The 72089-nt window shown below is 45.3% G+C and overlaps 2 protein-coding genes across 8 annotated transcripts; both read right to left on the reverse strand.

Annotated features, from left to right (window-relative positions):
* Positions 1–4627: 4627 nt before the first annotated feature.
* Positions 4628–7297, reverse strand: LOC123060640 (gibberellin 2-beta-dioxygenase 3). Its single transcript, XM_044483434.1, has 3 exons — positions 6760–7297; positions 5616–5955; positions 4628–5088 (listed from the first exon to the last, which is right to left on the reverse strand). Exons 1-3 carry the CDS (start codon positions 7206–7208, stop codon positions 4849–4851), a joined length of 1029 nt encoding a protein of 342 aa, XP_044339369.1. The 5' UTR covers positions 7209–7297; the 3' UTR covers positions 4628–4848.
* Positions 7298–19747: 12450 nt separating this feature from the next.
* On the reverse strand, positions 19748–30362 carry LOC123060641 (probable tRNA N6-adenosine threonylcarbamoyltransferase, mitochondrial). 7 transcript variants are annotated; one of them, XR_006428072.1, is made up of 15 exons: positions 29952–30289; positions 29302–29592; positions 29148–29192; positions 28948–29022; positions 28771–28867; positions 24443–24533; positions 23805–23854; positions 23245–23435; positions 23045–23130; positions 22162–22240; positions 22004–22087; positions 21808–21922; positions 21454–21542; positions 20223–20423; positions 19748–19968 (listed from the first exon to the last, which is right to left on the reverse strand). XR_006428072.1 is itself a non-coding variant. In XM_044483439.1 (15 exons), the coding sequence occupies exons 3-15, from the start codon at positions 29551–29553 to the stop codon at positions 20298–20300; spliced, it is 1380 nt and encodes a 459-aa protein (XP_044339374.1). In that variant the 5' UTR covers positions 29554–29582; positions 29952–30029; positions 30312–30362; the 3' UTR covers positions 19980–20297. The 7 variants fall into 7 exon arrangements, 6 of the variants coding, with proteins under 6 accessions (XP_044339374.1, XP_044339371.1, XP_044339373.1 ...); XM_044483439.1 differs by lacking the exon at positions 19748–19968 and adding an exon at positions 30312–30362 and having other exon boundaries at positions 19980–20423; positions 29302–29582; positions 29952–30029; XM_044483436.1 differs by lacking the exon at positions 19748–19968 and adding an exon at positions 30312–30361 and having other exon boundaries at positions 19980–20423; positions 29952–30029.
* Between the last annotated feature and the right edge of the window lie 41727 nt (positions 30363–72089).

The raw sequence follows: 72089 nt of genomic DNA on the forward strand, positions 1-72089 counted from the left end.
ACTGAAGAAAATATGCCCTAGAGCCAATAATAAAGTTGTTATTTATATTTCCTTATATCATGATAAATGTTTATTATTCATGCTAGGATTGTATTAACCGAAAACTTAGTACATGTGTGAATACATAGACAAAACAGAGTGTCCCTAGTAAGCCTCTACTTGACTAGCTCGTTAATCGAAGATGGTTAAGTTTACTAACCATAGACATGTGTTGTCATTTGATGAACGGGATCACATCATTAGAGAATGATGTGATGGACAATACCCATCTGTTAGCTTAGCACTATGATCCTTTAGTTTATTGCTATTCTTTCTTCATGACTTATACCTGTTCCTATGACTATGAGATTATGCAACTCCCGAATATCAAAGGAACACTTAGTGTGCTATCAAACGTCACAACATAACTGGGTGATTATAAAGATGCTCTACAGGTATCTCCGATGGTGTTTGTTGAGTTGGCATAGATCGAGATTAGGATTTGTCACTCCGATTGTCGGAGAGGTATCTCTGGGCCCTCTCGGTAATGCACATCACTATGAGCCTTGCAAGCAATGTGACTAATAAGTTAGTCACGGGATGATGCATTACAGAACTAGTAAAGAGACTTGCCGGTGACGAGATTGAACTAGGTATGATGATACCGACGATCGAATCTTGGGCAAGTAACATAACGATGACAAAGGGAACAACGTATGTTGTTATGCAGTTTGACCGATAAAGATCTTTGTAGAATATGTAGGAACCAATATGGGCATCCAGGTTCCGCTATTGGTTATTGACCGGAGATGTGTCTCGGTCATGTCTACATAGTTCTCGAACCCGTAGGGTCCGCACGCTTAACGTTTGATGACGATTTGTATTATGAGTTATGTGATTTGATGACCGAAATTTGTTCGGAGTCCCGGATGAGATCACGGACATGACGAGGAGTCTCGAAATGGTCGAGAGATAAAGATTCATATATTGGAAGGCTATATTCGGACATCGGAAAAGTTCCGAGTGATTCGGATATTTTCGGAGAATTGGGGAGTTACCGGAATTCACCGGGGAAAGTATTGGGCCTTATTAGGCTTTAGTGGAAAGGAGAGAAGGGCCACAAGGGGAGGCAGCGCACCCCCCATGGGCTGGTCCGAATTGGACTAGGAGGGGGCGGCGCCCCCCTCTTTCCTTCTCCCTCTCCCTCTCCTTCCTTCTTCTCCTACTTGGACTAGGACAGGGGGAAACCTACTCCTACTAGGAGTAGGAATCCCCCCTTTGGGCTCGCCCCTTGAGGCCGGCCCTCCTTCTCCTCCCCTCCTTTATATACGGGGGAGGGGGCACCCCATAGACACACAAGTTGATCTTTAGCCATGTGCGGTGCCCCCCTTCACAGTTTTACACATCGGTCATATTGTCGTAGTGCTTAGGCGAAGCCCTGCGTCGGTAACTTCATCATTACCGTCAACACGCCGTAGTGCTGACGAAACTCACCCTCGGCCTCAGCTGGATCAAGAGTACGACGGACGTCACCGAGCTGAACGTGTGCAGATCGCGGAGGTGTCGTGCGTTCGGTACTTGATCGGTTGGATCGCGAAGACGTTCGACTACATCAACCGCGTTACTTAACGCTTCCGCTTTCGGTCTACGAGGGTACATGGACTCACTCTTTCCGCCCGTTGCTATGCTTCTCCTAGATAAATCTTGCGTGATCGTAAGCAAATTTTTGAAATACTGCGTTCCCCAACAGTAGTACTACATTCAACAGCATTTGTAAGAATACCATGGATATGGTTGGTTTAAGCCAAAGTTTACCCTATCAAATATTCCCTCCGTTTGGAATTACTTGTCGTGGAACTGGATGTATCTAAAACTATTAGATACATCCATTTCCGCGGCAAGTAATTCCGGACGAAGTGAGTATTCGTCTAACCATTTGGTTGCCCATAATTTGACCTACATTTTTTTTGACTGAAAATGTTGACATCGGCCCGAAAATAAATCTGGAACCGTCTAAACAAGGACAACAAATTTGTCTATTGAATCTAAACCAAACATAACAAGCCCTATCCACCTCTCTAGTCGCTCCCCCTGACCGACCCCTTCAGGTACCTCTCTTACCCCTTTCTCCTATCTCAACGTCGCTGGAACAACCTTTGGGCGAAGCATGCACTGTCCGCGTGGGTTCTTTTCGAGGGGACACTTGTCTCACTGATGTTTTTGTCCTGGGGCCATGTTCAATGTCAAATTGTCCCAATTTCCTTGTCTTATGTCTAATATTTTTTGCAGAACTTTTTTTTGCTGTGACGTACAACTTTGAAACCGCCCTTGAAAGATTTACTAATTCATTATTTTACTAATATCATATACCCAATTTATTTTTGTGAGAATATAGTGTGTTTATCTATTTTTAGTGGATCACGTATGACATTCCTATTCGATTTATTGGTCCTCTTTTGTTGGGAATTATATGTTTGTTCGTTGGACACACACACAACGCAAGATGTGATCAATCTACTAATCTAGCATGGTGCTTGTGGTGCACGTACTAGTGTTTGTTAACGACATGTCAAGTTTCAGGATTGATCCCGCAAAACAAAAACAAAAACTCAAATGCTAAAGAACTTGTGTGCACTTTCACTTTTTCGACACACGCACCGACATCACATCTTCTCACGGAGGATGAGGAGCAAAATCAGTATAATACTATATAAAAAAATACTCCCTCCGTTCCTAAATATAAGTTTTTTTAGACATTTCAAATGGGCTATAACATACAGATGTATGTAAACATATTTTAGAGTGTAGATTCACTCATTTTGCTCCGTATGTAGTCACTTGTTGGAATCTCTAGAAAGACTTATATTTGGGAACTGAGAGAGTAGATGGCATCAGTCACATGGAAGATACTACGAAATTTCAAAACTTTCTAATTGAGCATCCACCGTTATGTTCCTTGTGACAAGATCTTCGAAAATGGACCTCACATGGTAACTTAAGAATTGTTTTCATTAAAAACAAGGTTTTTAGTATATAGTTGGTTGCAGCTGTGTAAAATGGGCACTAAAATTCACCTTCACAATAGCGCGGGGGGGGGGGGGGGGCATGGACTAAATTTAGGAAAAAAGAACTTTTGTGTTATAACAAACAAGTTTATGGTACAAACATACTTTCCATCACAAACCGATAAGCCTAACACATGTTAGGCGGTAAAAAGGAAGTTCCTTGAATATAGTTCCTTCCATATCATTAAATAGCCACCGTGCAATTTTTATTGCATATAGTAGTTTCTCAAAAGCGAATTAGTACTCCCTCTATTCCTAAATATAAGTCTATCTAGAGATTTTAATATGGACTACATGCGGATGTCTACATATGTAATTTAAAGTATAGATTCACTCATTTTGCTCTGTATGAAGTCCATATTTGAAATCTCTAAAAATACTTATATTTCAGAACGGAAGGAGTGTGACAAATGCAAGTTTGTGTTACAAACTATTTTTTAGATGTATCAACTCTAGCTAAAAATGTATAAAAATGCCTTTACCAATGTGTTAGCGATTTTCTACTTGAAAGAACTTGATTTGAGAACTCCGGTCGTAAAATTGGTCAAGTTATTGGATTGTGAGGGAAAAGCAAATTTATATCATGAATTCGTTTTTCGTCACCGTAAGTTCATTTTCAGAAGTATTCTCGAAACATGTTCATGTGAGATTTAGTTTTAAAGGTCTCATAACGAGGAACACAACAATGAAAACATATTACAATTTTGATGTGCCGTTTATAAGTAATGTGATTTTTAATTTTTTTTGATAACTTTTGCATATATAGTAATAGTGCTGACATCGTTTATTTTTGGTGGCCTGATAAACTTTTCATAACCGATGCTTGCGCTCACGGAGTTAGAGCACCAGTTTCGTCTAGTTGCTCCGATTAAGTGCTCCAACTTCTGTTCTTTTCTGCATCTACTTTTCTACGGATTTGCTAACTCTCATCTAGATGAGGATTAGCAAAGTCTCATCTAACTCCTACATTATTTGATTAACAAACGAAAGAAAGAAATTCATGAATCTCCACGTAAAATCCAGCGGTGTAGGAGTTAAATGAAATATTGGAGTGCGGCGAATCTGCACCCGGGCTCAGCTGCACCCTTGCTCGCGGAAAAAATCAAAACAAATACAAAAAAAATTTAAAAAATTCCAAATTTTTTGTGTGTGATAGATAATTAGATGCGTGAGGTTCGTTGAAAAATTCAACTCGTTTGGACATTTGAGCAAGTCTGTGCAAAAAAGACAAAATCAGGGTCTGTAAAAAAGTTTACTGTTCATGAGCTGTTTTGACCCGATTTGTCTTTTTTGCCGAGACCTACTCAGATATCCAAATGAATTGAAATTTGAAGCAGGCCTCACGCATCAAATTATCTACCACACAAAAAAATTAGATTTTTTGAATTTTTCTAGTATTTGTTTTGAATTTTTTTTCTGACCGGGAGCAGCTGAGCCCGGGCTCCAGGATGAATTATCGGAAATATTGTTACTTCTCATCTAGATAAGAGCTAGACACACCGGCTTTTCTAATAGCTTTTCCTTAAGCTGCGTATGTAGACACTTGTTGAAATCTCTAAAACAACATCTGAGCTACATCTGTATGTGGTAGTTCATTTGAAATCTCTAAAAAAACAAATATTTAACAACGGAGGGAGTAGTTAACTAGGACCATGGCCATGCATGCATCACACACACACACAAGTATATAGCCTGCAGTATAAGGCTCTTCTCAAAAGAAAGAAAAAACACATAAGTATATAGCCTGCAGTATATATACGTAACGCACGGAAGCTAGTCTGTCAGACAGCTGGTCGATCGCTAGCTAGTTCTCGAAGCTGCAGAGGCGGTCGGCCGCGAGCCTGCCCTTGTGGGTGCTGCTCTTGTACTCCTTCCAGGTGAAGTCCCGGTACCGGCTCCGGCCGCCGTCCCCTAGCAGCTGTCGCAGCGGCGCCAGCCTCTCGCCCATCGGCGGGCCGCCGAAGAAGATCATGGACACCCTCGGCCTCTCGCTGCTCACCACCACCCTGTGCCTCACGCTCCTGAACCTCCCGTTCGTCAACACCTGCACGTCCCCAGGACCGACCCAATTAATACGATGCGTTGCACCTGAAACTGAAACTAGTCTCAAATAAATTCAGCAGGAGCACAGCGAGGGAAAACTTGCTCTCATTAACTCATGCATGCATGCATGCATGCATGCATTATTAGCATGCGTCGTGCCAGTGTTTTCACGTGCACGGCACAAGGGGGCGGGCCCTGTGCACGATCGCGCGCTGGGTGTAACTGTACGCATGCACGTATATACAGTACCGCAGCACTATATATGTAGCCTCGTGCTGCACTGCTGCCGCTGCGCTTATTTGATGTGGACACTCGGGAGAAGGCCCGAGACCGGGCACTGGTCATCATTGACTCGATCTGATTTGCCCGCCCGGAGATCCGATCGACTTTGACACGCACACAGTAAAAGTGACGTGCAACAGTAGCAGCGTCGCATTGCATGCACCGTACCACGTACGTCCGTCCCTATGAAAAAAGTACTCCTGCCGTGTAGTGTAGGTAGCAGAGCAGAGCGGGGCGTGTGCGTACCTGCAGGGCGTCGGCGACGTTGACGAAGAAGGCGTCGGGGTCGGGCGGGACGGCGGCCCAGGAGCCGTCGCGCGCGCAGATCTCCAGCCCGGAGGTGCCGTTGGAGCGGAGCAAGGAGATGATCTGCGGGTCCGTGTGCTCGCCGAACCCCGTCAGGAGGCGGCCCTGCAGCTCCGGCCGCGGCGGGTAGTGGTTCACCCGGAGCATGCTGTCGCTCTCCGCGTCCGACACCAGCCGCGACAGCGCGTCCGCCGGCGCGACCCCCAGCCCCTCCGCCATCAGCTCCAGCACGCCGCACGCCATCCGCCGCACCGCCGCCGCGTACTCCTCCAGAAGATCCCTGACAACAAAAAATGGACCATCAAAATGTCACTCCATATACCATTTTTCTGCGACTCCGATTAATGGATGATGTCAAAAGAGATGCGGATAGGGATGGGGCGCGGCAGCGGCAGCGGCAGCGGCAGTGTGGAGTGTAAACGGCAGCACGTCACCGGAACCGGAGCGGCGGAAAGGCAGCGTGCGTGCGTGCGTGCGTAGCTGGACGGACGGGCGGCGCGTCGACACGGGTGCGCGGCGACGCCGACACGTGCGAACGGGGCAGCACGGCAAGTAGAGAGTGATCGAAAGGAACGGGCCGACCGTTACGTCGCCGCCGCACGTGAGTCAAACGGTAAAGATTCGCCGCCTCCGTACGTCGGCCGCGATAAATAGTGAAGCTCCACGCGGCCACGAAAGGCCAATCTTATCCACGGAAATCCTCCTTGTATTTTCAAAATTTTGCTTTTCAGGAATTTCAGGAACTACAAAACTATTCCACCAAAAAAAAATCCTACAGCTTCGTGTTAAGGTCATTGACGCTAAATTGACTAGTGTTGCTAGCTAAGATTCACCTTTGGTACGCTTTAGGAGTTCAGGTAATGCTCTCCAACAACTGACAGTGATTGGACGGTTCGAGCACGCATTTTGAGCTGAGCAGATCATGATAGGGCGGGAAAGAAACGTGGCGTGGCATGTGCATGTGCATGTGCATGTGCATGTGCATGTGTTCGTCAGCGGCGGGAGGCGGTGCCGCCTGCCGGTGCAAACGCGGAGCGCGAATGTAAACGACCAGCGTGCATGGGCGGCGAACGGACGAACTCACCGTAAGGGGCAGGGGGGCTCGGACAGCGACGCCGCGACGGCGTCGGCAGCGCACGGCAATGTCCAGGACGCGAAGGAGGCGGCGGGCAGCGCGCCGGCGGGGGTGACGCCCAGCATGAGGTACTCGATCCACCCGAGGTCGCCGGAGACGCCGATGCGCTTGCTGCCGTACCCGAGCGGCCGCCCCGCGGCGGCCTCCTTGTCGGCCTGCGGCAGCGCGAAGAACTCCGCCGCGGCCGCCTCCACGGCGCGCACGAGCTCCGGCGGCACCCCGTGGCCGGTCACCTTGCAGAAGCCCTGCTCCTCGCACGCGGTCACCAGCGCGCGCGCCGCGGCCGCGCGCCCGGGCCCCGGCGCGGCGGACAGGTCGACCGCCCGCACGTGGGCCAGCGGCGGCTGCGCCGCCGGCAGCGCTATCTGCTCCAGCTCGCCCTTGGCAAGGACCACCATGGCCGGCTTCTTCTTCTTCCTTGGTCTCGAGGAAACAGAGGAGAAAGCAGGGCAAGAAGGTCCGATCGAGTAGGCGCGAGAGCTCTCCGAGTCCAGTGATACGAGCCGTGCTCTTTGCCCTCTATATATAGGCGCACAGCAAGCTGGGTTGGTGCAAGTACAGCCTGAATATTCCGCGCGCTGCACCGTGCCGTGCACCAGTGACGCTGCATTCGATTGATCTGGGCCGTTGGACCGAGCACCAATGGCATGGATGACACAAAAAATCTTGAAACTCCATCATGTTACACTTCCAGAAAACTTAGCTCGGTCAGAGCCTTCAGAACGATGGGCAAAAGATGAAGGTCATTTTCAGCCACGGTCATCTTTTGACAATCAAAGGCTCATTGCCAGCATTGCTTGCAAGTTACCTCCATGTGGACGACGTACACGGGTCCATTTGCCAACACTGGGAAAATGCCCTTGTGTAGCCAGGCAAGATACCTACGGGTCCTAAAAACGCTGGACATAATCGTACATGGGCCAATAATTCCGCGAATTGCATGCCGTGGCGTGGTGGTACAATGTACTCCGTAGAATGGAAAAGGATGTACACTTTTGCAGCGCTTGCTTGGAGAACCACAAGGATGATATGCCCGGGTTCATTTCCTTCTTCAAAAATAGAAATGGGCTGCGTGATCGGGGAGCCCCGCTGAGCTGTCCATGCTAAAAAAATCCTCGCCGGGTGCAAGAGATGGACGCAGATAATGTGTGATGTATGCCTATGTTTATCGCTTGCAAACCTAAGGATGATAATCTCACGTTCTAGATGGAACTTGACGTCTTTAATAAGAAGTACTTGTGAGAAGTGCTGAGAGGATAGGATGATCATGACAGTTGCGCTTGCTTTTCAAGAGCATCTCTGGGTGATCCTTTAAAAAATAGAGGAGTAAACCGCTGAGTAAAGTTAGTGGAATAAAGTTTTGCTCCACTGACGGTGGCCAGACCTACCTGATCCATTAAATTTAGCGGAGTAAAAAAATTGCATAATTTTTTTAGCCCAACGACATGAATCCCGAACACAATATATCACTAAGCATTCAAATTTTTGAAGATAAACATGCATAAATATAAACCTTTAGCAAGCATTTTCACGTATCGAGAAACTGGAATTAAAACATGCATAGTTCAACCAAAAAGTATCACTACACCCACCAACTTTGATCCAAAATCACCACAACATACCATGTTTTATGTTGTGGATCGAGGCCAACCAATGGCATGCGTGAGCACGAACTCAAACACCGTCCTCACCACACCACCACCACCACCATACACATGCCAATCATCCTCACCGCCAACATCACCACAATCACCGCAATAAGCATCAGCCGCAATGGTTTTTTTTACCTAGTAGGCATTTCCCCAAGCACTTGGCGCCCACGGCTCGTTTTGCCGGCTGCAGCGGCCGGACGCGTCAGAGCAATGGCAGTAAGGGTGGCCGGAGACGCCGCACGTGTCACCGAACGAGGACGATGGTCCGAGTGGCCTTCTTCTTGTTCTTCTTCGTGTCCTCCTCGGTGAGGGCCAACACCGCGGTCGTCAGTTTCCTAGCTCGCTTTCGTCGGCGAGAGCAGGAGGAGGGTGGCCTACTGTCGCTCGAGAGGCAGTGGCCACCCCGCGGGCCTTGTTACCTTCAGTGGCAGCCGGTTTGGTGGGCCGAAGAAGATTGTGGATCCCCAATCTTTTCTCTGTGCAGGCGGCGGAGCGGGGGTGGTTTCCGGCGGCGACGCGCCGATGACACTGGCCAGCGGGGTGGTGGTAGGGTCTTGGCCACCCATTCCGACAATGGCAACGGTCATCGGTGGTGATTGCGGTGGGTGGGGAGGCTACGGCTGGAAGAATGGCACCGCGGGAGCGAAAGAAGGAGCGGAGAGGAAAGTTTACTCGGCAGCACGGGGGAAGGTATTTTAGGCACCGTAGGGGGGGGGGGGGATTTCGGTAGAGGAGTAAAATGTTTACTCCCTTATAGGATTTAGTACTTCAGCTAGGTCCGGTTTAGTGGAGTAAATCAGAAAATTTATTCCCTTATACCCTCTCCGTCAGGAATTACTTATCGCAGAAATAGATACAAGTTATTCCGGATGAAGAGAGTAGCTTTTTAGGGAATCGGCTAGAGATGCTCTAAGCCAGCCAATCTTTTACTGCAGATGGTAAGGTGACCACCAATAATTCCAATAGTTCTGCAGAAAATTCTATATATCTCCTACTTAGTCGAATCAGTCATTGTCCTATGCTAATCGCTACTCAAGATTGGGATTTGTACGTGTTAATCCCAGCAGTTATATTCATGTAAAAAAAAGGTACTTATGTGAGTAGCCTGTGGGGTCTATGATGAAGGTTATAAGCTTGAAGTTGCATTTAGAAAAGCTTCAGAGAATGGCGGCTGGAGCTTGAGTCATTTTCAACCTTGGTCATCTTTGGACAAAGAAGCCATTGCAAGTACCTAGCTATATGTTGATTTACTACTCATAACGTTTTCTGATTTTTTGGAAAGGTTTGTTTTGTTTTGTACCATTGGTTAGGTTTAATATGCTTGAAACCATTTCCTTACAAAAACAGAAACGATACTGAAAGAACAAAGGGCTCATGCTAACAATCCTCGCCAAGCTAGTGCAAGAAATATATGCTTTTTTTCAAGGAACAAGAAGTATATGCTAATAAAGTATGGTATGTTTGTCACTTGCAAATTCCAGAAATTTCAGAAGTGTTCAGAAGATTATCGTCTCAATTATGCTAGTATCTGAGTTTAATTAGCCAATCAACTTCTTACTGCAAGAGGTAAGGCGGTGATCTATACTGCCTGTACATCTTATGCTTAGCCATGCAACGGTGATGTATATTGAAGAACATCCCTCTTCTCTACTAGTTTTTTTTTTTGCGAGAATATCTCTACTAGTAATAGCTACTCCTTTTTTCATGGATGTGTGGTCTTTATCCTTTAGGTTTGGGGTTCTGGTTTTTTTATGCTTTCTTTGTAAAGAAATATAAGAGCGTTTAGATAACTACTTTTTATTGCTTTGATACAGATGAAATAGTCGATCTCGTGTTTCCTTTCAAGCCTTTTCCCATTTAGAGAATTGTGCCTACTTTACATCTTATCTTCTAGAATTTTCTCATTCTTTTTTGCTTAATTATGTCCTGTTTTTCTAACATATTCTTTCAAAATCTTGAAAAGGCAATTACATGTTTTTTTTTCTCTCGTAACGCTCAATAGAAAGCTTTATGTGTGTCATACGTTTGGTGCATCTCAGATTTTGGACCAACTCGCTTTCACATTAGATATTGATAGTTACTCATATATTGAAATGGATCCGACCGACTAGTCGACGTGACATGAAAAGAAGTGGGATTTGACTGTGGGAATTAAGATATGCACAAATACATATAAATAAATAAATGGATAGATAAAGATAAAAATGATCTTTTCAAAAAAAGGAAGAAAAAAATGCAATGATCCGATTGATAGGGCTAGGCGTGCTGCAGGCCGAAGGAGCAAAAGTGCTGCTGTAGGTGGCGGTTGAAGTTCTTAGCAGGAAGAGAGGATGGGCAAATCGTTGTGTGATGTTTCTAGGACGCCTCCATGGTCTCTCGTCTAGATTCATTTTGTTAACATTTTTTCTGTTCTTGTGTCATGTTGTTAGAAGTCTCGCTTGGGGTATGTTTGAGGTGTGTTGCTAGGCATTGTGTCGCCGTTTCCTTTCACAAGTTTGGCCATGGTCTTGATGTTTTGTTTCTGGTTCTGTTTTAGCTTGTGTGCGGTGGGCTTGGACCATGGGGTGACTGACACTAGTGTTTTTATCAATTTCATTCTTTTTTTTAAAGGAGGTTAAACCCTCCGTCTCTGTATCATTGTAATGCACGTAGTCATTATTATAAAACAAATGCAACCATATTTGAACCATTACATGACATGAAAAACATCTATGACTAAATCAACTTCTTTCACAACAACGTCTTCAATAAGGAATAAGCACCCTCATGCCGCCATCGCCAATCCGCCCAAAGACGGCCAAGACAAAGATTTTCATCCTGATTGTCAAGATCGGCCACCGAAGGTTGGCACATCCACAAGGAGACAATGTCTTCAACAAGTTAACGACTTAAGTTTTTTTTTTTTTTTGCGCCTAACCAATTAAGGTCAAAACAAGAGTTTTCAGCACGGAAACGAAGTGGTGTTTATCTGAAAGACGGATTTATCAATAGTCACGTCGTACGTACTTTCGGGTTTATCGAAGCCAGAAAGGCGCTAGCGATTGGGTGGGACATCTTCCCACCATAGACCGGACAGGCGTCAGTCTTCTCAATTTCGCGATGAATGCAATTAAATTGATCCGTTAAAAGAAACTGCACCAAACAATCACTTCTGGTGATTTTCACGATGAGTACTGCTAGTGATTTGCTAGTAGCGCTACCAGTACTAAGCTAGAAACTGTTGGTGTCTCCTTTTCCTGTACATCAGAAGAAGAAACAAGTACCGTTTCGAAAAGAAAGAAAGAAGAAACAAGTACGTATAAAGCATTCAGATCACTACTTTACAGAGGGAGTACACTGTCTCAGAGAAAATGAACCACGGGGGAGAGAGAGGGGGGATCGGAGAAGCGCAACTCGTCAACGCCGGGCCGGCCGGTCTTAATGACCATCGCCGTCAGGCTGTCGACTGTCATTGACGAATTTGTTCCGCCCTGGGCATGAATGCGCCGCGGCGCGATCATGGCGCCATCATTTTCCCGCCCACTGTGCGTGGCCATGCATGCATGGCCCGATGGCCACGGCTTGCTCGATCGCTCATTGCACCTGCCTACTGTGCCGCACGTCCCCGTGATCTCCATCGCGCACGTTGCAATGTGGACTTGTATTTCACTGTTTCTTGCTGGCGCATTCCTCGTGCTTGCTGGCACGGAATGATGGCGGTATTGTTTCTGGTCTAGCTAGCGTGCGACGTGCAAGCAGGGATCGTTATTTTCTTTCTTACGACAGTGCCAGCAGCTTATACCCGGTATAGATTACAAATGAAGTAAAATGAGTAAATCCACACTCTAAAATGTGTCTATATATCCATATATACTTCATATTAAAATCTCTAAAAAAGACTTATATTTAAAAATGGAGGGGGTAGTATCCTTCCGTTTTTAAATATAAGCTCTTTTAGAGATTTCAATATAAACTACATGCAAAGTAAAATGTATGAATCTACACTTTAAAATATGTCTATATACATTTATATGTAGTTCGTATTAAAAATTTTAAAAAATTTATATTTAGAAACGAAGGGAGTACATAACTGCAATGAATTCCTCCTCGTGCTTAAATAAACTGAACTCGAGTGGAATGAGTTGATGGCATGATGGAGCATGGTCTGTGCTATCTCCGCCGTTGACGTACATATCTGTGGAGTAAATCGAGTTACTTAATGGTGGATGTGCATGTCTGCGGTTCAGGCTTTCAGTGCTATCGTGCACAACCGATCACCATGTCTATCACGCACGCAGAGGTACACAACACACACCAAAAGTGCGCCTCTGGGTGTAAAAGGCAACTTTGGAAGTTGGAAGAGAAACTCCGCAACAAACTTCAAAGGGCAAATAGAAGCTTTCCTACACGTCAGCCGCCTCGATCCGTCCGGCGGTCTCGTCAAACGGCAAGAGAAATGGGAACCTGTCCGTCTCATTTTCCTTTCCTTTAGTTTATGTTTCCCTGAACGGCATCGACAAGATGATGGTGATAATGGCGTATTGAAATAGGGTCTCTTTAGTCTCTTTCTACCTCAACGACGTCTGATCCTACGTCGATGAAGGACATGTGAGAGTTTGTGTCCTAGATATGTCGATTCATGTTAGATCTTGGCAGTTGGTGTGTCTTACAGGGAGACCTATTGGCTGGATATTAGTCCGGCAACTTCAGCATCTCTTTCGTGTTGCTTTGTGGCATAGTTTAATTTCTTCAAACCTCTAAACTAGTGGTGATAGATTGCAAGCCTATATATACTGCTTGGAGTACGCTTCAACGAATCTCGTCTCAAGGGGTGGGTGACTATTACAATCTTTAAAGCCTGATATGGCGAGGGCGTTTGCAGGCGTTCTTTTCTTGCACTATTGGTTCAGTGCGTCCACTTTTAATATGCATCAAACGCCGCATAACAGAGGAAAAAGAAGGCTAGTATGGTTTACAATGTAATTTATCCTTTTTACTGGTCGTTCTGCGTGTCTATCATTTGTAGTACTGCCCTTTTGTTTTTCTAGATATTAGTCTGATCCAAAATGCATTTTGGATGCCTTCTAAGAAAAATCTTTAAAAGGTATACAGAGAACGTATATGAGGAAACGTACATACAGGTTGCACGTAGATCTTGCGAGGTTTTGGCCGTACGCCCATGTTTCGTAGTCACATCCCAGTGTGCAAAGCTGGATGCATGCATGACGATCTTCTGTCTCAGAAAAGAGAAATGAGAATGATGAGGATCACGCACGTATACGTTGATCTACTCGTGTCCACGGCAGCCGGTAGGTACGCCCAATCAGTCCCGCAGGTCGGCGAGCGCCGCACGCGACCGACCTCGGCGGCCTCCACGTCGCCCGCGCCTCGCCGGCGACCACGTAGCGTAGGCACGCCCAGGGCAGCATGGCGGGCCGCCCGCCCGGGCCCCGTCGCGCTGGGGCCGGCACGTAGGCACTAGGCACAGAGGCAGGGCCGGCCCTGAGGGGGGCAGGGGGGGCGGCCGCCCCGGGCCCCCAAAATATTGGGGCCCCCTCCCAGGAGGTACGCACGTAGCCTATGTGGCATGGCCCAGGGAGAGAGGCAGGGGCGTAGCAACGCACGCAGCAGATAGCAGCCCACGAGTCTTTTTTTTTTTGCAGTTTCCTTTGCGATCGATCGTAGGCACACATCACCCCCGCAGGGATCTAATACTCGACCTGGATGAGCGCACGGGCGGCATAACCATCGCCGGCGAAGCCGTCTTGTTTGTTCGGCAGTCCACGCCTAATTCCCGTCCCAATCGGCAACCGCGTCAAGGCGACAGCCGCCGATGTCGCGGCGACGGAGTAGCATGCAAATAGGCTCATCAGGCTCTGGTAAGGATGGGATTGATTCCGGTAGGGTTGTATATGGATCCCGTAGTCCATGCCAAACTCCAGTTTCCTTCGCTCCTTTCTAACTAATGAATCCGGTACGGTTGTTTGGATCTTGAGATACTATCTTAACTTGCTTACTCCCAGCAGAAAGAATTGCAGTTGGCACGAGCAGGATTTTTGCGTGGCATTCAAAAATCGGGAGCCATTATGTCATTGTTTGATTACAAAAGTTGGAATATGGGAGGATGCATATGTCTCCTAAATCAAGATTAATCAGTAAGTTGCGTTGAATTATTTATTAACTCAATAATCATTGTTATGGTTTTGTAGTGATGCTGCAAAAGCATACTGATGGTTCTTTCCGGCTAGATTAGATGCCCGGGATCAAAGTGGATAGAAAAATATGCTTTTAGTCCCGCAGGTGATATAAAATAATATATACTGAATCTTCAGTACAACGATTTTGTTTTTCATATAGTTTATGACATTTCACCCATTTATATGTTTTATCTCTAGGTCTTACAAGATATTTCTAATGCTTCAGAAAAAAACATTTTATCAACAATGACATGTATAAGGAGGCCCTCCGTGTGTTGATGATGCTCGAGGTATGCTGCCTTTGTCCTACTATAAGAAGATATGCATATTGACCAAGAACAATGTGAGAGCTGTAAATGTTCCTAGAGAAGTTAAATAGTTGGCAACTTAATACAGTAAGAATAAATTGTTGAATGAGATTGATATCGATAACATCATCCACAACTTTGCATCTATGAATGTTAGAGAGAAACTTGAAGGTACATGTATATCGATTATGTGAGTTTGATGCACTTTACATTTCACATATGCACATATGGAGCACTATTTTTTATTTTTATAGTAAAGGGCCCCATGTTCTAGTTTCGTCCCGGGCCCCTGAAATGTCAGGACCGGCCCTGCACAGAGGGCTCTCCGGCAAGGCCGGTCGTTGGGTCAGGGTGGGCCCGGCTGTTCCCGCAAAAGGGTAGGGCGGGCCCGGGGCAGCCGAGGGACGGCGGCGTCCCTTTCTCCCGGCCGGTGTGGTGTGGTCCGGCCCGATCGACGCGTGACGGGGCCGGTCGCGGTCGGCGCGTCGGGTCGCCGGGGCCAATCGCGACGGGCGCCGGCTTCCCGCCGCTGAACGCGCCGGGACGGGCGTGCATGTGGGTGCAAGTACAGCAACTTGCTCGATCGTACTGTAGTATCATAGGCCCTCCCTTTCGCACTGCTCGCCGACGTCGATCGATCTGCAGCCGGCCGGCCCGGTCTCTCCTTTCCGGCCAACTAGGCTCAGGATCTTTGTGGAGCAAGTTGGATCCGATGCGATTTTTTTTGGCGATTTTGACCTCACACTGTGTAGGAAATTGACACAAAAGAAGAAGAAGAATCTACAGTTCGTACTAGTAGTAGCATTTGTACTTGTAGTCAGTACTGCTCCTTTTTCTTTTACTCTACATATAGGATCTGTATGAAATCAAACTTTCTAATGTTTGACAAATTTTATGGTAGAAAAATATCTTATATGCGAAGTAAAAGAAACATATAGAGTACTAACTACATATCCTTTTTCGTCCAAGACCAAGGATATCGAGTGTTGAAATTTCCAGGCAATAATTTTAGACTTAGGGCATGGCCAATGCATAGTCACAGGATGATGCCTCACATGTCATGTAAGATCGGATAACAGAAAAAATAGGTTCGGACGGGGAAGCGGAATCCTTTGCTGAAGGTGGGTGCTTGGAGAGAAAAAGTGTGGTCGAGTGCATAAAGTTGGAAAAGTTGAAGTGGAAAGTAGGGATGCATGTGTAGTGAGAGTCACTTTTTATTCTTTGATGAGGTTCACTGAGAATCGTTTGCATTGGAAAGAAAAAGTCAATATAGATGCCTCATACTACTTTTTGTCATGGAGCATTTATATATATATATCCCACCATTGTACATGCCCTTGTGGGCATCTTCCGCCTTTCTCCGTCCCTTGAATTCCCACCCTCACCCCTCTTTTCAATCCCTTTGTCATGTCAGCATGTAATTAAACTCAACCCATAACTGCTTGTATGTAGCATTAAGCTGGCCATAATGAGATTAACTTAGCTAGTAATATAACACACCCCGAGGTAAGTTTGCTTCTGACAAATATTTAATGAAAAAAAGGTGTTTACGGTAATATAATATGTTACCTTATATATAACGCACCCTAAGACGAAATGATTCTACTCCCTCCCTTTCGATTTATAGGGCTCAATTTAAAAATCTCACCAACCCAGATAGATGGTGAATGATAGAATACTTTTTATAATTTACAAAAGTAACTAAATAATGCACCCATCTTTCTAAAAAAAATATGCTTATCATTGCATTAATTGCAATGCACGGATGCATGACCAATAAATTATCAAGAACATTTACATGCATTGGTGAGTTAGTTCTTAATCCTTGTATACAACAATTTAATGCACCTTAAAATCTAAACATATGATGGGGAGTAGTACAATTGAGACTTATAAAACAAAACTAAAATTTTAAGATAAGCCCTATATACCGGAAGAGAGGGAGTACATATGTTTCTACCACTATGAAGCTAATGACATTGACTAGTAACACTAAGACTAGCCATAGTTTAGAGTAACTTACACTAGTAACATGCACCCTACCCTAGACTATGTTACTACCTCCATAGCGGGTAGTAACATATGTGTGGTGTCATGTAAAATTCTATTTATTAGGTTATAGACTTATATTGTTTTGGGATATGTGATGTTACGGTAACTTAACTAAGTTCTCAATTATTATTTTTTGAAATGAGGCAAAAAATTTGCCATTTTCATTGATTAGGAAGAAGAGAATTGCCTGATTAATTGACGGAAAACCGGGCTAAAACCGATACAACACAACCCACATGATATGGGCACCACTGGCCAACCTGGCCACCGACATGGAACAGAAACCATGACGGCACATGCCAACGAATGGCCACACGCGCAAGCAACCGACAACTCCGACTTTGACGACGAGCAACACAAAGGAAATATGCAGGACTTGCGCTGAGCGTACCCTCCGCAAACGACCACCGAATGCCTGTCATCGTCGCCACCTGGACTCGCTCCAAAGCAACCAAGCAACCATGGAAGAGCACCTCGGACACGCCGGGAAGAACCGGCTATTGAAGACCACGCCGTGACCCAAGCTCCTCTCGACGCCATCATCGTTGCCAAACAGAAACCAACGTTCCGCCTCAGCAAACCACGTAGCAAAGATGCCGCCATCGACGGCGAAGATGCCATCATCCACCAACCTCTTAGTCGTAGCCGGCTCCGAGACGCTGCCCCCAAGGAGGAGAAAGACGCGTAGACGCCTCCATCGCCCGATCCAGCGGATATGAGGTTTCCTTCCGGAGCCAAAGCCGTGTGGAGAAGGAGGAGCACCTCCACGACGACGCTTCCAAGAAAGATCGCGCACCCGCGGGCACCGCTGTCGCCGACTCCGGTGAAGACCGGAGCAAGGATTTCTCCAAGAGATGTGCAGACCACCTGGCACCAACGACCGCCGCCAACTAACCACCACTCCTCCGAGGCCGACCTCACTCTGGCCACAGGATCCCACGATCCACCGCGTCCAGACAAGCACCACCCTCTGGCCGAAGCCGCTACCACCACACACGGGGCCGCCGCCCCAGAGTCCAAGAGCAGACATGGCCAGCAGATCTGGCACCCACCTTGAGCTGCGCCGCCACGAAGCAGCAGATCCTCGCTGCAACACCGGAGCCGGGGGGGCTGCCACCCCGTCCCGAATCCCGCCTGGATGAGCTGCCAGGCTGAACCCAACGTAGCCCGCACCACAGCCGCCATGTCTAGCCACAACTCAGCCAACAGGCGGAGCACCCAGCAGGCAAAGCTGCCCACCGTCGTGGGAGAGCCGGATCCGGCCGCACTCGCCCAGATCTGGCGAGCCGCCGTCGTTGGATCGCCGAGATGGCTGCCAGAAGCCGGCCCAGAGTTGAACACGAGGAGATCACCCCAATCACCGGAGAAGAAGGGGGACGCCACCCGACCCCCGACTCGTCGGAGAGGGGCGCCGGCGGAAGCCCACCGGCTGCGAGCGACCACACAAAGCAGAGAAGTGGGCCGAGCCTCCCCCACTGAGAGCCGCCAGGCGAGAAGAGCGCCCCCGCCGCCGCCATCCGCCGCGCGGGCTTCGTCCGGCGGCATCCTCCTCCGACGACGGCGGGGAGGGGAGGGGTGAGGGGGGTGGCCTGTGGCGCGGAAGTGCACTCACCTCTCTTCTTATTAACTCACTGCGACATACGCAAATTTATTGAGTTGGACCCGATGTTATTCTTGAAATTACTCCCACTATGACCAGTCTAATATATTACTGGTCAGTTACTTCTCGCTGTGATCAGCCTTACTCAGTTTCGGGTTATTTTACCCAGTGGTATGTGTACGATACGTGCTGGACTGGTAGTTGCTTGTAGCAATCGTTTAAAGAGGACCTCATAATGAGCGGTCAAACTTGTTCCTTTTGCACGTTGGCCGTGGCTACGTTGATACATACGTGTGGTGCAGACGTGTGGTAGGGAATCTACGGGAGTCTTATTCTGGACAGGGACTTTTGTTTGCTTGACAGGGGGTCCATCGCCGAGGGATTTGGCTGGTCTTAAATTCGTTACATCATGGTGATTGGGACTCGGTTCAATTCAATTCAGTGCCAAATCGTTCTCTGCATTTCGGAGGGCGCATAGTTAGGTGGAGACTTCAAGTACTACCTTTCGTCCTGGTTTATTAGCCTCCGTTGTATTCTATGTCAAATTTTAATCTTGAATTTAACTACAAAATATTAATGTTTGTCATAAAAAATAATATAATTAAAAAATATGTTCGAATACGAATCTAACGATATTATTTTATGACATGCATTAATGGTTTATTAGTTAAATCTATAGTTAAATTTTGAAACAAAATAGAAAGGGACTTGTAAACCTGGATGGAGATAGTAGGTCAAGAAAAAATAGGCAACGGCAATTCTCACAAAAGGGAAAAAAAAGGCAATGGCTTGTATATGTGCACTGATTCACTCTTTTACTTTAACTTTCATCTGCCGTAGTTCAATCGATTCTATGTGAGCTGATGGTGATGAAATTTGCTCACCCTAGTTCAACTAATAGACTTTGGCACGGGTGCTCTGTATTTTTCTTGATTTATTACTCCTAACTTTTCAGCCATGTTTTTGAGATAGCTCACCATCCAGGCCGAATGGTTCAGCCATGTTATTTAAATGGAAGACGAAGTTTTCATTGACTATGAAACACGTGCCATCTGTAAACACAAACCAGTCACCGTGGATTGAGCCATGGCTCTTGAACAATCGAGACGGATTAAGAGGTGTTCTTGAGCAATAAGATATATACGTGAATTAAAAAAATCGCTCGATGGCAAGCATCTTCATATATATGATGTATATGTAATAGTAGTGTTCTAAGGATTTGCAATAAGAAAACAGTAAAGAGGACCCAATTCACGCAGGATTGGCTTATAGTCACTTGCACGTTAGCTAGATAACAGCATCGGGAACACTGGAATCAACAACTGTTAAACATGCAACAGTAAAAGAGTGAAGACGTGGATTCATCCCGTCTGTCAAAGCGGAGCGAAACAAGCCATTAGATAACTGAACATTTTGAGGGTCTCAATTATTCAAAGAACAGCTTGAGATATCAAACAATCTGACAAGGACTATATCTCATATGTATAAACATAATATAGATTCAAATATCAAGCCATGGAGCAGCAAACATCTTGTTTGCTTCTCAGGTGTACAATGAACAGAAAATCAGCTCAGGCCTTTGCAAATAATTACTGCAATGACAAATAAAGGTGAGCAGGGTTACCCAGGTAATGGTCCCAAAACTGGATTATGTGGAACTCAATGGCAGCACGCAGCCAAGATCGATGGTCCGACCGAACTAGCTGCGAGAGCTCTTCATCATGGATGTAAGTGATGGATGGATCCTAGCTGTTCTCAATGATCGTGAAACACTTCTTCCTTCTGAGTATTCTTCGCCAAGAGGCCATCTTGGACGCAACTCATACTGTAGCAGACAATAAAATGATCAGGGTGGATACTAGCGAAACGGCCAGAATAAAACCTGTAAGTTCTGCATCAGATTTTAAATACTCAGTTCAGGACACTTCTCAGTGGAAGACGATTCCTACCATTCCAGTAAAGGAAACAAGAAAGCTGGTGCTCATAGGAGAGGGCACCATCTGAACCCATGGGCATATGCACCCACTTTTCATAAAATGCATTTTAAGCACATTTTAAATGTCAAAGAAATCAAAAGAAAATATCACGCATACAAGTTCGCAAATGTGTGTGCGCGGCACAAAGTTTTATGAAAAAATGTCTTTTTGTTTTGCCTCTGCAAAAAAGACAAACTTCAGTGCTTCTAAATAGTGTTTCACGACATAATGTTTTGTCTTTTTTGCACAGGCCATAAAAAAGTTATTTTTCCGTGAAACTTTATGCACGCATATAAAACAAGGAGACGTACCCATGCAATTTTTTTCAGATTTTTTTAGAATTTAGAAATGTGTTTTCCAAAATGGGTTCATATGTACCCGGATTCATCCATGTACTTCTCGTGCTCATAGTCCCTGAATTAAATGACCTTGCTTCAAAAATCATGCCAAATTCACTTATTTGTTTTCCTAAGAGCTCGTTTATCAACACTACTCGAAGTTTCAGACGAAGTTCAAGAGTTCGACATATTTTATTTGGATCTTCAAACTTTAATGATGATGGGATCACCATTGGTGTTATATTTACAATCTTCATTGACATACCAAATATTTTTATCCAAATAACTATTTAGCTTTTAAAAGGAGCTGATCATATGTCTAAATTAACAAGATGACCAAATAATATGATGTAAAACCCCTGGAGAACTTAATATGAAAAACAAAATAACACAACTAAAAAATACATAATGGAGCTCCCTATAGTGCAATTTAATCAGTTAATTTGCACACTTATTTTATAAAGTTATCTGTTATTAGTTTTCGAACTCATCCAGTATGGAGTTGATTTTATCAACTCTGCATACTGCTTGGTTAGATTACCTGCATATCGTCAGGCTCATCAGCTGGAGGTGGATCTTCAAATCTACCGGCAACAAAGTGCTCGATTCCAGTCCAAGCAATCATGACACCTATGCAAATAAAGGAACATATCATATATTACTAGTTCTAAAAGAAAATATCTGATAGCTGTCACAATTGCGGGAAGAAAGTTGGCAGAAACGGTCAGGATAATTCATTCACATGCTTCAAAATGAAAAGGGGATACAGCCTAGGGTCTAGACTGAAAAACCAACTATGCTGAGTTGCATCAAAGTTGATTCTGAATATTAGATGCTTTTACTGGCAGTGTGATTGAATATTACTAATTACAGCTCATAACAACAAACTCATTACCATTGTCAGTACAAAGACTTGGGGGAGGGGATACAAGCTGTAGGCCATTCTTCTCAGCAATATGATTCAAGCGTGCCCTAACATATTGGTTCGATGCAACACCACCTGAAACAACCTTTAATAATTGAATCGGTTAACACACTGAATGAATTAAGGAAAGCAATTGAATTTAACAGCAACAGGATATCTGGATTACAAAGTGTTTAATAGAAGGCTCCATCTTCAATGCCCATTCAACTGCTCGCTGGCATCTATCCTCCAAATGTAGAACAGCTATCCGCTGCACAAGTTAAAGCTATCAGAAACTTATCAGAGTCCTCATGGACAATGAGTACAATATCCATGATACTGAACCTGGAAAGAGGCAGCAATGTTTGCCCTTAGTTGTCTGTCTTCTTCTGTTGCAGATGAAATGGGGATATCATCTGTGCACCTACAATGTTGTGAAAACAGAAACACAGTTAATTAATAATCACAGCACAGCCGCGCACCTACCCTGCTTCAAATATGCAAATTCTTCCTTCAGCGATAAATACATTAAGGCATTTTGTACCCTCATTTATTTGAAACAAAATGATTTTGATTACTTAGCCTACATCATATGTAGTCACATCGAAGATATTCCATTTACCAAGGCATAATCTATTCAACAAAATAAGGTGTCAAACTGACAAGTGCTTGAAAGATGTACGATGATTTCCATAACAAAATATTCAACAATGTTTTAAGCATCAGTTGCATCGCTCTACCAACCAGCATTGTTCTTGTTATCTGGTCCAAAAGAATCCTACCACATCTGTACGGTATTATTCACACAAAAAGATTTCCAAATTCTGATAATCTGTAAACTTTGCTTGGCAAACATGTCTGCCTCAGATCATTATACATTGCGTAAAGTGTATGAATACGCTCTAAAAAATGAACTTTGAGTGTTTGACATTGAGTTACTGAATGGAAGGTTCTGCACAAGTTTCAAGTTACTATTTACTACATGAAAAAAATTAAAATAAGAGTAAATTCTTAAGAATATGTGTATACTGCTGAGAGTTCCAAATGAAGTTATGTTTGTCAACCTGGGGTGTGGGGTCAAAGAGAATGAATTCCGAGGATGAATAAACGAGGAACAAACAGCATGCTAAATGGCAAAGGTTCTATAGAAGACACCAGCAGGTGTGTTTATCTTATGATGAAGAAGATGAAATAAACAGTGCAACTAAAAGGAATGGCATATTCATACAGATTTCTGGATTCAATGGCCAATCGAACTTGAGTCTTGAGACCAGCATAAGAGAAATTGCAATCTTTGTGTTGTCGCATCGGAACCTGGAGGTAAATGAAAAAAAGGCAAGTAACAATATCATGTCAAACTAAGATTAATGTTGGTAAATACAACTTAGCTCCACAGCACTTGTGGAAAAAGTACAGCCGCAAACTTACTCTGAAATTAATAGAATTTGGATCACCTTCTAGGGCAAGCTCTTCAAGAGCAGGACCACCACCTTTCCGTATATCAAGACCCAGCCATCTTGCTGACTTGTCATATGCCTCGCCAATTGCATCATCTATTGTAGTCCCCAGTTGAACATACTCACCAAGGTTCTGAGCAAGAACAAGAAGATTGTGTCCGCCTGAACATATTAACTAGTTAGCAAACACAAGTGTGCCAGCGTTAGTATCAAAATAAGCATATCTGGCAGGTTAAGACATACTATCATGCAAGAACTTAGGCCGATTTAGTTTTGCATTAAATTATTTCAAATAAAAAATCTCAAAATTTAGTGTATGGAAATGTCATTTTGTACAAGTGGAAATATTTATGACATTTCAATACTTGCAATAAGGCACAACATAATAGGTGGCAGCTAGGAAAAGAATGAACGTATATCTTCTGTGGCCTTATTGCTTTTGTAATTTACAACTGTGAGCTTCTAGGGAATCACAGAGAATTAAGCTAGATCATGATATAGAATGCTGAGACTAATGTAATTTGCATATACCTGAAATTAGAAGAGCCAAAAACGGGTAATCAACGTCCTTGTTCACTAGCCTGATAAGGATCAAACCACATTAATCCATAATTCAGAGAATGCAATATCATTAGAAGTATGGGGAGGCACGTATGCTTATCTTTTTTACATTTATAGAGTGAGGCCTTCGTCATAAATATGTTTAACATATTTGAAGTAATCAAACAATGAATTTCACACCTTAAGTTCACAACAAGGCATGCTGGTAACAGATATGACATGGCAAAAGAGCTTCTAGACATAAATTATTTCCTACTCAAAGTCAAATTCTAGCTTTCATAGAGTAGAATTTAATTCAATCTTTGGAGGTCATATCACAAAAAATGGTTCAATTTTCAGTTTTCGCAGCTTGTGCTAGACCTAGTTCAGTGTTTCCGTAAGTCCGTAGCTATTGTAAGCGGAAAACATACTGTAGGACATGCAAGTAGTTTGAAAAAGAAGATCCACGCAACCAAACACTTTTCGGATCTGGTTTAAAAAGTTACATTAAAACACCTAATTTTGTGTCCTCGAACAAAAAAGATCATATACAACTTATTCTGTGTGATGTTGAACTCATCATATAACTTGTGCATCATTTAAAGAGATGTCATACGTCCAATGATTACCTGGAAACTAATGCATGTGCCTCCATATGGTGAACTCCAACAATAGGCAAGTGAAATACTTTTGCTATTTTCCGAGCTTTGTGAACACCAACTGCAATTTACAGATGTCTTCATTAGTCATTACACTCACATAAAAAAATCAGAAAAAAGGAAATTTCATTTACAAGATTTAACCAAAGTCTTGCACTCACATAAACAATAGAAAAAATAATAAAATGATTTATCTCCAAGGTCAAGAGTGTCCCACATAAAATAGGATATAGTGGTCTACTCAGCATGGTTCGAAAAAAAGAAAACATGACCAATTCTGATTGAGTGGGTAAGTTAACCATATATATAGGTAACAGGAAGAAGTCCAATTTTCGTTCCTCAACTCTATACAGAATAAGTTTGGTCCCTCAAGTATCCAAAACCGTCTTGAATTGGTTCCCCTTTGCCCTACTCAAAGCGGTTTTGAAGATGATGTGGGCCATTTGGCACTGTTTCGCAGACGTGATAGCCCATTCAGCACAAGAGACTGGGGAAATGAGGGGTGGGAGACAAGAAGGAAAATAAAAATAGAATATCATTTGGAAACCTTAGTTAATATACAAATAAAAAGCAGGGGAAATATTAATTGTTTTACAAATATTATTTGAAAAAATAGAAAAAACAAGGAGAATCAGAAAAAAAAGGAAATATTCAGTTACCGAAAATTTGAGAATTATGTGGAAAATAAATGTAGAAAACGGAATGCTTTTGAAATCTGTCAAAAACACAGGGTTTTTCCAGAACATTGATGAATGATATGCTTTTTAAAATATTCTAAAATATTTAATAAACTTTCAGGAATATTTCATTTTTTTTTCTTCTGAATTTTCTTCTTCTTCCTTTTTTTTACTGAAGGGATTTTAAGGTCTGTGAAACCACAGTCAAGTCATCGTAAAACCACTTTCAGTGTGGCAAGGGATCAAATCTAGACGGGTTTGACATTTGAGGGGCAAACTTATCCAGAGTAGTGTTCAGGAACCAAATTTATACTCTGGAAAGCTGAGGGACTAAACATGCACCTTCTCCTATCTGATATATCAGTTCAGTACATGATAATTCAAACAGTTACTATGAACCGGTTTTGCAGATGATTACGTCTACACGTAAGAAGGAATTACTAGAAAAACTAAAGGGCCGACATGCTAGTAGTAAAAATGCACTACACCTAAAGGCTAAAACATTTGCTTAAGTACCACAGAGAAAGATAATGAAGATCACATCTGATAGGTGAAGCTTAAGTCGGCCTCAGACAGTGTAATACATATGGAACATGGAAGCAGCAAATATTGGCTTTCCGAATTGTGATACTCCAGACACACAACCATTATCCATCCTGGCGGTGACGAAAACACTCGATTCTTCCACGCCTCGGCTACGCAGCGCTCTCGATCAAACAAGATTCCCATGCTTTTACACAACACTTCTGAAGTTTTTCTGCACGAACAAAAAGCTGACATCTTAAAGGACTTCTTCCAACAGCTCATCGGGACCTCAAAAAATGCAACATGGAACTTCAGCTTGCAACAACTGTACCCCTCACCCCTCCCCCAGCTCAGTGATCTTGCACAACCTTTCTCTCATGACGAAATATACCAAGCCTTCCTCTCTATGAACACCAATGCTAGCCCTGGACCAGATGGCTTTGGACCCATCTTCTTCAGAAAATATTGGAATGATATCAAACAACCCATCCTAACCTTCTTCTCTGCCTTCCATGATCAAACCGCTTCTTTAGAACGATTCAACCGGGCCTACATGGTTCTTCTTCCAAAATCTCAGGCACCAACAACCCCAGACGCGTTTAGACCCATATCTCTTCAAAACTGCACGCCAAAAGCAGTTGCCAAAGTCCTCACCAATAGAGTTAAACCTCTCATCCCACTACTCATACATTATGACCAGACTGGCTTCCTTCATGGACGTAACATTGCTGAAAACTTTATATACGCTGCCGATATCCTCAGTGCATGCCACTCCCGTAAAGCCCCGACCATGATCTTCAAGCTCGATTTCAGGAAAGCTTTTGACTCCATATGCTGGTCCTCCCTCATACAAATCTTACAAGCCCGCGGTTTTCCCTCTGACTTCTGTTCTTGGGTACAAAATATCCTTCTCACTGGGAAAACAGCTATCCTTTTAAATGGCGTTCCAGGATCCTGGATTCAATGTAGATGCGGCCTCCGCCAAGGTGATCCATTCTCGCCGTACTTATTCATCATCGTTGCCGACGTCCTTCAACGTCTAATCGCAAAAGCGTTCCAAACCAACGTTCTTTGTCACCCGTTACGGCCTAACGAACCACCTGTGACACTTCAATACGCTGACGATACACTGATAATTGCTGCGGCTAGCGACGCCGCCACCATTATCCTCAAAAACACCCTTCATGACTTCGCCCTTGCAACGGGGCTAGTCATCAACTTCCAAAAAACGGCTCTTCTCACCATAGCCACCGACTCTTCCACGCAAAACAGCATTGCCACAGCGATTGGTTGTTCCTTATCCTCCTTCCCGCTAGTGTATCTAGGTCTACCACTCTCCCCCACCAAACTGCCTCTCACAGCTTTCGACCCGATCATAGACAGCTTTCGAAAATTCCTCTTCGGTTGGGTGGCCCGCCTGCTCTCTCGGGGGGCACGTCTCACCCTGCTAACTGCGGTTCTTGACTCCTTAACAGTTTATTTTATGTCCGTCTTTCGCCTACCAAAATCGATCATAGCTAAACTAGACGCCATCCGGAGGGCGTTCTTCTGGTCTAACGAGCCAACTTGCACTGGGGCGAGCTGCTTGGTCGCGTGGAAAAACGTTTGCAAACCTAAAGATACTGGTGGTCTAGGCATTAAAAATCTGGAAGTTCAAAACCGCTGCTTGCTTATGAAATTCTCCTCCAAAATTCTACAACACCCAAACATCCCCTGGACCCAATGGTACCACCACCAATACCCTCTTGGCATTGCAGCAAAAACCTCAAAACCCTCCTTTCTCTGGAAGATCATCAACAACAACTTGCCACTGCTAATTGAGCACTCATTTGTGCTCACATACAATGGTCTATCCACCTTCTTTTGGCTTGATAAATGGTTACTGCAATCTCCCCTCCAAAAAGTCTTCCCAAACCTCTTCTCACACTCCATTGATGACAAGGTGTTAGTGGCTACTGTTTGGCAAACCAGCTTGTTGGCGAACCTACGGAACCGTCTGTCTAATGCTGCTGCTCGCGAGTTGGATTGTCTGCTGTTGTTGTTGCAGGATTTCCAGCAAACGGACCAACCTGACGAAAGATCCCTCACCCACGGACTACCGTTCTCTGCCAAGAACGCCTACTCCTCCATTTTTGCTGAAGATGATACAGACCCTCACCATGACTTTGTCTGGGCTTCCAAAGTCCCGATCAAAGTCAAGATCTTCGCATGGCTCCTCCTCCGTGACCGGCTCAACACGAAGGCAAACATGTTCCACAAACACATTGCCCAATCTGCCGCATGCCCGCGCTGTCAAGACCCTCATGAAGATGCACTCCACCTCATCTCCAACTGTTCTTACGCTACACAGGTCTGGTCCTCCTTGGGCCTGCCGGCCCCGACCTCCCTTGCTGCTCTGCTCCAACACCCAACGCTTCATGGCCTCAACCCCAATATCTGGCCATCGGTGGCTCTCACTATCTCTTGGAAGCTATGGGATTCCAGAAACGCGCTCGTCTTCAGGAATGACGATCATACCCACAGAACCACGATACGGAACATTGTTGCTGATTTCTCTCTTTGGGTTTTTCGGTTCAAAAAGAAAGAAGACAATATCTCCGCTAGACAATGGCTTCACTTCCTCTCTTCAGCTGTACCCTAATGATCATGTTGTAACCAAACTACTATTGTAATTCTCGACTCCTCCTTTTGAGTGGTAATATATTCAGGTGGGGAAGCTCTCCCCCCCGGTGACCGTTCAAAAAAAAAATCCATCCTAGAAATCTGGCACACTACAAGCTATATGACAACATTTCACACAGCATGGACACTTCAAGAGAGTCAGCACTAAATTCTCCAAAACAGTTCTCTAAGTGAATAATAAAATTCTTTGGTCTCATCGAATTTAACTCATTTGAACCATCATCAACACGCCTAAAACCTAATTGATAAAAGTATCCTGTGTGCAAACTTACAAAATAATTTTATTTTTTTGCAGGATAAAAGTTGAATTTGGTATCTAACGAACAGGCATTTCCCTATTTTAGTAGCATGCAATGGTAAAAATCAGTAGTTCATATTTATTTTAATCAAGATCAGAATAGCAAAAACAGGAACCTCTAAGGCATAGACTAAGTCCTGGTCCAATGGTCACGGCCACAGCAGAAAGATCACTCTCTGAAACATTTGCCTCATCAAGTGCTTTCTGAACAACCTGCAAGACAAAGATGTAAAAGAAAGTTAACACAAAGGTAGATAACTTAAAGTCATCCATCTTCTTAAAGGAATACGAACCTGATCAATTGCAAGAGCATGAGCTTCTTCGGCCATCTTAGGAGCAACACCGCCCCATTTTACAAGCAAATCTGACTTCCAGACACATAACAGTACAATCAGCAACGTGTAAAGGATACCACATTTGCCAAAATTTCCTGACCACGGTATATAGACACGAAACAACTAGAGAGAATGTGAACTGAGATGCATATCCTTACTTGGGAAGCAATCACTTGGCTAAGGATCTCCCCATCGCCTCTGACCTGCAATCGACCAAGCATCATAGAGCCAGGCACTAAGCATAAAACCCTAGAAGGTTCGACAAATATAAGTGACTGGACGGAAAGGGTGCAGCGAATGAGCCATGCGTACCACGGCGGCGGCAGTGTCGTCGCAACTGGTCTCGATGCCGAGCATGAGGAGGTCCCGGCGGGCGGGGATAGCTGCGGAGGCCATGGTGATGAGGGAGCGGGGAGTACGAGGGGATGATAGGGGAGAAGCAGAAGCAAGGAGGCTGCGGAGAAGAGGATGGTGAGAGCGGGAGGATTTTAGTGGGGTTCTGAGGAGGAATGCAGTGGCCCATGAAACCGGCGATGATAAGGTTGGGAGAAGGGTGGCCATCATTTTCCCAGGCTCCGTTCTAGTGGGTGACCCTGCAGCCAGCTGGGAGCACAATCAAATTACATTAACCATGTTCAATGTCCATACACATAGTAAATAATCCTCACTATCCATACACATAGCAAATATTCAATTCAGCACTGACAACCAAGGTCATCATGGATACAAGCATATATGACACAGCCGCATAAATTGGCTTTTTTTTTCTCATTGTCCATCTATAATGCAAAAGTGAAACAAAAAGAAAGAAATAACCTCAAGATGACATATGCAAAACTGAACTATGTTCATCTCTGAACTGCAGCTAACGATGCATCTTTGAAGCACGCATGCACAAGCATTCACACAATGACACAATTACTAGTGATTCCTCTAAATAGATCAACATATATTGTTCATACCTGAGGAGAAAGTCACCAAAGAGGGAGCTGATGTCCGTCCTGGTCGCCGGCTTGCCGTTCCTGATTGTGTCCTTGGCGCTGCAGGTCAGAGAGAAATCAATCAGAGAGAAGAATCAGAGCAGAGAGGGAGAAGGACCAGAGAAAACTTTAACGGCGCAGCGGAAGGACTCCTCGCCCGTCTCCTCCCCAGAACCGAGCCCCCGTCTCTCGCCGTCGTCACTCGCTGTCCTTCCGCCGCGGTTAGAGAGAGGACAGGCAGCATAGTCCGCCCGCCGCCCGCCGCCCGCCGTTCACCCGCCCCGGTTCGAGAGAAATAGAAAAGGGAAGACTGACGGGAGATGGGGAGGAAAGGGGAACTACCTGCTTCACGCGCGCCGCCGCCGCCTCCTTTTTTTTTAGGGGGGGGGGGGGGGGGGGTACTAGATAGGGAAATTTTGGGGGGAAGATGGCCGAAGCGGGATACGAGGGCAGCGAGCGCACGGGTGGTCGACAGTCGTCCGGCCCATTTTTTCGGATAGATGTAGAGGGGTTTTTTTTAAGGTGAAAATGCACCAGAAATCTTTGAAGTAAAGACATGAGAAAGTTTTTTTTAAGACATGAGAAAGTTAAAAGTAAAATTATTAAAGGCTGCAAGGTACTCTCTCATTTCCAAAAGAGGATCTGTCTAGGCTATATCTCTTAGGCCTTGCTTGAAATGGATGTAAATTTTCACATCTATATTTATTTTATAAGTGTAAATTACGGGTCGACACTTGATTCCTGCCTGGAATCAAAACAACAGGACGATCTCTGTATTCTATACCGGCCAGAAACGAGGAGAAACGCTAATCCAAACGTAGCCTTAGTTATTTTTGACATCTAAATAACTCAACAAAAAGTACAAAGAAAAAAAATACCCACCCAAATCTCCACGTAAAATCAATGACATAGGACTTAGGCACATCTTACGCTTTAGCAAAACCGTTCTCAAAATGTTGGGCATATTAGCTTTTGCATGCAATCTTATAATATTAGGCACACACTACTGAAGGAAATATGCCCTAGAGGCAATAATAAAGTTGTTATTTTATATTTCCTTATATCAAGATAAATGTTTATTATTCATGCTAGAATTTATTAACCGGAAACTTGATACATGTGTGAATATATAGACAAAACAAAGTGACCCTAATATGCTTCTACTTGACTAGCTCGTTAATCAAAGATGGTTAAGTTTTCTGACAATAGACATGTGTTGTCATTTGATGAACGGGGTCACATCATTAGGAGAATGATGTGATGGACAAGACCCATCCGTTAGCTTAGCATAATGATCATTAAGTTTTATTGTTATTGCTTTCTTCATGACTTACACATATTCCTTTGACTATGAGATTATGCAACTCCCGGATACCGGAGGAACACCTTATGTGCTATCAAACGTCACAGCGTAATTGGGTGATTATAAAGATGCTCTATAGGTGTCTCCGAAGGTGTTTGTTGGGTTGGCATAGATCGAGATTGGATTTGTCACTCCGAGTATCGGAGAGGTATCTCTGGGCCCTCTCGGTAATGCACATCACGATAAGCCTTGCAAGCAATGTGACTAATGAGTTATTTACGGGATGATGCATTACGGAACGAGTAAAGAGACTTGCCGGTAACGATATTGAACTAGGTATGGAGATACCAACGATTGAATCTCGGGCAAGTAACATACCGATGACAAAGGGAATAACCTATGTTGTTATTGCGGTTTGACCAATAAAGATCTTCGTAGAATATGTAGGAACCAATATGAGCATCCAGGTTCCGCTATTGGTTATTGACCGAAGATGTGTCTCGGTCATGTCTACATAGTTCTCGAACCCGTAGGGTCCACACGCTTAACGTTCGATAACGATTTGTATTATGAGTTATGTGTTTTGGTGACCGAAGATTGTTCGGAGTCCCGGATGAGATCACGGACATGACGAGGAGTCTCGAAATGGTCGAGAGGTAAATATTGATATATTGGATGATGATATTCGGACACCGGAATGGTTTGGGTATATTTTGGAGTACCGAGGGGTTACCGGAACCACCCGGGGAAGTAATGGGCCAACATGGGCCATAGGGGAGAGAGAGGGGAGCCCATAAGGGGTGGCGCCCCCCCCCCAATGTGTTGTCCGAATTGGACAAGGGGAAGGGGGCGCGACCCCCCTTTCCTTCCCCCCTCTCCCTCTCCTTCCCTCTTTCCCCTTCCATGAGAAGGAAAAAAAGGGGGGCGAATCCTACTAGGAGTGGAGTCCTAGTAGGACTCCCCCTTGGCACGCCCCTTGGTGACCGGCCTCCTCCTTCCCTCCTTTATATACGGGGGCAGGGGCACCCCAAAGCACATCAGTTGTTCTTTTAGTCGTGCGTGGTGCCCCCACCATAGTTTACTCCTCTGGTCATAGCGTCGTAGTGCTTAGGCGAAGCCCTGCGCGGATCACGTCACCGTCACCACGCCGTCATGCTGACGAAACTCTTCCTCGACCCTCTGCTGGATCAAGAGTTCGAGGGACATCATTGAGCTGAACGTGTGATGAACTCGGAGGTGTCGTACGTTCGGTACTTGATCGGTTGGATCGTGAAGATGTTTGGCTACATCAACCGCGTTAACCTAACGCTTCCGCTTTCGGTCTACTAGCGTACGTGGACACACTCTCCCCCTCTCGTTGCTATGCATTTCCTAGATAGATCTTGCGTGATCGTAGGAATTTTTTTGAAATTGCATGCTACGTTCCCCAACAACTACGTCATCCCTTTCTCTCATAGAGTTAAAGTCACGCTAACTGGTAAGGATCCTATTTTGATGAAAATAAGAAAAATCGTGCCTGCTGAGGGAGTCCTGGACTAAGGGGTCTTCGGGTGTCCGGCCTGTTATCCGTGGGCCAGACTAATGGGCTGTGAAGATCAAAGATCATACTCGTGTTCGGATTGGACTCTACTTGACGTGGAAGGCAAGCTTGGCGACCGAAGATTCCTTTTTATGTAACCGACTCCATGTAAACCCTAGATCCCCTCGGTGTCTATATAAACCGAAGGGGATAGTCCGGAAAGGACACCACATATACGCATTACCATACCCATATAGGCTAGACTTCTAGGGTTTAGCCATTACGATCTCATGGTAGATCAACTCCTGTAATACTCATATTCATCAATATCAATCAAGTAGGACGTAGGATTTTACCTCCATAGAGAGGGCTCGAACCTGGGTAAACATCGTGTCCCCCATCTCTTGTTGCCATCGATCCTAGACGCACAGTTCAGACCCCCTACCCGAGATCCGCCGGTTTTGACACCGACATTGGTGCTTTCGTTGAGAGTTCCACTGTGTCGTCGACAAAAGGATTCGATGGCCCCTTCAATCATAAATAACGACGTTGTCCAAGGAGAAACCTTCCTCCCCGGACAGATCTTTGTATTCGGCGGTTTTGTACTGCGGGCCAACTCGTTTGGCCATCTGGAGCAGATCGACAGCTACGCCCCTGGCCATCAGGTCAGATTCGGAAGCCTAAATTACGTCGCGGACGTCCGTGGAGATTTGATCTTCGACGGATCCGAGACCGCGGCAACCGCTCCCCATCACCTCGATGAACATGGCTTAAACCTGTCATCGGGCCACATCCAGGAGATAGCTCCTGCAGCAGCTCTGGCCTCAAATCCGGAGCAGATCAAGTCGCCCGAAGTTGGGAAGCTCGAACCCATCACGGGGGCTACCGACTCCGCGGCACTAGAGCCACACGTAGATTCCACTCCATACGGTATCTGCATCAACGGAATCTCGGACTCACCTCTGATGTCAAACTCTGAACCCTGCGAGCCCGCGTATACCGAACTCAATCGGTTATCGATCTTCAAGTTCAGCGCCACAGACATCTTCCAACACTTGCCCATGGGTGACATGCTAAACTCGCTAAAAAACCTATCCCTGGCAGACGACCCGTCGCCGAACTATGTTCGGTTTGAACTTTCAGCGGACGATGGATAATTTTGTTTCCCACCCGCCACCCACTCCGTAGCCACTGTTGAAGACCTAACCAACATGCCCGACCCCCGCTCCGAAGACATCGACAGTGTGGACGACGATGAGGGGCAAGGCCAGAGCTTACTACCCGCTCGACACGGGATGACCACTTCCTGGTATGACGTGTGTATGTTAGACACACCTTACGGCACTCTCGACGATGATAAGGATGATCCGGTCGAGAATAAACTGCCTGGTACACAGCCCGGACACCGGCACCCTAGGTCACATCGCCCAAGAGAAAACACTGCCAGCACCAGAGAAGACGACACTCCGGACAACAAAGACCCTGTTGAGATAAAATCTGAGCAGGATGAACAGGAAGGCGGGCAAGATAGCTCTGATGAACAGACCACATATGGGGACTCGGAGGACAGCAATTATCTCTCACTCTCCGAGGAAGAGGAGATCCTCGTCAACGAAGACTTTATCATGCCCAAGGAACCTCTCGAGCAGGAGGGCTTTAAATGGCAGCTTATAGCCACTGCAAGGAGCCTAAGAAAGAAGCAGCTGCAGCTTCAAGCAAGCCAAGATTTGCTAAATGATAGATGGACTGAGGTCTTGGCCGCCGACGAATACGGCCTTAGCAGCCCAGCCAAAAGCCACCCCAAGAATAGGCGGCTCCTTCAATACGATGGCAGGGCCATGGAACCCATACCACCATCGAACAATGCGGCGGGCCGACCACAGTTCGGTCCAGACAAAGCAGCAGCCCAAGCAGAGTACCATACCAACCCATCTGGCTGTCAAAACAAAACATCTCGAGGGAATACCCGCGATATCAACCAATACACAGAGGGCAGAGCAGGACACACATGATCGACGTACAGATCACGAAGATATACCCCGACCGACGATGATGGTCGCCTATTCGGATGCTATAAAGCCGACCATGCCCGGACCGAACACCATAAACGGAACCCACCGAAGGTGCTCCATAGTGTGGCCCAACATAGAGGAGCCGCACACCCTCTCTGCTTCACTAACAAAGTAATGGAGCACGAATTTCCAGACGGGTTTAAACCCATCAACATCAAATCATATGATGGAACAATAGATCCCGCGGTATGGATCGAGGATTACCTCCTTCATATTCACATGGCCCGTGGAGACAACCTCCATGCCATTAAATATCTACCTCTCAAGCTTAAAGGGCCAGCTCGGTACTGGCTAAACAGTTTGCCAGAAAAATCCATTGGCAACTAGGAAGATTTGGAAGACGCCTTTCGAGGCAACTTCCAGGGAACGTCCGGCCATTATACGCCGACGACTTAAGTCACATTGTCCAGGAGCCCGACGAGTCAGCTAGGGAGCTCTGGACCAGGTTCTTGGTCAAAAAGAACCAAATTGTCGACTGTACGGACGCAGAAGCCCTTGCGGCTTTAAGACATAGCGCCCGGGACGGATGGCTAGCGTGCCACCTCGGCTAGGAAGGACCCAAATCCATGGCAGCCCTTACTGCTCTAATGACCCGCTTCTGTGCGGGAGAAGACAACTGGCTTGCTCGTAAAAGCAACGACGCCAGCAGCCCGAGCACTTCCGAAATCCGAGATGGCAACGGCAAGCCATGACGAACCGAGCATAACAGTCGCAGTAACATACGCGGCACAGCGGTGAACGCCGGATTTCACAATCCGAAGCCCGGTCAATGGAAGAAGCCACTAAAGGCAAACCAGGATGGACCATCCACCCTTGACAGGATACTGGACCGACCTTGTCAGATTCACGGCCACACTGATATGCCAGCTAATCATACCAACCGAAACTATTGGGTCTTCAAGCAGGCAGGCAAGCTTAACGCTGATCACAAGGGAAGGAGGCCACCAGGCGGTAAAGACAATGGATCGGCTCGCCAGCAGAACGCCAGGGGCCAAAAACAGTTTCCCTCCGACGTTCGACCAATCCGGGAACGCGAATAGCAGTTCGTCTTCCGCCACCCACATACTGTATTGGCAAAATTTGCACCACGCGCACATCACTACGCACTCAAGATACCATGGGTATCGGTGGAAGCACAATACGGACAACCCTGCAAGCATTCCCGTAACGTTTTCTATCTGCTTACTTTATTTTTTCTGTATCATCCCTAAAGAACAGGTGACCAGTGATACGTCTCCGTCGTATCTATAATCTTTTATTGTTCCATGCCAATATTATTCAACTTTCATATACTTTTGGCAACTTTTTATACTATTTTTTGGGACTAACATATTGATCCAGTGCCTAGTGCCAGTTCCTATTTGTTGCATGTTTTATATTTCGCAGAAACCCCATATCAAACGGAATCCAAACGGGATAAAAACGGATGGAGAATATTTTTGGAACATTTGAAGAATTCCGGAAGAAAAATCCACACGAGACAGTGCCCGAGGGAGGCACGAGGCAGGGGGGCGCGCCCCTGACCCTCGTAGCCCCCACGTAAGGCGGTTGATGCCCTTCTTCGGCCGCAAGAAAGCTATTTTTGGGGGGAAAATAACGGCGAAGATTTCAGTCCAATCGGAGTTACGGATCTCCATATATATACGAAATGGTGAAAGGGTAGAAGAACAGAACGCAGAAACAGAGAGAGATAGATCCAATCTCGGAGGGGCTCTCGCCCCTCCCATGCCATGGAGGCCATGCACCAGAGGGGAAACCCTTCTCCCATCTAGGGAGGAGGTCAAGGAAGAAGAAGAAGGAGGGGGCTCTCTCCCCCTCGCTTCCGGTGGCACCGAGTGCCACCGGGGGCCATCATCATCACCGCAATCTTCACCAACAACTTCACCATCATCATCACCAACTCTCCCCCCTCTATGCAGCGGTGTAACCTCTCTCTTGCCCACTGTAATCTCTACTTAAACATGGTGCTCAACGCTATATATTATTTCCCAATGATGTATGGCTATCCTATGATGTTTGAGTAGATCCGTTTTGTCCTATGGGTTATTTGATGATCGTGATTGGTTTGAGTTGCATGTTTTATTATTGGTGTTTTCCTATGGTGCTCTCCGTGTCGCGCAAGCGTGAGGGATTCCCGCTGTAGGGTTTGCAATATGTTCATGATTTGCTTATGTTGGGTGGCGTGAGTGACAGAAGCACAAACCCGAGTAAGTAGGTTGTTTGCGTATGGGATAAAGAGGACACTTTAATGCTATGGTTGGGTTTTACCTTAATGATCTTTAGTAGTTGCGGATGCTTGCTAGAGTTCCAATCATAAGTGCATATGATCCAAGTAGAGAAAGTATGTTAGCTTATGCCTCTCCCTCAAATAAAATTGCAATAATGATTACCGGTCTAGTTATCGATTGCCCAGGGACAAATAACTTTCTCGTAACAAAAAGCTCTCTACTAAACCTAACTTAGTTGTGTCTTTATCTAAACAGCCCCTATGTTTTATTTATGTAATCTTTATTATCTTGCAAACCTATCCAACTGTGATGCCCGGATAATTAGGCTACAGTAGTCCTGCGTTAACGATGCCACGTCACCTCAGCTACTGTTGTTAAACTCACGTCGGTTAGAAACCCAGTTCAAACTTCAAATTTAAAATCAATGCAAACATCAAAGTTTTCAAACTTTAAATCTAAAATGTCCGAGAGGTGACAAATAATGCGTAGGTAATTATGATGGAGAAAACATCTTTTTTTATAAAGTAGTTAAAAGCGCTAGTTTAATAAAAACTACAGTAAAACTAATATTTAAATGTCTTTTAAATACTAAACAAATATAAACTAATTGTTTAGGGTGCCAAATCAATTATGGCAGTGTCATAAGTATTAGTACTAATTTAGGGGCTAGATTTATAATTTATAAAACAAAGGTAAAAATAAATAGAAAAGAAATTGAAAAGGAGAAAGAAAAGGAAAACGAGCAAACAAAAAAAAGGAAAAGAAAACAGGACCCCCCCCCCGCTGGGCCAAGTGGCCCAGCTGGCCTCAGCCGCCCGAACGGGCCGGCTCACCCCACGGCCCAGCCGCCCCCCACACTCCCTTAACTCCCCACTCCCCCCGAACCCTAACCCTCACCCGATCCCCACTCCCTCCCACTCTCCCCTCACTCCCTCGATCCAAATCGGGATCGAGGCGACCACGCCCCCGACCCCGACGACATCGCCCCGACGCACGTCGCCGTCCTCGGCGCACCCCCCCCCCACCGGAGCACCACCCCCATCGCCCTGCCGTCTCGCCGTCCCGCTACCCCATCGGTCGCCCCCAACGCCGCCACCGGTTCCCGTCGCCACCACGCCGGCGCCCCCAATCCGCCTGGACCTCGCCGGACCTCTCTCGTCGGCCTGCTTCCCCTCCGCCGTCGTCCCCGTCATCTTCCTCCCCCCCGTTACCCCTGACCCTATATCTACCACGTGAGCACCCCCTCCTCCTCTCACGGTCACCGCACGCGCTTGCGCGCCCGGTGCCCGCCGCAGTCACCGTGCGCCCTCGTCGCGGTCGTCGCGACCGTTGATGCACCCCCCATGCGCCCTTGGCCCCGCTTGGCCGCGCACCGGCGCCCGTGCCCCGGCCTCCTAACACTGGCCGCGGCCCCCTTCCCCTCTGTGCCCGCCGTGGCCGCGTCCCGGCTCCCTCCGCCTCCCTACCGTTGCCGGCCCCGCCCCAGGCTGTCGTGCCTGCCACTGCCATGCTGGCCGCCTCCGCCGGGGCCCCTCAATGGCTGCCGCGCCGCGGTCGTCCGCCGGTGGCACCCGGTGGTCTCGCCCCGTTTTCCCCTGTCGGGCTCGCCCCCCCACTCGGGCCATCGCCCGTTCGGTTGGAGCCCATAACCCGCACGCCCGCATAGACCCCATTGGCCCTATGACAATGGGGCCCCACTCCAAAACGTTTTAAAAAACAAAATAAAAATAAATATATAATTAATTAATTAATTAAAAATTAGTTAATAATTAAAATAGTTAATGAATTAATTAAGTTAATTAATTGTGTTTAATTAAACTAATTAAGTAGATAGTTTAATTAAACCCTAATTAGACTAATCAGTCAATGACGAATGGGACCCACACGTCAGTTGACCAGTCAACGCCTCTGTTGACTGCTGACGTCATGCTGACATCAGCATGCACTGTTCCGGATAATGTTGAATTTAAATAATTAAATAAATCCTAAAAATGAATTAAGTCTTTTAAAATTAATATAAAATAAACTGTAGCTCAGATGAAAATACTTTTGTACATGAAAGTTGTTCAGAACGACGAGACGAATCCTGATGCGCAACCCGTTCGTCCGCCACACCCCCCTAACCTATCGAACTCGCAACTTTCCCCCTTTGGCTCCTCTGCCCGTAAACACGAAACACCGGGAATACTTTTCCGGATGTTTCCCCCTTCACCGGTATCACCTCATACCGCGTTAGGGCACCTCTAGCACCGATACTTGTCATGTCATGCATCGCTATGCACCTGCTTGCTTAAATATTTATTGTTTCTTCCCCCTCTTCTCTCGCTAGACACCGAGACCGACGCTGCTGCTGCCCAGTTCGACTACGGAGTTGACGACCCCTCTCTCTTGCCAGAGCAACCAGGCAAGCCCCCCCGTTGATCACCAGATATCGCCTACTCTTCTCCCTACTGCTTGCATTAGAGTAGTGTAGTATGTTACTGCTTTCCGTTAATCCTATTCTGATGCATAGCCTGTCCTTGCTACTACTGTTGTTACCTTTACCTGCAATCCTAATGCTTAGTATAGGATGCTAGATTATCGACAGTGGCCATACATTCTTGCCCGTCTGCCATGCTATATTATCGGGCCGTGATCACTCGGGAGGTGATCACGGGTATATACTATATACTTTATACATGATACATGTGGTGACTAAAGTCGGGTCGGCTTGTGGAGCACCCGCGAGTGATTCACGGATTGGGGGCTGAAAGGACCTTTGTCCCAACGGCCCTCTATGTGGATCTTTGTGGCGAAATGACAGGGCAGGTTGTGACCACCTAGGAGAGAGGTGGGCCTGGCCCTGGTCGGAGTTCGCGGATACTTAACACGTTTAACGAGATCTTGGTATTTGATCTGAGTCTGGCTACTGGCCTATACGCACTAACCATCTACGCGGGGACAGTTATGGGCACTCGACGTCGTGGTATCAGCCGAAGCCTTCGTGATGTCAGCGACTGAGTGGCGCGCGCCGGATTGGACCGTAAGCCTGCTCTTGTATTAAGGGGGCTAGTTCTGCTTCCGGCCGCGTTCGCAACGTGCAGGTGTGCAAAGGGCGATGGGCCCAGACCCCTGCGCCATAGGATTTAGACCGGCGTGCTGACCTCTCTGTTGTGCCTTGGTAGGGGTGCGACGTGTTGATCTTCCGAGGTCGGGCATGACCCAGGAAAGTGTGTCCGGCCAAATGGGATCGAGCGTGTTGGGTTATGTGGTGCACCCCTGCAGGGAAGTTAATCTATTCGAATAGCCGTGATCTTCGGTAACAGGATGACTTGGAGTTGTACCTTGACCTTATGACAACTAGAACCGGATAATTAATAAAACACACCCTTCCAAGTGCCAGATACAACCGGTGATCGCTCTCTCACAGGGCGACAAGGGGAGGATCATCGGTTAGGATTATGCTATGCGATGCTACTTGGAGGACTTCAGTCTACTCTCTTCTACATGCTGCAAGACGGAGGCTGCCAGAAGCGTAGTTTTCGAAAGGACTAGCTATCCCCCCTTATCACGGCTTTCTGCAGTTCAGTCCACATATAATAGCCTTATTCCAGTTGATACCAATGCGTACATATGTAGTGTAGCTCCTTGCTTGCGAGTACTTTGGATGAGTACTCACGGTTGCTTTCTCCTTCTTTTCCCTCTATCCCTTCTACCTGGTTGTCGCAACCAGATGTTGGAGCCCAGGAGCCAGACGCCACTGTCGATGACGACCCCTACTACATCGGAGGTGCCTACTACTACGTGCTGCCCGCTGACGATGACCAGGAGTAGTTAGGAGGATCCCAGGCAGGAGGCTTGCGCCTCTTTCGATCTGTATCCCAGTTTGTGCTAGCCATCTTATGGCAACTTGTTTAACTTATGTCTGTACTCAGATATTGTTGCTTCCGCTGACTCGTCTATGATCGAGCTCTTGTATTCGAGCCCTCGAGGCCCCTGGCTTGTATTATGATGCTTGTATGACTTATTTTATTTGTAGAGTTGTGTTGTGATATCTTCCCGTGAGTCCTTGATCTTGATCATACACGTTTGCGTGTATGATTAGTGTACGGTCAAATCGGGGGCGTCACAAGTTGGTATCAGAGCCAACTGCCTGTAGGAATCCCCCTTTCCAAGTCCTTGGCCGAAGTCGAGTCTAGTCATTGAAAAACTTTTACTAATATGGCTGTGTGGCTTACGGGCCCACGTCACCATTGGGTGGTATTAGGATCTTTTACTCCTTGTCTATACTCTGGGACTCTGATCTCTCTTCTATTCGGGTTAAGTGAAATTTGCTAAATCTAACATTAGGATCTCGTTATCACTTTCACCCGGAGAGTCCCTTATTACTGATGATCGTGTGCTGCACGCGGAGACCCTGAAGATACTCTCCGCCGTTAACCCGAGAACTTGTGTTCATCGCGTTTGCAATTCCCTTCCACCATCAACCCTTATGGATAACTACTTGCAGTTGTTATTCTTACATTCATCCCCAGTTGGTCTTGTTATTACAAGATACTCCGAATTACTCGTCGATGTTTCGATAATCCTTTAAGCTTACTGCCTTGCAGTTATTTGTCACCTGAATACCCCTATGGAAAATTCTCACACTTATCGAGTATCCGCTCATCCCCCAGTTGTTCATGTGTTTCACAATGGTCTTTGAAATACTATTCGATCTTCCAAAAATCCTGAGCAGCCTATTGCTCTTGAAATTCTCGCTTTCTTAAATTGTGGTTAATCCGATAAGTTTCGTAATCTTATTGGCCTCCCTTGTCTTTATCATTTTAAGTCCGTTGATTCAATATGTTGAGGATGCCCGCATTCCTCAGTCGAATCCTAGGATTCATCCTTCCGGCTCAGACGTCATTTGGATATGAGTTGGTTCTTGACCAATCAATGCCTTGATCGTTTGTGCTTCTAAGTCTATTGAACTTATTCATTTTTGATCAGAACGATTGCTTCTGATCCCTTGATTTGGGAATCATAAAATTTCTTTGCATTAAGCTTTGAATTAGTCAGTTGTTTCTATAATCTGATGCCTTGGCATTCCTTCTTCCTTTCATTGAGTACCGATACTCACATCAGCCCCATTGTGGACCGCCATACCCATTGCCGGGTTATTTTCCGACAATGTCCTTCACAACCAAAATTCTTGTGAGTTCTTTACCTAATACATAATGCCCTTGGTAAATTGTATACTCTACTTTTGTCAGCCATACTCTACTTTTGAGCTTGTGTTATTTACTCCTGAAGTTCATGGTATATGTTCTAAGAAGCCCCGATGGTTGAACCTATGTCTTCCTTAATCTGTGTGAACCCGAAAGTTTTCACGGGTCATACTCCTCTGGTAATTCACCGGGTAGGTTTTGACACTAAGATCATTTTTACCTAGAGCAATGAATGAAAGGTTATCCATTGAAGGAGTGGGAGTCGACCTTGAACTTTGTGTTCATGCCCATGGACATGATGTAGATTTTACCATTAAAGCTTCTCTTTAATTAATTATTCCCTTGGTAGAAGTTCATCTTATATCTGGGATCTGGCCTTCTGTAATCGTGGTTCCGACCATGTTCTTCTCTGATCCCATTTCTCGGGCAAGTTTAAGCACTTGTTTTCTGTAGATCAATACACCAGTCCAACCTTTACTTTGACCTGTCGTCGAGTATTACCCCCTGGTATCTCGAGATTATCATGGAACTGCATAACCTCTTATGAGTTCTTCATCAGGTATTACATTCTCACAGACTCCAATTTTTCATGGGCTTTGAGTTATGAAACACTCAAGGACACCGATAACGGAATCGAGTCTGCACTGCGATTCAACGAGGATTAGAGATCTTCATCGCTTACAAGTTTAATACTCCATGTCTGTCCTAGCCTGAACGGATACATCATTATTGTGCTAATTTTAATCATAAGCATTCTGAGCTCTTCAAGGGTATCAACTGAATTCATGATGAGAAATACCATCCTTGCCCCTAATGATTTGTGTTATCATCGGCCACTTTATTGCCTTCCCTCCAACACAAACTTGTTCATGTTTTGTGTTATACCTTGAGTTCCTTGCTATCCAGCATTTGTCCTTCTTTACCTTGGAATATTACCACCTTTTATGTCAAGAATGTCGTGGCAATTTTACCACCTCTTGAGAATTCTTGATATAGTAATATCTCTCGCCATTTGCGTTCATTTCTTGGTCTCCGTGTTGTTTCTAACCGGAATACCGACAAATGGTCTGTGATGTGTAAATTCTAAACTTCTAGCAACCCTATTGCTTTGAAGTTATTGGTCTACAGTTTCTTTAGAAATTCTATTGCTTATTGAATCATCATTCGAACATTGATCGTGCTACCTAGTCCAGATTCCTGGGTGCACCCTTCTATCATTGTTCAGTTGAGTATGTTCCCCTCGAGCATACATCATTATATCATTGATTTGACAAATGATATTCCCTTGTTCACATAATTGTGGAAATCCATCTTTTGGAAATCTCGATGAATTGTCGCTGAGTTCATCAGCCACCTCCTCATTCTATCCTTGATTTAATAATGAACTCATGATTCGGAACTTGCTTCCACAGTTCAATTCCCGAGAATCTTACAATCTCATCTTGACAATTTGTGTTGCACCTTTTCTTCTCAGGCATCCTGAGTCTAAGGTATCCTAACACCGATCAGATCTGAATCTCGGTCAGATATGATGGTTGGAACATTTTTCCAAGAGTTATAACACTGGTCCTTTATGACCCGGTAAGGTGATGGCATGCTCAACACACCTGGCCGGAGGCCCTATTGTTATAAATTCCTTTTCAGCAAGGTTAGCCATTCTTCCATGAGGAAATTGTAAGACTTATTCTATAAGTTGTTCCTGATGGATCCTCTGCATATCCAAAGTCCGATCTTTGCTTGAAGACCATGTCGATGCTATCTCGAAGCATGCCTATGGTACTTCGATTTTCAATAAAAACATTTGAAGCATAATGCTAAATGTTACCTGCTCAATTATCCAAACACCGTTGCATGGGTAATGTCATGAAATTTCTTTCCCCTTTCCTAAAGAGTTTTTATTATATCCTGCCAAGGATATCATGCTCTGCTTGTCCTTGGGGAGGATATACCCCTGATATATGTGTTTAAACACATTTTCCTTTCCATTATTTGGTTTAACCTTTCTTGTGATCTATATGATCTAAGCAGTAATATTCTCCTGCTTATGTATATGCCTCGGTGAACAATTCTGTCAGCAAGACCCTGTTACTGTTGTTGATGACATTTCGGTAGCCACCGATGGATGGAACCTTGCCTATTGGCCCGCCTCGTTCAACGAGCAGGAAAATGGTTCTCTTCATCCCTCGCCCTTGGTACCAATGTTGTTGCCGACATAGCTGACATGGTACTCCCTGACATGCCTTGCTATCATGACCATGCAAGATGTCACTGCTCCTATTAAAAAACCACATGGTGGGCCCATAACCCACAGTTTCCCAGGATCGAAACCTGACTCTCATGTACACCCCCTGTTTCCAAGGTTGATCCTCGCGCGTGGACTCGTATGTAATTCACGAGCCACCTTCAGGTCTGATATCGGACACAATACTTATTCCCGTTGCTTTGACCCTTTCACGCCCTATAACAGGCATCGGACGATTGCCTGCCCGCTCGAAACTTCCCAGGTTACCTCTTTACTTTGCTCTTGATATTTTCTTAAGTTTCGATTCGAGAGTTACTATCCTCCACCCTCCTTGATGTTCTCTACCAGATACGTGACCTTGTAGAGGTCAATTCTTCTGGAGATACCCCTTATCATTTTTCGTAAGTACGATGGAGTTCCCGAAGAAAGGATGCCGACTTCATCATGATGACCTGAAGCAGAGAAATGAAGACATCAACATAATGAATCGACCTCTTCGAGAAGAGTAACCAAGACCGAGAAGACTCGTTAGGTTTTTCGCTACAAGCACCTTTCCCCCCTTACTCCACCGCTTAAATCTCGGGACGAGATTTCTTGTAGTGGAGGAGATTTGTGACGCCCGGATAATTAGGCTACAGTAGTCCTGCGTTAACGATGCCACGTCACCTCAGCTACTGTTGTTAAACTCACGTCGGTTAGAAACCCAGTTCAAACTTCAAATTTAAAATCAATGCAAACATCAAAGTTTTCAAACTTTAAATCTAAAATGTCCGAGAGGTGACAAATAATGTGTAGGTAATTATGGTGGAGAAAACATCTTTTTTTTATAAAGTAGTTAAAAGCGCTAGTTTAATAAAAACTACAGTAAAACTAATATTTAAATGTCTTTTAAATACTAAACAAATATAAACTAATTGTTTAGGGTGCCAAATCAATTATGGCAGTGTCATAAGTATTAGTACTAATTTAGGGGCTAGATTTATAATTTATAAAACAAAGGTAAAAATAAACAGAAAAGAAATTGAAAAGGAGAAAGAAAAGGAAAACGAGCAAACAAAAAAAAGGAAAAGAAAACAGGACCCCCCCCCCCCCCCGCTGGGCCAAGTGGCCCAGCTGGCCTCAGCCGCCCGAACGGGCCGGCTCACCCCACGGCCCAGCCGTCCCCCACACTCCCTTAACTCCCCACTACCCACTCCCCCGAACCCTAACCCTCACCTGATCCCCACTCCCCCCCACTCTCCCCTCACTCCCTCGATCCAAATCGGGATCGAGGCGACCACGCCCCCGACCCCGACGACATCGCCCCGACGCACGTCGCCGTCCTCGGCGCCCCCCCACCGGAGCACCACCCCCATCGTCCTGTCGTCTCGCCGTCCCGCTACCCCATCGGTCGCCCCCGACGCCGCCACCGGTTCCCGTCGCCACCACGCCGGCGCCCCCAATCCGCCTGGACCTCGCCGGACCTCCCTCGTCGGCCTGCTTCCCCTCCGCCGTTGTCCCCGTCATCTTCATCCCCCCTGTTGCCCCTGACCCTACATCTACCATGTGAGCACCCCCTCCTCCTCTCACGGTCACCGCACGCACTTGCGTGCCCGGCGCCCGCCGCAGTCACCGTGCGCCCTCGTCGCGGTCGTCGCGACCGTTGATGCACCCCCCATGCGCCCTTGGCCCCGCTTGGCCGCGCACCGGCGCCCGTGCCCCGGCCTCCTGACGCTGGCCACGGCCCCCTTCCCCTCTGCGCCCGCCGTGGCCGCGTCGCGGCTCCCTCCGCCTCCCTACCGTTGCCGGCCCCGCCCCAGGCTGTCGTGCCTGCCACTGCCATGCTGGCCGCCTCCGCCGGGGCCCCTCAATGGCTACCGCGCCGCGGTCGTCCGCCGGTGGCACCCGGTGGCCTCGCCCCATTTTTCCCCTGTCGGGCTCCCCCCCCCCACTCGGGCCATCGCCCGTTCGGTTGGAGCCCGTAACCCGCACGCCCGCATAGACCCCAGTGGCCCTATGACAATGGGGCCCCACTCCAAAACGCTTAAAAAACAAAATAAAAATAAATATATAATTATTTAATTAATTAAAAATTAGTTAATAATTAAAATAGTTAATGAATTAATTAAGTTAATTAATCATGTTTAATTAAACTAATTAAGTAGATAGTTTAATTAAACCCTAATTAGACTAATCAGTCAATGACGAATGGGACCCACATGTCAGTTGACCAGTCAACGCCTCTGTTGACTGCTGACGTCATGCTGACATCAGCATGCACTGTTCCGGATAATGTTGAATTTAAATAATTAAATAAATCCTAAAAATGAATTAAGTCTTTTAAAATTAATATAAAATAAACCATAGCTGAGATGAAAATACTTTCTACATGAAAGTTGTTTAGAACGACGAGACGAATCCGGATGCGCAACCCGTTCGTCCGCCACACCCTCTAACCTATCGAACTCGCAACTTTCCCCCTCCGGCTCCTCCGCCCGTAAACGCGAAACACCGGGAATACTTTTCCGGATGTTTCCCCCTTCACCGGTATCACCTCATACCACGTTAGGGCACCTCTAGCACCGATACTTGTCATGTCATGCATCGCTATGCACCTGCTTGCTTAAATATTTATTGTTTCTTCCCCCTCTTCTCTCGCTAGACACCGAGACCGACGCTGCTGCTGCCCAGTTCGACTACGGAGTTTACTCTCTTGCCAGAGCAACCAGGCAAGCCCCCCCCGTTGATCACCAGATATTGCCTACTCTTCTCCCTACTGCTTGCATTAGAGTAGTGTAGTATGTTGCTGCTTTCCGTTAATCCTATTCTGATGCATAGCCTGTCCTTGCTACTACTGTTGTTACCTTTACCTACAATCCTAATGCTTAGTATAGGATGCTAGATTATCATTAGTGGCCATACATTCTTGTCCGTCTGCCATGCTATATTATTGGGCCGTGATCACTCGGGAGGTGATCACGGGTATATACTATATACTTTATACATGATACATGTGGTGACTAAAGTCGGGTCGGCTTGTGGAGCACCCGCGAGTGATTCACGGATTGGGGGCTGAAAGGACCTTTGTCCCAACGGCCCTCTCTGTGGATCTTTGTGGCGAAATGACAGGGCAGGTTGTGACCACCTAGGAGAGAGGTGGGCCTGGCCCTGGTCGGAGTTCGCGGATACTTAACACGTTTAACGAGATCTTGGTATTTGATCTGAGTCTGGCTACTGGCCTATATGCACTAACCATCTACGCGGGGATAGTTATGGGCACTCGATATCGTGGTATCAGCCGAAGCCTTCATGACGTCAGCGACTGAGTGGCGCGCGCCGGATTGGACCGTAAGCCTGCTCTTGTATTAAGGGGGCTAGTTCTGCTTCCGGCCGTGTTCGCAACATGCAGGTGTGCAAAGGGTGATGGGCCCAGACCCCTGCGCCATAGGATTTAGACCGGCGTGCTGACCTCTCTGTTGTGCCTAGGTAGGGCTGCGACGTGTTGATCTTCCGAGGCCGGGCATGACCCAGGAAAGTGTGTCCGGCCAAATGGGATCGAGCGTGTTGGGTTATGTGGTGCACCCCTGCAGGGAAGTTAATCTATTCGAATAGCCGTGATATTCGGTAACAGGACGACTTGGAGTTGTACCTTGACCTTATGACAACTAGAACCGGATACTTAATAAAACACACCCTTCCAAGTGCTAGATACAACCGATGATCACTCTCTCACAGGGCGACGAGGGGAGGATCATCGGTTAGGATTATGCTACGCGATGCTACTTGGAGGACTTCAGTCTACTCTCTTCTACATGCTGCAAGACGGAGGCTGCCAGAAGCGTAGTTTTCGAAAGGACTAGCTATCCCCCCTTATCCCGGCTTTCTGCAGTTCAGTCCACATATAATAGCCTTATTCCAGTTGATACCAATGCGTACATATGTAGTGTAGCTCCTTGCTTGTGAGTACTTTGGATGAGTACTCACGGTTGCTTTCTCCTTCTTTTCCCTCTATCCCTTCTACCTGGTTGTCGCAACCAGATGTTGGAGCCCAGGAGCCAGACGCCACTGTCGACGATGACCCCTGCTACATCGGAGGTGCCTACTACTACGTGCTGCCCGCTGACGACGACCAGGAGTAGTTAGGAGGATCCCAGGCAGGAGGATTGCGCCTCTTTCGATCTGTATCCCAGTTTGTGCTAGCCATCTTATGGCAACTTGTTTAACTTATGTCTGTACTTAGATATTGTTGCTTCCGCTGACTCGTCTATGATCGAGCTCTTGTATTCGAGCCCTCGAGGCCCCTGGCTTGTATTATGATGCTTGTATGACTTATTTTATTTGTAGAGTTGTGTTGTGATATCTTCCCGTGAGTCCTTGATCTTGATCGTACACGTTTGCGTGTATGATTAGTGTACGGTCAAATCGGGGGCGTCACACCAACAACACCTACAAAGTACTTTTAGTTTCATACTTGTTCTAGGTAAAGCGAACGTCGAGCGTGCGTAGAGTTGTATCGGTGGTCGATAGAACTTGGGGAATATTTGTTCTACCTTTAGCTCCTCGTTGGGTTCGACACACTTACTTATCGAAAGAGGCTACAATTGATCCCCTATACTTGTGGGTTATCAAGACCTTTTTCTGGCGCCGTTGCCAGGGAGCAATAGCGTGGGGTGAATATTCTCGTGTGTGCTTGTTTGCTTTATCACTAAGTAATTTTTATTTGCTATTCTTAGTTGTTCTTTATCTTTAGTTATGGATATGGAACATGAAATACCAAAAAAATTAGGTGTACTTGCTGCTCATGGAGATGAGGAACCTCCTAAAACCCTCGATGCTCGTTATGTGACAGATATTATGTACTACTTTGATAATCCAGAGAAAACCCCATTCAATTTGGTAATGGGAGACACGTTGGATCAACATGAATACTTTAGGGATTATCGCTTGACTCAAAAAGGGAAACTATTATGGGATCAAATTTATATGTTGAAATGGTATGCTAGGCAACTCTGCTTGAGATATGATTATACTTGTTGCTCTAGGATGAAGGCTCCATACCTTCCCTTTTTATGCAAATTTAATGATAATGAAACTTTGGTTTCTTATGCTAGAGATATATATGACTACTATGATGTAGAACAAATAGAATAAGTTGTTGCTTTTATGGGTGCTTATGAAATTGAATCTATGTTCAAAGAATATGAAAATCTTTATGATGCTGTCTACATACCCGAAAATTTAGCTATCCTTAAATATTGTTATGAGAATTATGAATATAATTCCGATATTGATGCATTTATTGAAAAAGTCTCCGCTGTCCAAGAAGAGACTAATATTTTGCAGGAATCTATGGAAGAAGAAATTGATGAAACTGTGAGCTCATTGGATGAAAAAGATGAGGAGGAGAGCAAAGAACAAAAGGAGGAAGAGCGGATTTATCACCCGTTCCCACCTTCTAATGAGAGTAACTCTTCAACTCATACGTTGTTTAAATTCCCTTCATGCTTACCGAAGGATGATTGCTATGATGATTGTTATGATCCCATTGATTCTCTTGAAATATCCCTTTTTGATGATGCTTGCTATGCTTGTGGCCAAGATGCCAACATGAATTATGCTTATGGAGATGAACTTGCTATAGTTCCTTATGTTAAACATGAAATTGTTGCTATTGCACTCACACATGATAGTCCTATTGTCTTTTTGAATTCTCCAAACTACACTATATCGGAGAAGTTTGTGCTTATGAAGGATTATATTGATGGGTTGCCTTTTACTACTACACATGATGATTTTGATAGATATCATATGCATGTGCTTGCTCCTCCTACTTGCAATTATTATGAGAGAGGAACTATATCTCCACCTTTCTATGTTTCCAATACTATAAAATTTCAAGAAACTGTTTATACTATGCATTGGCCTTTACTTTGTGTGCATGAATTGTTCTTTTATGACATGACGATGCATGGGAAGAGAGTTAGACTTCGTCATTACATGATATATGTTACTTTGTGCTCACTACTAAGTTACAAATCATTGCTAATTGAAAATGGCTTTGATATACCTTGGGATCCGGGTGGATTCACTACTTGAGCACTATATGCCTAGCTTAATGGCTTTAAAGAAAACGCTGCCTGGGAGACAACCCGGAAGTTTTAGAGAGTCATTTATTTCTGTTGAGTGCTTTTATATAGTTTAAAAACAACAAAAATAAAGAGGAGAACCCAAAACCTTTTCAAAAAGAAAAACAAAAGTGAGAAAGACAAGCATTGTTGAAGTGGGAGGTAGCCTTGAACTTTGTTCATGCTCACGGAAACTTTGTGAATCTTGATTATAGAAACTTTTCAACAAAAATAATTATCCCCTTGTACAATTCCATTGTATTATAAAAATAATGTGCCAAGGTTTTCCTTTAGGATGTTTACAATGCTTGTTGGTTTGTGCGGTGCAGGACAGAAACTTTGGCTGTAGTGCGCGATTTTACATTTTTTTACTGGAACGTCAAATGGTTCTGATTCTTTTTGCACTGTCTTTCTATACAAATTGTTCATTTTCCTAATTTTGGCAGAATTTTTCAAGTATCAGAATTATGGTGAATGTTCTGATTATTACAGATTGTTCTGTTTTAGACAAATTCTGTTTTTGATGCATAGTTTGCTTGTTTTGATGAAACTATCAATTCCTATCAGTGGATTAAGCCATGGAAAATCTATATTACAGTAGACACAATGCAAAAACAAAATATGAATTGGTTTGCAACAGTGCTTAGAGTAGTGATTTTCTTTATTATACTAACGGATCTTACCGAGTTTTCTGTTGAAGTTTTGTGTGGATGAAGTGTTCGATGATCGAGAAGGTCTCGATGTGAGAAGAAGGAAGAGAGGCAAGAGCTCAAGCTTGGGGATGCCCGAGGCACCCCAAGTAAATATTCAAGGAGACTCAAGCGTCTAAGCTTGGGGATGCCCCGGAAGGCATCCCCTCTTTCTTCAACAAGTATCGGTATGTTTTCGGATTCGTTTCATTCATGTGATATGTGCGGATCTTGGAGCGTATTTTGCATTTAGTTTTCATTTTTCTTTTATGCACCATGCTGGTATGAGATAGTCCTTGGTTGATTTATAGAATTCTCTATGCACTTCACTTATATCTTTTGAGTATGGCGTTATAGAATGCTTCATGTGCTTCACTTGTATCATTTGAAGTTTTGATTGCCTGTTTCTCTTTACATAGAAAACCGCCATTTGTAGAATGCTATTTTGCTTCACTTATACTTGTTAGAGCGTGGGAATATCTTTTGTAGAAAGAATTAAACTCTCTTGCTTCACTTATATCTATTTAGAGAGATGACAGGAATTGGTCATTCACATGGTTAGTCATAAAATCCTACATAAAACTTGTAGATCACTAAATATGATATGTTTGATTCCTTGCAATAGTTTTGCGATGTAAAGATGGTGATATTAGAGTCATGCTAGTGGGTAGTTGTGGATTAGTATAAATACTTGTGTTGAGGTTTGTGATTCCCATAGCATGCACGTATGGTGAACCGTTATGTAACTAAGTCGGAGCATGAGGTATTTATTGATTGTCTTCCTTATGAGTGGCGGTCGGGGATGAGCGATGGTCTTTTCCTACCAATCTATCCCCCTAGGGGCATGCGTAGTAGTACTTTGCTTCGAGGGCTAATAAACTTTTGCAATAAGTATGTGAGTTCTTTATGACTAATGTTGAGTCCATGGATTATACGCACTCTCACCCTTCCATCATTGCTAGCCTCTTTGGTACCGTGCATTGCCCTTTCTCACCTCGAGAGTTGGTGCAAACTTCGCCGGTGCATCCAAACCCCGTGATACGATACGCTCTATCACACATAAGCCTCATTATATCTTCCTCAAAACAGCCACCATACCTACCTATTATGGCATTTCCACAGCCATTCCGAGATATATTGCCATGCAACTTCCATCATCATCATCATATACATGACTTGAGCATTCATTGTCATATTGCTTTGCATGATCGTAGGATAGCTAGCATGATGTTTTCATGGCTTGTCCATTTTTTTATGTCATTGCTACGCTAGATCATTGCACATCCCGATACACCGCCAGAGGCATTCATATAGAGTCATATCTTTGTTCTAGTATCGAGTTGTAATATTGAGTTGTAAGTAAATTAAAGTGTGATGATCATCATTATTAGAGCATTGCCCGCCAAAAAAAGAGAGGCCAAAGAAGCCTGAATAAAAAGGGGGCCAAAGAAGCCCGCAAAAAAGGGGCAATGTTACTATCCTTTTACCACACTTGTGCTTCAAAGTAGCACCATGTTCTTCATGATAGAGAGTCTCTTATTTTGTCACTTTCATATACCAGTGGGAATTTTCATTGTAGAACTTGGCTTGTATATTCCGATGATGGGCTTCCTCAAATGCCCGGGGTCTTCATGAGCAAGCAAGTTGGATGCACACCCACTTAGTTTCAGTTTGAGCTTTCATACACTTATAGCTCTAGTGCATCCGTTGCATGGCAATCCCTACTCCTCACATTGACATCAATTGATGGGCATCTCCATAGCCCGTTGATTAGCCGCGTCGGTGTGAGACTTTCTCCCTTTTTGTCTTCTCCACACAACCTCCACCATCATATTCTATTCCACCTATAGTGTTATGTCCATGGCTCATGCTCATGTATTGCGTGAGGGTTGAAAAAGCTGAAGCGCGTTAAAAAGTATGAACCAATTGCTCGGCTTGTCATCGAGGTTGTGCATGATGTGAATATTTTGTGTGGTGAAGATGGAGCATAGCCAGACTATATGATTTTGTAGGGATAACTTTCTTTGGCCATCTTATTTTGAAAAGACATGATTGCTTTATTAGTAGGCTTGAAGTATTATTGTTTTTATGTCAAATGATAGACTATTGCTTTGAATCACTCGTGTCTTAATATTCATGCCATGATTAGATATATGATCAAGATTATGCTAGGTAGCATTCCACATCAAAAATTATCTTTTTTATCATTTACCTACTCGAGGACGAGCAGGAATTAAGCTTGGGGATGCTGATACGTCTTCGTCGTATCTATCATTTTTTATTGTTCCATGCCAATATTATTCAACTTTCATATACTTTTGGCAACTTTTTATACTATCTTTTGGGACTAACATATTGATCCAGTGCCCAGTGCCAGTTCCTGTTTGTTGCATGTTTTATGTTTCGCAGAAACCCCATATCAAACGGAATCCAAACGGGATAAAAACGGATGGAGAATATTTTTGGAATATTTGGATAATCCCGGAAGAAAAATCCACGCAAAACGGTGCCCGAGGGAGGCACAAGGCAGGGGGGCGCCCCACCCCCTGGGTGCACCCCTGACCCTCGTGGGCCCCCCGTAAGGCGGTTGATGCCCTTCCTCAGCCACAAGAAAGCTAATTTTTTGGGGAAAAATCACAGCGAAGACTTCAGTCCAATCGGAGTTACGGATCTCGAAATATATACGAAACAGTGAAAGGGCAGAAGAACAAAACGCAGAAACAGAGAGAGACAGAGAGACGGATCCAATCTCGGAGGGGCTCTCGCCCCTCCCACACCATGGAGGCCATGGACCAGAGGGGAAACCCTTCTCCCATCTAGGGAGGAGGTCAAGGAAGAAGAAGAAGGAGGAGGGGGGCTCTCTCCCCCTCGCTTCCGGTGGCACCGAGTGCCACCGGGGACCATCATCATCACCGCAATCTTCACCAACAACTTAACCGCCATCATCACCAACTCTTCCCCCTCTATGCAGCGGTGTAACCTCTCTCTTACCCATTGTAATCTCTACTTAAACATGGTGCTTGTAAGTGCATCTAGTGCCACCCCTAGTTGGTTTTGGAGTATTGACAACAAACCTCGTTGAGGGACTAATGTGTTTGTGAGAATTGCAGGATAACACATGTAGTAGTCCCTCATTGATTTGGTTTTCCTACCGGAGATGACCCCTAAAAATTTATGAAGACATTGAAGACAAAGGTGGTATGTGAAGATATTCACATTGAAGACTATGACAAGAGAAGACATTGAGTGAAGACTATGGAGCGCGAAGACTTAGTTGTTTCGTTGTTTCCTTTTCTTCTTTGTTGAGTCATAGGAATCACCGTACTGTTAAGTGGGGTCCGAGTGAACAAAGTCAGAGTGACTGAAGTGATGCTTAACCAAAATCCTATGTCTTCGAGCAAAGACAATGAGAGCAAATCTTATCCAGAGCTGGATGAGTCAGCTTTACTTGTAGCCCAAGTAAAGTTGCCGCGTGTGTTTGAAATCTGACCATTGGAACACGTGTCAGTTCCTTAGTGACCCAGGGTCATTTCGGACAAATCAGGTCAGGTTGCCTAGTGGCTATAAATAGCCCACCCCCTACACCATAAATTGGTTGGCTGCTCAGAGTTAGTGCACGACTTTTGTCGTTTGAGAGCAACCCACCTCTAAGCCTTTGAGAGAGAAATCCTTGCGAGGACAAAGCCCTGAACACCCAGAGCCAAAGAGTGTTAGGCATCACTGAAGTCTTCCTGTCTGTGTGATCTGAAGACTTGTTCCACTTGAGGACTGTGAATCCTGCAGTCGGTTAGGCGTCGCATTTTGAGCATCTAAGAGTCATTGTGGATCGCTGGTGAACGAAGTCTGTGAAGGTTTGGAAGTCTCCCTTGAAGATTTACCAGAGTGATTGGGTGAGGACTGGGTGTCCTTAGCTCAAGGGGAATAAGGTGAAGACATGGTCTTCTGAGTTAAATCTCAGCCTCCCTAAACAGACGTACAGTTGTCACAGCAACTAGAACTGGTCCAACAAATCATTGTCTTCAACGAGCAACTGGTTCTATCCTCTCCATCTCTTTATTTACAATCGGTCCTTGTGAAGTCATTGCCTGTTTGCATTATCTATTTTATCTTCACTGTGTGACTGCTTGCTCTGATTGGCTTCATACTGTCTTCCATCCTGATCCATACTGCCTAGCTTCTATTAGTCTTTGTGCTTTCACTTCATTGAATACTTGACTATGGCTTGCCTAGTGTAGTCTACTCTCCGTTGCATGTTAATAGGTTCATTTCTATCGATTGTCTTCGAAACTTCCATGTTTTGAAGACTTTCATAAAAATCGCCTATTCACCCCCCCTCTAGTCGATAACTAGCACTTTCAATTGATATCAGAGCAAGGTACTCCCTTGTTTTGTGTGATTCGGTTTAACCACCTGGAGTTTTAGCTATGTTGATTGCAGGGATAACCAAAGTCTCCGCTGCGTGCCCTATCTTCGATGGCACTGATTATCCCAAAATGGAAGACTATGATGAGGAAGCGACTCCTTGCAATGGACAGTGAGCTTTGGACGGTCACGGAGATTGGCCTCACCGACTTATGCAAGATGGCGGATGCCGAAGACATTCAGAAGTTCACTCTGCTGGATGTCAAGGTGAAGGACGTTATCTGCTCCTCTCTGTCCAGAGATGAGTTCAGGCGCATCATGCATCTCTGCAATGCAAAGCTTATATGGGATCGGATTTCTGATGTTTATGAAGGTCATCGGACATGTTAGGATCCCTGGTTCCTCGACTTCAAGGAGTCACTTAAAACAATGTCTCCCGAACCCAATCCATCCTCCCAACCTACTACTTCATGGCACGTGGTGCCAAGGTAAAATCACGTGATGCTTACTTTCAAACATCAAGTGAAGATGACTCTGATTGTGATTCCAAACCCAGCTACAAAACACTTGCTAAAATTGCAACTGAACAACAGAAAGCTTTGGAACATATTCAAAAACTGTTAGACAAAAGCGATGACCTGTTGGACGCTGAAATGACTCGATCTCAGTCCTTAATTGAAGACATAAAAAATCTTCATGTTAAGTATGAGGAACTTGAAAGTCGTCATGAAACGCTCTCAACAACCCATGAAAAGCTTTCCTACGATTATCTTCAAAGGAAGCAAGAACTTGAGAAATTGAGAGCGGCTCATGAAGATCTTCAAAAGGAAAACGAGTCACTTCGCGCCGAATAGATCAGTCTCGCTCAATAAGGATTTGAACCACCATGTCTTAAATGCCTTGAGTGTGATAACGCTACTTCTGTTGCTGGATGTTCTACTGCTGCTACTGTTGCAATGTCTTCAACTGTTGATGTGGTAACTAACCCCTCTGCTGAGGATGCCACTGCTATTGCTGATGAAAATGCTAGGTTGAAGACATTGCTTGAAATAGGGATGTACAAAAGTCTCAAAGGGCATCAGACACTATGTGATGTCCTCAAAAGGCAGATTCTGAACCGAAACCCTAGGAAAGAGGGTGTTGGGTTGGAAAGGAAAATGAATGTTGATGGCTCTTACTAGAAGCCTGAGCAGTAGCCCAAAACCACATGGGTTGCTGCCAAGGAACCTTTAGTGGATCCATCTACCCTATCTGGCTTCACTTGTGCTAATCCTATTGTCATTGATGAATCCTTTGATGCAAACTATAAACTGTTTAAGAATCAAAATAGTGAAGTGTTTGCCAGGTATATTGGTACTAACTGCAGGAATGGGCCACTTATGAAGAAAGTCTGGGTGCCCAAAAAGTGTCTGGAGAATCTTCCTATGAATGTCGTCATGACATCACAAGGGAAGAAGACAAACCCCAGAACATAGGCTTCATATGGTCCAAAGGCTTCACACAGACAGAGGACTCACCTGAGTCGCACTAACACAAATGTTTTGCAGGGAAACTATACCCAGGCCTATGAATATGAGCGTGTTTCATCAAACCGCCATGTTCATAAGACCCAGAACTACTTTTCTTATTCTTATGAGTACTATTCTCCACCTGCAAGACTATTTGCTAAGGCTCCAAAGCCAAAGTTCTCAGATGCTGCACTTAGACTCATTGCTTTGAAGCCACCCTTGAAGATGTGGGTGGCTAAGAAAGCTTAACTCTCTTTTGCAGGGAAAGGTCTCCAGCCAAAAATCAAATGCGTCTGAAGCTATTGCTGGGGACCTAAAACATCTTGTAGGGCGCAAGATCAAATGCCCAAATGGTCTTATTATATATTTTGTTCCTGAGTCGCTTGCTACTTGTCCTATCAGTCCTAACCTCGACCTAAGCTTTTAATAATCCTCTTGCTCGTCAAATGCTTATGCTTCACAATGCTCTTCGTGAAGCCTATCCCCCTAACTGCACTGTAGGGTATGACACCAGCTGCTTCAGAATGGATTATTGACAGTGGATGTACTAATCACATGACTGGCAAACGAAGTCTTCTGATGGACTCAACCCTACATCCATCTGACAAAAGTCACATCACATTTGCTGATACTGGTAAAAGCAAGGTATTGGGTCTAGATAGAGTTGCAATCTCAAAGGATCAACACGTGGATAAAGTGATGCTTGTTGAATCCCTTGGTTTCAACTTAATGTCTGTCTCATTGCTTTGTGATTTGAACATGATTGTGATATTTGGAAAATATCGGTGCAATCTGACAAGTCTCTAGTCTTTGAAGGGTATCGGAAAGATGATTTGTACATGGTAGATTTCTCAGCAGGACCACAGCTTGCCGTATGTCTTCTTGCAAAAGCTTCAGAATGCTGGCTCTGGCATCGGAGGCTAGGGCATGCTGGCATGAGGAACCTGCATACTCTTGCAAAGAAGAAGCATGTCATAGGCATCAAGGGCGTCAAGTTCAAGAAGGATCACTTATGCGGTGCCTGCGAAGCTGGAAAGATGATGAGGGCCAAGCATCCCTCAAAGACAATCATGACAACGACTCAACCCTTCAAACTGCTGCACATGGACCTCTTCGGCCCTACTCACTACTCTACCCTTACTACAACTGCTTGTCTCTATGGCTTCATCATTGTTGATGATTATTCAAGATATACATGAGTGCATATAATCCTCTACAAGACTGAAGTGCAGGATGTCTTCAGACGCTTCGCCAATCGAGCCATGAACAACTATGGCGTCAAGATCAAGCACATCAAAAGTGACAATGGCACTGAATTCAAGAACACCAGTCTTGATACTTATCTTGATACATTGGGCATCACTCATGAGTTCTCAGCTCCGTACACGCTGCAGCAGAATGGCATCATGGAACGCAAGAACAGAACACTCATTGAGATGGCTCGGGCGATGCTCGATGAATACAAGACACCAAGAAAGTTCTGGCCTGAAGCTATTGATACCGCATGCCATGTCATCAACCGTGTTTATCTTCACAAGCTTCTGAAGAAAACATCCTATGAACTCCTCACTGGTAAGAAGCCAAATGTCAGTTACTTCAGAGTATTTGGTGCTAGGTGCTGGATCAAGGATCCACATCACAGTTCAAAATTTGCACCAAAAGCACATGAAGGTTTTATGCTTGGTTACGGAAAGGATTCGCATTCCTACAGAGTCTTCAACCTCTTTCACTATAAAGTGGTTGAAACTGTGGATGTGCGGTTCGATGAGACTAACGGCTCGCAAAGAGAGCACCTGCCAAATGTGCTAGATGAAATTCCACCCAGTGAATCCATCAAGCTTATGGGAACTAGAGAAATCATACCGTCTGAAGTACAGCCTGAAGAGGAACTTATCATCTCTGCACCTAATCAACCTGAAGACAATGCTTAGCCTAAAGACAATCCTTCAAACGATGACAATGATCAGCAAGAGCAAAATCTTCGTCTAGTTCATCCTCGTGTTGCAAATGAAGTACAGATTGAGAAGATAATTGATAGCATCAATGCACCTGGTCCACTCACTCGTTCAAGGGCAACACAACTAGCAAATTTCTGTGGGCACTTTGCATTCGTCTCAATATCTGAACCCAAGAAAGTTGATGAAGCCTTCTTGGAACCTGAATGGACTCAAGCTATGCAAGAAGAGCTTCAACAGTTCGAGCTGAATAATGTATGGGAACTGGTCAAGCATCCTGATCCTCGTAAACACAATATCATAGGCACTAAGTGGATATATCGCAACAAGCAAGATGAGCATGGTCAAGTTGTCAGAAATAAGGCTCGTCTCGTTGCTCAAGGATACACTCAAATTGAAGGAATTGACTTCGATGAAACATTTTCTCCTGTGGCTGGGCTTGAAGCTATACACATATTGCTAGCCTATGCAAATCATCATAACATCCTTCTGTATCAAATGGATGTGAAGAGCGCCTTTCTCAATGTCAAGATTGAAGAAGAAGTGTATGTTGCACAACCGCCTAGCTTTGAAGATCCAAAACATCCTGACATGGTTTACAAGCTCAACAAGGCACTGTATGGCCTCAAACAAGCCCGTCGTGCTTGGTATGACACACTCAAAGACTTCCTGAAGAGCAAAGGCTTCAAATCTGGTTCCCTGGATCCCACACTGTCGGTGTCAAAACCGGCGGATCTCGGGTAGGGGGTCCCGAACTGTGCGTCTAGGCCGGATGGTAACAGGAGGCAAGGGACACGAAGTTTTACCTAGGTTCGGGCCCTCTTGATGGAGGTAAAACCCTACGTCCTGCTTGATTAATATTGATGATATGGGTAGTACTAGAGTAGATCTACCACGAGATCGAAGAGGCTAAACCCTAGAAGCTAGCCTATGGTATGATTGTTGTTGTGTATGTTGTCCTACGGACTAAAACCCTCCGGTTTATATAGACACCGGAGAGGGTTAGGGTTACACAAAGTCGGTTACAATGGTAGGAGATCCACATATCCGCATCGCCAAGCTTGCCTTCCACGCCAAGGAAAGTCCCTTCCGGACATGGGACGAAGTCTTCAATCTTGTATCTTCATAGTCCAGGAGTCCAGCTGAAGGTATAGTCCGGCCATCCGGACACCCCCTAATCCAGGACTCCCTCAGTAGCCCCTGAACCAGGCTTCAATGACGATGAGTCTGTCGCGCAGATTGTCTTCGGCATTGCAAGGCAGGTTCCTCCTCCAAGTACTTCATAGAAGATTTTGAACACAAAGATAGTGGCCGGCTCTGCAAAATAAGTTTCCACATATTGCCATAGAGAGAATAATATTTACACAAATTTAATCTGCTGACGTATTCCGTAGTGTGTCATCGCCATGGCCAAGCCTTTATTCGAATTGTTTCGTTGTCCCACCTCAGCGTGTCATGCGAGGCGGTTTCTTTGGCACGTCTCGTCGAAGAAGAGATCGTGTCCCCTTATTTCGGGATTCTCATCAATACGGGCGTGGGTAACCCAACTGCGCCATTGATTACGGTGCTTGGAGATAAGCGTGTTGGGTTTCGTAGTAATTTCAAAAAAAATTCCTACGCACACGCAAGATCATGGTGATGCATAGCAACGAGGGGAGAGTGTGATCAACGTACCTTGTAGATCGACAATGCAAGCGTTTGGTTGATGTAGTCGTACGTCTCCATGGCCCGACCGATCAAGCACCGAAACTATGACACCTCCGAGTTCTAGCACACGTTCAGCTCGATGACGATCCCTGGACTCCGTTCCAGCAAAGTGTCGGGGAAGAGTTCCGTCAGCACGACGGCGTGGTGACGATCTTGATGTACTACTGCCGCAGGGCTTCGCCTAAGCACCGCTACAATATTATCGAGGACTATGGTGGCTGGGGCGCCGTACACGGCTAAGAGAAAGATCACGTGGATCAACTTGTGTTCATGGGGTGCCCCTTGCCTCAGTATATAAAGGATGGAGGAGGAGGAGGCCGGCCAAGGCAATAGGTGCGGCCAGGATGTGGAGTCCTACTAGGACTCCAAGTCCTAGTAGGAGTCCACCAAGAGGGGAGGAAGGGAGAAGGAAGTGGAGGAGAAGGAGAGGTGGCCGGCCCCCTTTTCCCTAGTCCAATTCGGACTAGAGGGGAGGGGGGCACAGCAGCCCCTTGGCCCTTTCTCCTCTTCCCACTAAAGCCCATCAAGGCCCATTGCTTCTCCCGTAACTATCCGGTACTCCGAAAAATACCCGAATCACTCGGAACCTTTCCGATGTCCGAATATAGTCGTCCAATATATCAATCTTTACGTCTCGACCATTTCGAGACTCCTCGTCATGTCCCCGATCTCATCCGGGACTCCGAACTCCTTCGGTACATCAAAACTCATAAACTCATAATATAACTGTCATCGAAACCTTAAGCGTGCGGACCCTACGGGTTCGAGAACAATGTAGACATGACCGAGACACGTCTCCGGTCAATAACCAATAGCGGGACCTGGATGCCCATATTGGCTCCTACATATTCTATGAAGATCTTTATCGGTCAGACTGCATAACAACATACGTTGTTCCCTTTGTCATTGGTATGTTACTTGCCCGAGATTCGATCGTCGGTATCCCATACCTAGTTCAATCTCGTTACCGGCAAGTCTCTTTACTCGTTCCGTAATACATCATCTCACAACTAACTCATTAGTTGCAATGCTTGCAAGGCTTATGTGATGTGTATTACTGAGAGGGCCCAGAGATACCTCTCCGACAATCGAAGTGACAAATCCTAATCTCGAAATACGCCAACCCAACATGTACCTTTGGAGACACCTGTAGAGCACCTTTATAATCACCCATTTATGTTGTGACGTTTGGTAGCACACAAAGTGTTCCTCCGGCAAACGGGAGTTGCATAATCTCATAGTCATAGGAACATGTATAAGCCATGAAGAAAGCAATAGCAACATACTAAACGATCGGGTGCTAAGCTAATGGAATGGGTCATGTCAATCACATCATTCTCCTAATGATGTGATCCCGTTAATCAAATAACAACTCTTTTGTTTATGGTTAGGAAACATAACCATCTTCGATTAACGAGCTAGTCAAGTAGAGGCATACTAGTGACACTTTGTTTGTCTATGTATTCACACAAGTATTATGTTTCCGGTTAATACAATTCTAGCATGAATAATAAACATTTATCATGATATAAGGAAATAAATAATAACTTTATTATTGCCTCTAGGGCATATTTCCTTCAGTCTCCCACTTGCACTAGAGTCAATAATCTAGTTCACATCGCCATGTGATTTAACAGCAATAGTTCACATCACCATGTGATTAACACCCATAGTTCACATCGATATGTGATCAACACCCAAAGGGTTTACTAGAGTCAGTAATCTAGTTCACATCGCTATGTGATTAACACCCAAAGAGTACTAAGGTGTGATCATGTTTTGCTTGTGAGATAATTTTAGTCAACGGGTCTGTCACATTCAGATCCGTAAGTATTTTGCAAATTTCTATGTCAACAATGCTCTGCACGGAGCTACTCTAGCTTATTGCTCCCACTTTCAATATGTATCTAGATCGAGACTTAGAGTCATCCAGATCTGTGTCAAAACTTGCATCGACGTAACCTTTTACGACGAACCTTTTTGTCACCTCCATAATTGAGAAATATTTCCTTATTCCACTAAGGATAATTTTGACCGCTGTCCAGTGATCTACTCTTAGATCACTATTGTACTCCCTTGCTTAACACAGTGTAGGGTATACAATAGATCTGGTACACAGCATGGCATACTTTATAGAACCTATGGCTGAGGCATAGGGAATGATTTTCATTCTATTTCTATCTTCTGCCGTGGTCGGGCTTTGAGTCTTACTCAATTTCACACCTTGCAACACAGGCAAGAACTCTTTCTTTGACTGTTCCATTTTGAACTACTTCAAAATCTTGTCAAGGTATGTACTCATTGAAAAAACTTATCAAGCGTCTTGATCTATCTCTATAGATCTTGATGCTCAATATGTAAGCAGCTTTACCGAGGTCTTTCTTTGAAAAATTCCTTTCAAACACTCCTTTATGCTTTGCAGAATAATTCTACATTATTTCCGATCAACAATATGTCATTCACATATACTTATCAGAAATGTTGTAGTGCTCCCACTCACTTTCTTGTAAATACAGGCTTCATCGCAAGTCTGTATAAAACTATATGCTTTGATCAACTTATCAAAGCGTATATTCCAACTCCGAGATGCTTGCACCAGTCCATAGATGGATCGCTGGAGCTTGCATATTTTGTTAGCACCTTTAGGATTGACAAAACCTTCTGGTTGTATCATATACAACTCTTCTTTAATAAATCTATTAAGGAATGCAGTTTTGTTTATCCATTTGCCAGATTTCATAAAATGCGGCAATTGCTAACATGATTCGGACAGACTTAAGCATAGATACGAGTGAGAAACTCTCATCGTAGTCAACACCTTGAACTTGTCGAAAACCTTTTGCGACAATTCTAGCTTTGTAGATAGTAACACTACTATCAGCGTCCGACTTCCTCTTGAAGATCCATTTATTCTCAATTGCTTGTCGATCATCGGGCAAGTCAACCAAAGTCCATAGTTTGTTCTCATACATGGATCCCATCTCAGATTTCATGGCCTCAAGCCATTTTGCGAAATCTGGGCTCACCATCGCTTCTTCATAGTTCGTAGGTTAGTCATGGTCAAGTAGCATGACCTCCAGAACAGGATTACCGTACCACTCTGGTGCGGATCTCACTCTGGTTTACCTACGAGATTCGGTAGTAACTTGATCTGAAGTTACATGATCATCATCATTAGCTTCCTCACTAATTGGTGTAGTAGCCACAGGAACAGATTTCTGTGATGAACTACTTTCCAATAAGGGAGAAGGTACAATTACCTTATCAAGTTCTACTTTCCTCCCACTCACTTCTTTCGAGAGAAACTCCTTCTCTGGAAAGGATCCATTCTAAGCAACGAATATCTTGCCTTCGGATCTATGATAGAAGGTGTACCCAACATTTTCTTTTGGGTATCCTATGAAGACACACTTCTCTGATTTGAGTTTGAGCTTATCAGGATGAAACTTTTTCATATAAGCATCGCAACCCCAAATTTTAAGAAACGACAACTTTGGTTTCTTGCCAAACCATAGTTCATACGGTGTCGTCTCAACAGATTTAGATGGTGCCCTTTTAACGTGAATGCAGCTGTCTCTAATGCATAACCCCAAAATGATAGTGGTAGATCGGTAAGAGACATCATAGATCGCACCATATCTAATAAAGTACGGTTATGACGTTCGGACACACCATTACATTGTGGTGTTCCAGGTGGCGTGAGTAGTGAAACTATTTCACATTGTTTTTAACTGAAGGCCAAACTCGTAACTCAAATACTTTTCTCTATGATCAGATCGTAGAAACTTTATTTTCTTGTTACGATGATTTTTCACTTCACTCTGAAATTCTTTGAACTTTTCAAATGTTTCAGACTTATGTTTCATCAAGTAGATATACTCATATCTGCTCAAATCATCTGTGAAGATCAGAAAATAATGATACTTGTCGCGAGCCTCAATATTCATCGGACCACATACATCAGTATGTATGATTTCCAACAAATCTGTTGCTCGCTCCATTGTTCGAAGAACAGAGTCTTAGTCATCTTGCCCATGAGGCATGGTTCGCAAGCATCAACTGATTCATAATCAAGTGATTCCAAAAGCCCATCAGCATGGAGTTTCTTCATGCGCTTTACACCAATATGACCTAAACGGTAGTGCCACAAATAAGTTGCACCATCATTATTAACTTTGCATCTTTTGGTTTCAATATTATGATTATGTGTATCACTACGATCGAGATCCAACGAACTATTTTCATTGGGTGTGTAACCATATAAGGTTTTATTCATGTAAACAGAACAACAATTTATTCTCTTACTTAAATGAATAACCGTATTACAATAAACATGATCAAATCATATTCATGCTTAACGCAAACACCAAATAACACTTATTCAGGTTCAACACTAATCCCGAAAGTATAGGGAGTGTGCGATGATGATCATATCAATCTTGGAACCACTTCCAACACACATCGTCACTTCACCCTTAACTAGTCTCTGTTTATTCTGCAACTCCCGTTTCGAGTTACTAATCTTAGCAACTGAACTAGTATCAAATACTGAGGGGTTGCTATAAACACTAGTAAAGTACACATCAATAACATGTATATCAAATATACTTATGTTCACTTTGCCATCCTTCTTATCTGCCAATCACTTGGGGTAGTTCCGCTTCCAGTGACCAGTCCCTTTGCAGTAGAAACACTTAGTCTCAGGCTTAGGACCAGACTTGGGCTTCTTCACTTGAGCAGCAACTTGCTTGCTGTTCTTCTTGAAGTTCCCCTTCTTCCCTCTGCCCTTTTCTTGAAACTAGTGGTCTTGTCTACCATCAACACTTGATGTTTTTCTCGATTTCTACCTTCGTCAATTTCCGCATTACGAAGAGCTTGGGAATCGTTTCCGTTATCCCTTGCATATCATAGTTCATCACGAAGTTCTACTAACTTGGTGATGGTGACTAGAGAATTCTGTCAATCACTATCTTATCTGGAAGATTAACTCCCACTTGATTCAAGCGATTGTAGTACTCAGACAATCTGAGCATATGCTCACTAGTTGAGCGATTCTCCTCCATCTTTTAGCTATAGAACTTGTTGGAGACTTCATATCTCCCAACTCGGGTATTTGCTTGAAATATTAACTTCAACTCCTGGAACATCTCATATGCTCCATGACGTTCAAAACGTCTTTGAAGTCCCGATTCTAAGCCATTAAGCATGGTGCACTAAACTATCAAGTAGTCATCATATTGAGCTAGCCAAACGTTCATAACGTCTGCATCTGCTCCTGCAATAGGTCCGTCACCTAGCGGTGCATCAAGGACATAATTCTTCTGTGCAGCAATGAGGATAAACCTCAGATCACGGATCCAATCCGCATCATTGCTACTAACATCTTTCAACACAATTTTCTCTAGGAACATATCAAAATAAACACAGGGAAACAACAACGCGAGCTATTGATCTACAACATAATTTGCAAAATACTACCAGGACTAAGTTCATGATAAATTTAAGTTCAATTAATCATATTACTTAAGAACTCCCACTTAGATAGACATCCCTCTAATCCTCTAAGTGATTACGTGATCCAAATCAACTAAACCATGTCCGATCATCACGTGAGATGGAGTAGTTTCATTGGTGAACATCACTATGTTGATCATATCTACTATATGATTCACGCTCGACCTTTCGGTCTCCGTGTTCCGAGGCCATATCTGTATATGCTTGGCTCGTCAAGTATAACCTGAGTATTCCGCGTGTGCAACTGTTTTGCACCCGTTGTATTTGAACGTAGAGCCTATCACACCCGATCATCACGTGGTGTCTCAGCACGAAGAACTTTCGCAACGGTGCATACTCAGGGAGAACACTTCTTGATAATTAGTGAGAGATCATCTTATAATGCTACCGTCAATCAAAGCAAGATAAGATGCATAAAAGATAAACATCACATGCAATCAATATAAGTGATATGATATGGCCACCATCATCTTGTGCTTGTGATCTCCATCTTCGAAGCACCGTCATGATCACCATCGTCACCGGCGCGACACCTTGATCTCCATCGTAGCATCGTTGTCGTCTCGCCAATCTTATGCTTCCACGACTATCGCTACCGCTTAGTGATAAAGTAAAGCATTACAGCGCGATTGCATTGCATACAATAAAGCGACAACCATATGGCTCCTGCCAGTTGCCGATAACTCGGTTACAAAACATGATCATCTCATACAATAAAATTTAGCATCATGTCTTGACCATATCACATCACAACATGCCCTGCAAAAACAAGTTAGATGTCCTCTACTTTGTTGTTGCAAGTTTTACGTGGCTGCTACGGGCTTAAGCAAGAACCAATCTTACCTACGCATCAAAACCACAACGATAGTTTGTCAAGTTGGTGCTGTTTTAACCTTCGCAAGGACCGGGCGTAGCCACACTCGATTCAACTAAAGTTGGAGAAACTGTCACCCGCAAGCCACCTATGTGCAAAGCACGTCGGGAGAACCGGTCTCGCGTAAGCGTAAGCGTAATGTCAGTCCGGGCCGCTTCGTCCAACAATACCGCCGTACCAAAGTATGACATGCTGGTAAGCAGTATGACTTATATCGCCCACAACTCACTTGTGTTCTACTCGTGCATATAACATCAACATATAAAACCTAGGCTCGGATGCCACTGTTGGGTTTCGTAGTAATTTCAAAAAAAATTCCTATGCACACGCAAGATCATGGTGATGCATAGCAACGAGGGAAGAGTGTGATCTACGTACCTTGTAAATCGACAACGGAAGCGTTTGGTTGATGTAGTCGTACGTCTCCACGGCCCGACCGATCAAGCACCGAAACTACGGCACCTGCGAGTTCTAGCACACGTTCAGCTCGATGACGATCCCCGGACTCCGATCCAGCAAAGTGTCGGGGAAGAGTTCCGTCAGCACGACAGCGTGGTGACGATCTTGATCTACTACTGCCGCAGGGCTTCGCCTAAGCACCGCTACAATATTATCGAGGACTATGGTGGCTGGGGCACCGTACACGGCTAAGAGAAAGATCACGTGGATCAACTTGTGTTCATGGGGTGCCCCTTGCCTCAGTATATAAAGGATGGAGGAGGAGGAGGCCGGCCAAGGCAATAGGTGCGGCCAGGATGTGGAGTCCTACTAGGACTCCAAGTCCTAGTAGGAGTCCACCAAGAGGGGAGGAAGGGAGAAGGAAGTGGAGGAGAAGGAGAGGTGGCCGGCCCCCTTTTCCCTAGTCCAATTCGGACTAGAGGGGGGGGGGGCGCAGCAGCCCCTTGGCCCTTTCTCCTCTTCCCACTAAAGCCCATCAAGGCCCATTGCTTCTCCCGTAACTACCCGGTACTCCGAAAAATACCCGAATCACTCGGAACCTTTCCGATGTCCGAATATAGTCGTCCAATATATCAATCTTTACGTCTCGACCATTTCGAGACTCCTCGTCATGTCCCCGATCTCATCCGGGACTCCGAACTCCTTCGGTACATCAAAACTCATAAACTCATAATATAACTGTCATCGAAACCTTAAGCGTGCGGACCCTACGGGTTCGAGAACAATGTAGACATGACCGAGACACGTCTCCGGTCAATAACCAATAGCGGGACCTGGATGCCCATATTGGCTCCTACATATTCTACGAAGATCTTTATCGGTCAGACCGCATAACAACATACGTTGTTCCCTTTGTCATCGGTATGTTACTTGCCCGAGATTCGATCGTCGGTATCCCATACCTAGTTCAATCTCGTTACCGGCAAGTCTCTTTACTCGTTCCGTAATACATCATCTCACAACTAACTCATTAGTTGCAATGCTTGCAAGGCTTATGTGATGTGTATTACCGAGAGGGCCCAGAGATACCTCTCCGACAATCGGAGTGACAAATCCTAATCTCGAAATACGCCAACCCAACATGTACCTTTGGAGACACCTGTAGAGCACCTTTATAATCACCCATTTACGTTGTGACGTTTGGTAGCACACAAAGTGTTCCTCCGGCAAACGGGAGTTGCATAATCTCATAGTCATAGGAACATGTATAAGCCATGAAGAAAGCAATAGCAACATACTAAACGATCGGGTGCTAAGCTAATGGAATGGGTCATGTCAATCACATCATTCTCCTAATGATGTGATCCCGTTAATCAAATAACAACTCTTTTGTTTATGGTTAGGAAACATAACCATCTTCGATTAACGAGCTAGTCAAGTAGAGGCATACTAGTGACACTTTGTTTGTCTATGTATTCACACAAGTATTATGTTTCCGGTTAATACAATTCTAGCATGAATAATAAACATTTATCATGATATAAGGAAATAAATAATAACTTTATTATTGCCTCTAGGGCATATTTCCTTCAAAGCGAGTTTTACCAGGCTGGTGGGGACACGTAGTTGCGTCCACCCATATAAGGGGATAAGGATCCACCTTTTCACCTACGCCTTCTTCCTCCTTTGCCTATCCATTTTCGCGCACTCGAGCTCCAGCGCCCAAGTCCGCACTCCCCACCTCAACCTTCTCCAGCCATGTCCGGAGCGGGAGGAAAGTGGATGGTCTCCTCCATCATGGAGGGACACATCAAAAAACTGAGGAAGGCCGGATACTTGTCTAACGACATCGCGTACCTGCTTACCGAAGAGGGGCAGCTCCTCCCCACCCCAAGGCCCCATGAGAGGGTAGTGTTCCTTCCCCACTTCCTCCGAGGACTGGGCTTTCCTATCCATCCATTCGTCCGGGGACTCATGTTCTACTATGGCCTGAATTTCCATGATCTGGCCCCGAACTTCATCCTCAACATCTCGGCGTTTATCGTCATGTGCGAGGCTTTCCTCTGCATCCGCCCCCATTTCGGCCTATGGCTCAAGACTTTCAATGTCAAGCTGAAGGTGGTACGTGGCAACCAGGCGGAGTGCGGAGGCGCCATGGTGGGCAAGATGCCCAACGTCTTATGGCTCGAGGGCTCCTTTGTGGAGACCTTGAAGGGGTGGCAATCGGGGTGGTTTTACATCACCGAGCCGCGCGACCCTGAGTGGGTCGCAGCCCCCGAGTTCCGGTCCGGAACCCCAACACGGCTCACGTCCTGGAAAGAGACGGGCCTGTCGTGGGGTAGCAAAGGAGAGGTGACTGGGCTGCAAACATGAGTCCAAACCCTGGTGAACAAGCAGCTCAAGCTTGTCAATGTAGTCCAGGTTATGCTCATCCGCCGGATCCTCCCGTGTCAACAATGGGCCTTCAGTCTATGGGAGTTCAACCCAGCGCAGCACCGAACTCTGAGCAGGCTATTCGACACGACATACGAAGATGCCTGGAAGGTGCTTTTCAAGGGCGTCGAGGCTCCCGCATCTGCCACCGAGGATCGCGGATTCATCGCGCAGCGTCATGCTAGTGCGGTAAGTTGTTTGTACCTTTTACAGTGTACTAGTTTTTCATAGTTTAACTCTATGCGGGATCTAAACTCCCTTACCTTTGACAGGATTGGCAGGCGAGGTCCGGACAGATCGATTGTCCGGCTCCTTTGCCCGAAGACCCAGCTGATGCCCGCTTGGCGAAGCTACTGGTTCCGGCACCCTATGTGGTGCCGGAGAAGAAGGCCACGAAGAAGGCCACGGGGACTCGAAGAAGTGCCCGGCACCAGGAGGTGCCGGGTTCATCATCCAACGGCTCCAAGACGCATTCCTCCCGTGGAGACGAGGAGGAGGAAGAAGAGACCTCTCCCCCTCCAGCGGGGGGAGAGAAGAAAAGGAAGGCCGCCCTCACTGGGGAGGCCGAAGGTTCCAAGAAGGGGAAAACCCTTCCTCCAGACTACTCACCAACACCGACGACGGCGGAGAGGAGTGGCCGCTCAGGGCCAAGCCCCTGGCGAAATTGTAAGTATCCGGATACTAGAGTAATTCATAGTATTCCTTTATTGCACAACTTTCCCTTATGTCAAATATGATTATGTAGCCCACCCAAAGACTGGCTCGACACGCCGTCGAGCGGTTCACTGGACTCGTAGGATGTGAATTCGCTTCCGACGGCTACCTCCCCCCGCCCTACGGACAACGCCGAAGTGTTGTCCCGACAGGTTCCCAGCCAGGAGGAGGTGGTCCTGGAGGCGCCGCAAGGCGACCTCCCAGACTCCAAGAGTAAAGGGGATAAACCCCCCAGGGTTCCAAGTCCGGCTCTAGGTCGGACGCCGCTCCGGAACCTTCAAAGGTTCCAAAGTCCGGCGGGCGACCTCCTTCCAAGAGGAGCAAGCCCACCGTGCCGGTGACCCCCGTCCAACCGGAGGCGCCGGACAATCTGTTGGAGGTGCTCAAAGGTGCCTCCATCGACGAGGAGCACCGCACCATTATGAGTGTGGTGGTCCAGAAGGTTCAGTCCGCCAAGAGCGGACTGACTGAAGCTTGTGCTAGCCTTTTAACAGGCTTTGAGGTAAGTAAAGAATGTGTAAATAATATTACCACATAGACAGTAGCCCCTGATGCTCTGTTTGGTGTTCGGGAAGAAAAGCCGAACAGAGGATCAAATAAAATTCGCAGGAGTCTAACAAAAAGGAGTCAATATGCGTATGCAGGCTTCTCTGCTGGGTCCGCCGCACTGACTGCGGGAGTGGACACACTAAAGCAGAACCTCGAGCAGTCCGAGCAAGAGCTCGGGCGTGCCAAGAAGCAGCTCGAGGACAAGGAAGGTAAGAAATACCTTGTTTAAATATATATAAAAAAGTGCAATTGCAAAAAATGACAGGATTATCATGGCTATTGTAGGGGCCATGTCTGAGGTGGCAACTCTTAAGCAAGCGCTGTTCGAGGCCGAGAAGACGGCGGCCACAGAGTGCACTAAGCGGGAGAAGTATGAGGCCCAGGTTGGCAAGGTGCGGAAAGAGCTCCAGGCTCTCATGAAAAAACACGAGAGTTTGGAGCTTGACTCAAAGACGCGAGCGTCCGAGCTCGCGGTGGCTATTGAAAATGCCAAGTCTGCCAAGGCCGAATCCCAGAAGACCCTCCAGGAGTTGGATGCGGTAAAAAAGGTAGCGGTGGGTAAGGCATTCTTTATGCAAAGCAAACACATAAACGTGAGTTACTTGTTACTTACCCGAATGCGGAGCTCTCCAGGAGCATTCGCAGATCTTCCCCGTAGCGTGTCCGATGCCGCCGCATTCTATCGAGCCGAGGAGGGCAGCTCGACAGAGAAGGTGTTCTGGTCTCAGTATGCTGAGGCCGGACACCCCGTGCCCCTGA

The sequence above is a fragment of the Triticum aestivum genome, chromosome 3A (assembly GCF_018294505.1).
Source record: "Triticum aestivum cultivar Chinese Spring chromosome 3A, IWGSC CS RefSeq v2.1, whole genome shotgun sequence".
In the NCBI taxonomy this organism is placed as follows: Eukaryota; Viridiplantae; Streptophyta; class Magnoliopsida; order Poales; family Poaceae; genus Triticum; species Triticum aestivum.

What these genes read in the sequence shown, in the direction of transcription:
- LOC123060640 (XM_044483434.1), bottom strand. Translation starts at nt 7,208, where the DNA reads ATGGTGGTCCTTGCCAAGGGCGAGCTGGAGCAGATAGCGCTGCCGGCG. An exon ending in GAGCCCCCCTGCCCCTTACG is followed by an intron (nt 5,956 to 6,759) that starts GTGAGTTCGTCC and finishes TTTTGTTGTCAG; the next exon opens with GGATCTTCTGGAGGAGTACG. An exon ending in ACGTCGCCGACGCCCTGCAG is followed by an intron (nt 5,089 to 5,615) that starts GTACGCACACGC and finishes GGGGACGTGCAG; the next exon opens with GTGTTGACGAACGGGAGGTT.
- LOC123060641 (XM_044483439.1), bottom strand. Translation starts at nt 29,553, where the DNA reads ATGATGGCCACCCTTCTCCCAACCTTATCATCGCCGGTTTCATGGGCC. An exon ending in CAAATTCTATTAATTTCAGA is followed by an intron (nt 23,131 to 23,244) that starts GTAAGTTTGCGG and finishes ATTTACCTCCAG; the next exon opens with GTTCCGATGCGACAACACAA. An exon ending in AGCCTTCTATTAAACACTTT is followed by an intron (nt 21,923 to 22,003) that starts GTAATCCAGATA and finishes CAATTATTAAAG; the next exon opens with GTTGTTTCAGGTGGTGTTGC.